General features: G+C 44.1%; 1 protein-coding gene across 2 annotated transcripts; it reads left to right on the top strand.

The window, feature by feature from the left end:
- Positions 1–16,410: 16,410 nt before the first annotated feature.
- On the top strand, positions 16,411–65,502 carry LOC147430474 (uncharacterized). 2 transcript variants are annotated; one of them, XM_086493104.1, is made up of 13 exons: positions 16,411–16,658; positions 20,138–20,247; positions 20,354–20,464; positions 20,536–20,593; positions 20,949–21,038; positions 62,269–62,363; positions 62,570–62,623; positions 62,759–62,902; positions 63,923–63,980; positions 64,061–64,175; positions 64,629–64,698; positions 64,776–64,847; positions 64,931–65,502. In XM_086493104.1, the coding sequence occupies exons 1-13, from the start codon at positions 16,493–16,495 to the stop codon at positions 65,048–65,050; spliced, it is 1,263 nt and encodes a 420-aa protein (XP_086349230.1). In that variant the 5' UTR covers positions 16,411–16,492; the 3' UTR covers positions 65,051–65,502. The 2 variants fall into 2 exon arrangements, with proteins under 2 accessions (XP_086349230.1, XP_086349231.1); XM_086493105.1 differs by having other exon boundaries at positions 16,521–16,658; positions 20,112–20,247.
- Positions 65,503–72,089: the final 6,587 nt, after the last annotated feature.

Below are 72,089 nucleotides of genomic sequence, written 5' to 3'. Positions count from 1 at the left end.
ATGGTTGTGTGCAATTGGGCCGTTTGACATTGCAGGTGCAAGAAACGTTTGCTTTTCATTACCCAGTGGTGCATCCTATATGCTATGACATGTGTGATGTGTTCCTCAACTTAGGTAGTGCTTGATCTGAGTGGTGAGGCAATTAGCAGATTGTGGGTGTCAAACACTGCTTAGAGAGTAGTCTTTCTAGATGCATTGCGGATCATTAGTGATTGCGAGGGGAGCACGCTGCTTGGTATATCATATGCATGTATTTAAGGAGCTGACATGTGTTGATCGAGAGATGAGACATGTCTCCTTTGTGGGTGAGCTCCACCATGCTCACCAGACATAACATTTAACTATGTAGAATGTGGAGTAAACTCTATAGAGATAGAGGTAGAGCGAGTCTGCTCCCTAGAGACACATGTACAGATGATAGACATGGAGTTCTTTGATATGCTCATGCTAGAGGCTGTTGAGTTGATGCCATGATACATGGTTCCACCTATGAGTGAAAGGGGCATAGCCATCCTAGTGTCGGCCATGACACACCCATACACGATAAGTAGCCTTGATGATGCAGTGCATGCAAATAGCGCAGGGGAGGCTAGGACAACCAAGTTTGCACAAATTTTATCAGCACTTGGGTATCTCATGTATGACCTACTAGTGTTGTGGCCCGACCTAACAGCTGCAATGGGAGCATTTGCAGCAGGAATTGTTAGTTGTACGATGAATAACAATAGCATGATGCATTGTGGAGATTTGTAGACCGTACAAAGTTGTCTGTAGGATTTACATGCAGGCTCTAGCATGGATACACACACACTTGCCTATCACTAGAGCCGATACAACTCCATGTAGACCGACTAAGCGAGCAAGTGGGTGTAGGTTGAGAGAGAGTCTCTCACCTATCTTTTTGTACATACTAGTAGTTTAGCTAGTAGCACTCATTTATCGGTGCATCCCCTTTAAGTGGAAGATTGTTGGGATAAAGGCGTTGCGCTTTTGCCCGGCGCCGGACTTCTGATGTCCGGCCGCCCACTGACCTTTCCCTTATTCTTCTTATAATACTAAAATAATAATAATCTCCTCTCAATTCATTGAGGCCTTCTCGACCCACACAGTCGTGTTCTCTTGCTTCTCCCCTTCCCTGCACGCACCGCATCGCACCGTGCACACATGCATCCGTGCATTACACAAACTTTTGTTGTGGTCCTCAAATGAAAACACTTGAAAATACAAATTTTTTCATTTAGCTCTTTTTTATAAGTTAAGTGGGTCCTTTTCACACAAAAATGCCTTCTTTTTCGAGTTATTCCAAAAATACTCACCCTAGGTCCTATAAAAGAAGTTTTCTATTTTTAGAGCTACTCCTCTCACCTTCTCTTTTGCATGGGAGGCTTGTGGACCACATCTCTTGTAGCATTTAATGGCCTAGAAACTTGTGTGTAGCGGAAATTAACATGAACATAGTGAGCATTTCATTAGAATAGATTCCTAATGAGCATAACAAGAGTGCTTCGGTGGAGAGAGCAACAAAAAGCATAACACCTAGTTAGATAGCATGAAAAATACTTCAAAAGAGAGAGAAATGAAGCTATTGACAACAATTGAGGACCGGATTTATATGAAGCCGGTCCTCCCTCCATTTAAAGGCTTTGTATTATGGTTTCTCCCACCAAGAGAGACATTTTACAGTACAATTCTTTTGTTCCTTCAATACTAGCTAGTGCAATGACGATGGAAGCTTCAAGCACTAAGCAAAACACTTATAAAACACAACATCAATTCCCTCACGGTCTCAGACCCAAGACCTCACACACCTTCAAAGATGGTGAGAGCTAGCGGGGTATGAGAGTAGATTGAGAGGAAGAAGGAGTAGTCTTACGAGAAACATGTACATCTCTTCACATAATCACTCATATTAGCATAGCATAGCTTAGTAATTAGCATGGTAGAGGAGATGAGCATGCATTGAAGCTTGGCTCTTGGTTGGATTTGCATCATAAAGCCAAGAGTTGTTGGTGTAGGCCAGCGCATCTGGGCTAGGGAGCTGACATGTGTCCCTCATTCCCTTTGTGTAAAGGAGCTTGTGAGTGTGTGTGTGTGTGTGTGTTTCTCTCTCATCCCCTACTTCCAGGGCTCGCCCCCTCCTTTGTAGGATTCATGAAGACTTTTGTACACACACACAAAGCATCCAATTTTCCTAAGCTTAACAATTGGACACAACCTTTGATTTTTGGAACCTTAGCATTTTGGAAGTCTTAATGGGCTGAACCTTAGGGTCTTTAAAGCCCATTGTTGCACCTTGCTCTTTTGCAGAAGCAAAAGTCTCTTCATAATCAATGCCTTTTTGTTGTGCATAACCCTTTGCAACAGGTCGAGCCTTATGGCGATCGATCTCACCATCCATCTTGCGTTTTAACTTGTAAACCAACTTCGTACCAATGGCCTTTTTTCCAGGAGGGAAATCACATAAAGTCCATGTGTCATTTTCTATAAGTGCATCATATTCTGATTGCATGGCAGCCATCCAATTTTCTGAATTTTGTGCTTCATCAAAAGACAGAGGCTCCTCAACATCATGTAAACTAGACACAGCCAAAGCATAACAATCTGATGCATAAGATGCATGGCGAGAGGCTGAACAAGTACGACTAGACAAAGGTGCATCCAATTTACTGTCACGCAAAGTGTGCACCAGCCATTTTGGCATACCTCTAGCCTGCTCATTTTCAGCCCTTTCCTCATCAAGTACATCATGTACATATGCATCAGTAATAGGCTGATTTGTAACATTTTCAGAAACCCCTATAGGCTGTACATTTGCCTCATCTTACATTCGTATTTCCACCACTGAAAAGAGGCAACAAAGTGTCATAAATATCATGTGAGCTTACATTACTGTCTCTAGTACATGATAGCAAGGGTTGAACAAAATCTTCCGCAAACACTACATCCCGAGAAACTAGAATACGTTTTGTTTGCGGATGATACAACCTGTAACCTTTGCTTTCAGCACTATAACCAACAAAAATACATTTGACAGCCTTATCATCCAATTTTCTGCGTTGCACTTGTGGCACCAAAGCATATACCAAACAACCAAAAACACGCATGTGCTCAATAGAAGGCTTTCTATCATGCCATGCTTCATATGGAGTAATAGACTTCAAAGCTTTCGTAGGACACATGTTAAGTACATAAGTGGCACACATGATGGCCTCAAGCCAAAAAGAATGTGGCAAAGCTTGACTTTTGACCATACATCGTGCCATTTCCGTCAGTGACCTGTTTTTCCTCTCAGCAACACCATTTTGCTGAGGTGTATAAGGCACTGTGCATTGGTGTTTTATCCCACGCCTAGCCAGAAATGCATTAAATTCATGAGACATATACTCCCCCCCTCGATCGGAACGGAGGGTGCCCATAGTACATTTCGAGACATTTTCAGTCATAGCTAGAAATTGTTTGAAGCACATAAAAACTTCGAACTTCGCTTTAAGCGGAAATACCCAAGCATGCCTGGAGTAATCATCAATGAAAGTCACGAAGTACAGGTAATTGCCCAATGGACGGAGTTTGCATGGGCCCACAAACATCACTATGCACAAGCTGCAACCTGCATGTGGCCCGACTTGAACCATCCTTTGGAAACTTAGAACGCTGTGACTTACCCAAAATACAGCCTTCACAAATATGTTTGACAGGTGCCTCAAGAGGCGGCAAAGAAGCAACCATAGATTTCTGCAAACGCAGCAAACTGGCAAAATTCAGATGACCAAAATGTGCATGCCAAAGTTTTGCATCAGAAATAGCCCTTAAATCTGCAACAGCATTTGCAAAATTTTGTCCACACTTGTCATACAAAGTGAGCTTATACAGCCCGCGGCACAAAAGGCCAGATGCAACAATTTCATCACCAAAACTGAGATCATGAATTGTACATCTCTCATCCACAAATTTGACTACAAGTCCAAGTCTAGCAAGTGCGGATACAGACAAAAGATTCTTTTTGATCCCAGGTACATAAAGTGCATCAACAAGTGCGAAAGAACTGCCATTAGCAGCAGTAAGCACAATCTTTCCAACCCCTTGAAGAGGATAAGAGGCGTTGTTGGCACAAGTGACTGAATTCCCATGAGGGACAGACTCGAGAGAGGTAAACAATTCACGATGTGAGGTAATGTGCTTTGTAGCACCACTGTCGAAATACCACACATGTGAATCTGCAGCAGCAACAACTGACAAGCATGCATCATGGACAACAGGATTGTAAGTGCACTCTGCGCTAAAAGCCCATTTTGCATCAACATCAGCATTACAATCTCCTTTCACAGAAGACTCAACAATGGCTGCATTTGTAGTGGAACTAGCATTTGCAGTGGAACCACCCTCTTTCTTCTTAGCCTCTTTGGCCTTCAACTTAGGACACGACTTGATCAAGTGATCATTAGCTTTACAATAATGGCAACGCATCTTCTTTTTGTCCTTATCATCAGAATTTCCAGACGTTGCTGCCAGCAGAAGCATTAGGAACAGAATTTTTGCCACTCGTAGCAGAACCATAAGAAGTGGCTGCATTACTGTTACCACCCTTTCTTTGAGAAGCAATAAAAGCCTATTCAACTGCATGCTACCTAGTCCTGTTTTTTCTAGAAAGTGACTCTTGCAACATCAATGTGCATAATGCATCAAACTTGACAACTTCAGGATTTCCTTGGGTCATCAGTCTCCAAGTACTAGCAAAAGTCTGGTAGGAATCTGGTAAGGCATCAAGAACAGTCTGCACAAGGGAACTGTCTGAAATGACTTCACCTGCAGAAATAAGTTGCTCATTGATATCCTTAACACTATCAAGGAAAGTGTCCATATCATCTTCCTCATGCATAATCTTTGACTCCAGCTCTTTACGCAGCTAAGCAATTTTATCCTCATTGCGACTTGCATAAACACCTGCTAGAATATCCCAAGCCTGTTTTGCAGATTTTGCTAAACGGATGTGAGGAACAATGGTGCGCTTCACAGACAACGCAATCGATGCATGAGCCTGTGCATCCTTAACATCCCAACAAGCTTGTTCTGCCGCCGTAGGCAAAACAACTCTAACAACAGCAATCCTTGCAACAAGACCTGCAACATCCTCAACATCGCCTACATCCTCAGAACCAGGACGTACATCAATGCCCTGCACAATGTTCCAGACGCCCTTTGACACAAGATCATGTTGCATCATATAAGCCCACATAGGGTAGTTGTCCCCATCCAACCTGTCCTCAGCAACAAATATCTTGAACACATCTGTGTTGTTGTTGTCAGCCATGGTAAGTGCTGCACCTGATGTGAAAACTGCCCCAAAATAGGAGAAACGAAGCGGGAACAACACATGCTTTATAGCACAAACCGTAGAAGACTATAAGGCACCTGTTATGCAAAAAATGGCACTGACAGAAATTCTGCACAAAATAACGAAATAGTATGTGCAGTACTGCTTGTAGTGGAAACGGATGCCGAAATGAGCCTAAATCGAAAATCTGAGCAGAACAAGCTCTACGAGCTCACCCGAAGTATTTTTCGACCTGCGAACGCTCGCCAAAGCTCAATGAAATTGGAGAAAGTGAGCAGGCGTGTACTGGAGCAGCTGACGACTAAGCCCGGGAGGATGCAACCTACTCTGATACCAATTGTTGGAATTAGGGTTGCTGAGAAACGCACACAGCTTGGAGAAGATGAAGGAAGCTCAAGGCACACAAAAGAGAGTGTATTACTTAGTGTGCAATGAAAGATAGATAGCCCTAGAGTGATGGGCGTATATACAATGCTCGGGGGAAAAAAACTCCTAAAGAGGGAAAAAATGCCCCGGCGGTCCTAGTGTGTTCACATACATCACTACCACATGTATATGGTAAGAGATAGAGATCCTAGAATGACCACTAATTTTTGGAAGGGTCTCTTTGAGAATTTAGGGACAAGGCTAAACTTCTCTTCGGCCTATCACCCGCAAACGGCTGGCCAAAGTGAAATAGCTAACCTAACAATTCTTGATCTACTAAAAGCCTATGTAACGGAAGTATATCAAAGATCCCAATGGGAGAAGTACTTACCCTTAGTGGAGTATGCGTACAACAACACTGCACATACTTCCACGCAAAAGCACCTTTTGAGGTAATTGATGGAAGATCAAAAAGTCCCTTGCTACTTAAGTTACACGGGAAAATCTTCGCTGCAGATGAGTATAGCCGAGACCTACAAGAATCTTTCCAAAAGATCAAGGATGTTATCTCTATCTCACAGCAAGGCGAAAGGTTGTTGTTGATAAGCACAGAAAAGGCCAAGCCTTTAAAGAAAATGATTGGGTCTTACGTAAATTTCCCAAGGCTCGATTAAGGCACACGACGGGCAAGAATCCTACGGGACACCAAAAGTACTATGCTAAGTTAGCAAAAAGGTACTATGGTCCCTTCCAGATTCTTAGGCCAATCAATGAGATGGCCTATCAACTCAAGTTTCCCATCCATTGGCTCATACACAATGGTTTCCATGTGAGCCTACTAAAGCCTTACAAAGGAGATCCACCTCAAGAACCAACTATTGAATACCCACCGAACATCGAGGACCAAGAAGAGGTGCTGCAGCCCGAGTCCATTCTTCAACATGAAGACAAGGTACTAATAGGAGGTAAGACTATCCAAGGATATCTTATTAAGTTTAAGAATTATCCTTTTGAAAATGCTAGATGGATGCAAGGCATACAATTAAAGGATAACCTAAACCTTGTCAATGCTTACAATGCTTCCCTAAAGTAAGCAAATGTACATATGTTTAAAATGAACAAAGTTCTTGTCTTAATAGACTCTCTTTTTCTTTATTGTGCACAAATGTTAAGTAGTATGCATGCTTAGATCAAGTTTGTGGAGACAACGTCTCCCAAACACCAAGTAGAGCTTGTCACTTTACTATGGAAGATTGATAGGACTAATGTGCAGACATGCTTGCGGCAACTTAGGCTCTCAAGCGCCAAACGGACTAGTCATCCATTCGGGAACGATGTCGCAGGGTAACATAGGGATCCTCTACCCACTAGAAAAAGGACTAATGAATAGGCTTTATCTTCTCTACCCCAAAGTCGAGGAAGACTATGATAATAGGCTTTATCTTCTCTACCCCAAAGTCGAGGAAGACTATGATTTCAAGAGAGAGGTAATGTCATAATAACTAATATCTAATTCTCCTAAATGATTTTCTCATGTTAAATTGATCATTTAATATGGGAAAGTGACAGGGGAGAAAAAGCTAGAATATTGGTTAAGCTAGCAGACTAGCCATAGTAAGGATCCAAAGGAGGGGAAATAGGGATCCAAAGGGGGGGCCGCCCACTTGTCATATGAATACTGTGTGTTTTCTATCATGTGCATTGGCAGCTCATTTTGGTTGGGATGTACATCAATCAGACATTGTTACTGCTTTCTTGAATGGCGACATATTTGAGGAATTTTATGTGACGTAGCCTCGCGGTTTTGTCATAAAAGGACAAGAGGACAAAGTGTGCAGATGTAAGAAGGCTTTGTATGGGTTGAAGCAATCTCCTCGTGCTTGGTATGAGAAAGCTGACACTCATTTGATTAAATGAGGCTTTCGTAACAGTCCAACAGAAAGCACATTGTATGTAAAGCGTGAGGGTGATGTACTTCTCATTGTGGTTCTTTATGTCGATGATTTGTTGATCACTGGACCAAATGAGAGACATATTGCTGAATTTAAGGCTGATTTGAATGCTACTTTCAAGATGAAAGATTTGGGGCTATTGCATCATTACTTGGGTATACAATTTAAGCAATGTGACGGTGGTATTGCCTTGTGTCAGATAAGTTACATAGAGACATTGCTATGTAAGTTTGGACCTGAAGATTGAAAACCTATTGCCACTCCCATGGAAACAGGTTTGAAGTTGAGTCTACATGATGCCGGTGATCCTGCTGATGTCACTCTTTACCAAACTGCTGTTGGCTGCCTCATTTATGTATGCAACACAAGGCCAGATATTCAGTTTGCAGTCTCACAGGTCAGCAGATTTATGCATAGCCCAGGGTCTAAGCATTGGCAGGCTGTCAAGAGGATTTTCCGCTACCTTAGTGGCACTTTACACCTTGGCTTGTTTTATCCCAAGGGGGGATCATTGTCGCCAGACTTACATGCTTTTTCGGACTTAGATTGGGCTGGTTGTTTTGACACGCAAGTGTCCACAAGTGGTTTTTGTATCATGCTTGGTAGTTCATGTATATCATGGTTGAGCAAGAAGCAACCTACTGTGGCCACTTTGAGTTGTGAGGCTGAGTACAGGGCAGTCTTCACAGCTACGGTTGAGTGTGTATGGCTCAGACGCCTTATGACTGATTTGGGTGTTGGACAGGACACTACCAACACTATCTACACTGACAGTCAGAGAGCATTGGCAGTTGCGAGGAACCCAATTTTTCATGCTTGCACAAAGCACATTGAGGTGCATTACCACTATGTCAGGGAGAGGCTCTCAGCAGGAGAGATCAGCTTGGCTTATGTGCCAACACAGGACAACCTTGCAGATCTTTTCACAAAGGCATTGTCTTGTGAGAAGCTTGAAGCTTTCCACAAAGCTTTGGGCTTACTCCCCTTTGTGGACTGATCATGTCCTCAGGGCATGGCACTTCCCTTTACTCATGTGCCAGCTCTCGTTCACCGCATCACTCCAGGGGGGATTTGTTACCATATACATGTGGTAGTGATGTGTGTGAACACACTAGGACCGCAAGGGCACTTTTTCCCTCTTTAGGATTTTTCCCCCCCCGAGCATTGTATATACGCCCATCACTCTAGGGCTATCTATCTTTCCATTGCACACTAAGTAATACACTCTCTTTTGTGTGCCTTGAGCTTCCTTCGTCTTCTCCAAGCTGTGTGTGTTTCTCTGCAACCCTAATTCCAACACTATCCGACACTATGGACATTGGCAAGCCATGCTACTTGAAGATTTGTAATATAAAGAAGGTTTCCATTTGATGGGCTTTGATAGTATTTTTTATAGGTATAAAATGAGCTTGTTTATTGAACCTGTCTACTATCGTCCATATTCACGTATTCCCATGGATAGACTTAGGAAATCCAAAGATAAAATCCATGGATATGCTCTCCCATGGTGAATTAGGGATTGGCAAAGGTTGAAGCAATCCAGGTTGCTTCCCTCTATCAAACTTCGTCTTTTGGCATACCACACATTTAGAAATATACTCTTGTATGTTTGCTTTCATGGTAGGCCAATAGAAATATGTTTCAATCCCTTTTAGGGTAGACTGAATCCCTCTATGCCCTGCATAAGGAGGAGCATGAGATTCATACATTACTTTCTGACGTAGTGAGTTAGTAACACATAGTCTATTGCCATAGAGAAGATAACCATCTTGTAAAGTGAATGGTTCCTCTTTCTTCCCTAGTGCAAGGGCTGAAATCACATCTCTAAAATCGGGATCAATAGCATACTCATCTATCATGGAAGATAGATCATTGTGAGTTGTTATGGAAACCGCATTCACTCTCGGCCGTCTTGAGAGTGCATCGGCTACTTGATTATCCTTGCAGCAATGTGAGCAATATGAAAATGAAATTGCGAAAGGAAATTTGCTGACCTCATTTGTTTGTTGGAGAGCTTGGTCTGCATCATGAAGCACTTAACACTTTGGTGATCCTTTTGAAGAATGAAAGGAGTCCCTGATAAATAGTGCTTCCATGAGTCTAAGGCATGTAGAACTGCGAGGAGTTCCTTTTCATATATGCTTAGAGCTTGCTCAATAGGGTCGAGCCTTCGACTTTCATAGGCTATGGCATGCCCTTCTTGGAGCAAAACCGCTCCAAGGCAATCACCACAAGCGTCACGTTGGACCTCAAATGGCTTTGAGAGATCCGATAGTGTATGCACAGGTTGAGAGATAAGCTTTACTTTAAGCTTTTCAAAAGCATTGTTCTCCTTGGAAGACCATGTATACATAACGTTTTTCTTTGTTAGGTCATGTAATGGTCCTGCTATTAGTGAGAACTTTTATATGAAGCGTCTATAGTATGCACACATACATATAAAGCTTCTTAGTTCATGAAGATTCCTTGGTTTAGGCCATCCTTTTATTACCTCTAACTTTGATGGATCCATTTGGATGCCATCTTGAGAGATAACGTGACCTAAATACTGAATCTCTTGTAAGAAAAATTCACTTTTCTTTTGATCAACATAAAGTTTATTCTCTCGTAGAACTTGAAATATTACCTGGAGTGGTTGCTTGTGTTCATCTAGTGAATTAGAGTAGATGATAATATCATCAAAGAAAACTCTAGTAAAGGTTCGGTGAGGCCTGAATAGCATCTCCATCAAGCAGTTGAATGTGGCTGGTGCATTGATCAAGCCAAAAGGCATGACAATATATTCGTAGAGACCAAACGTAGTGTGAAATGCGGTCTTTACAATGTCTTGATCAACTATCCTTATTTGATGATAGCCACTTTTTAGGTCAATCCTACTGAAGTAGGTGGACCCTTGTAGCTTATCAAATAGGTCTTCTACCCGTGGAATGGGAAACCTATTCTTGATAGTGATCCTATTTAGTGCTCTATACTCGACACACATACGATATGTGCCGTCTTTCTTTTGCACTAATAGCACATGTGAGCAAAATGGAGAGGAGCTAGGCCTAACCATGCCCTTCTCAACTAACTCATGCACTTGCCGCATAATCTCCTCTTGTTGAGCTTGAGAAACTCGATAAGGAGGTTTATTAGGCGGTGAACTTCCTGGAAGATTGCATGGTCATCATTGCCTTGTTTAGGAGGTAGTTCACAAGGGATGTTGTCAATAAAGACATCTTGAAACCCCTTGAGAAAATTGGATACCTCTAATTCCTTGTGATTGTTTATATTTTCTTTTGCTAAAGCATTAGGTTCATTTTGAGAATCTTTAACAAAAATCATGTACATGAAAATAGAGCTCTTTATTGACTTATTAAAAGCTTGCGTATGTACAATGGGTATGGTGTTACCCATTTCCTTAGCATCTATGTACATATCTTTTTTCCTGAACCTAAAATAGATTCTCCTTTTAGGGAATTTAACATTGGCAACCATGCGATCAAACCATGGTGCCCCTAGGATTACATCCTTGTGCTTGAGAGTAGAGATAAAGAAGTCCTCTTTGTTCACATAGCTTTGGACATGGAGCCTCAATTTCCCAATTAAGGGAGTGACTGAAGCTTCTTGCCCCTTGAAAGCGCCGTCTGCGGGTAGGACATCTCCCATTTAAGCTTGGATGCCTAGCTTGGTGGCCAACTCTGTGGATATGAAATTGTGAGTAGAACCAGGGTCAAAGAGAATAAAAGCATCATGTTCTCTTACCTTTCCCCAAGCATGGCATAGAGGAGATCCTTTGTGGTGAGTTTCCTCTCCTTGGATTTCAACCAAGGTAGCTCTAGGAGGCTCATGGCGAGTGTTCTTTTGGGGACAAGCACGATACACATGCCCTTGCTCCCGCACTTGAAACAGCGGTTATTCTTGCGATAACAATCAAGCTCTTCAAGAGAGAGTTTGTTTTTGCCTTTGTAAACTCCCTTCTCCTTAGCTTTTTGGGAATTGCCCTTAGGAGACTTTTGGACATTGTCCTTCCCCTTAGGCTCATTGAAACCCTTGTTTTCCGTGGGCTTAAGATTTTTTTTAGCCCCTATTTGGAAATTGATTCGAGAAGCCACCATAGTATGGTGTATAGCCATGGATACGGTGCGTGACCTTTGGGAGTTGTCATACTCCGCCATTTCTTCAGTTAAGCCCGCACAAAATTGTTTCTTTTGCTCTCCAAAATTCATCTTTTTGAAGAAAGTGGCTCTTTGTCTTTCGCATCATGGCCAAAAACTGCTTCATAATGGAAGTTCTTAAAGCTTTCCATGTTTGTGAAGCTTCACCGTTGGCCCGTATGCTAGACCACCATTGCGCACCTAGCGGACTTTTGAAAGTGCATGGCTACATGGTGTAGCTTAGAGGACTCCGTGAAGCCCTCATCTCCAAACACCTCATCGAATTGTTGGATAAAGGCCAAGACTTTGTCTGTAGCACCAAAGGTGCCATCATAGGGGAGGAAAGAGATGCTCTTTCCTCCCTCTTTGAACTTCTTCAGCTTGGATGACCTCTTCCACGCGGCATAGGATTTCCTATGGCCTCTTCTTTTTGATGGTTCAAAAATTGCACCATCGCTTTCTTCAGAAGATGGAGAAGACGGTGACCCCTTTCTCGCCTTTTTCTTGCCTTGAGATTTTTTGTCTGCACCATCACTTTCATAAGAGGAAGAGGATGAAGAAGATGGAGAAGAGGTGTCCTTTTTCTCGCCTTTTTCTTCTCTTGTTTTTTGTCATCCCTCTTTGAATTATGGTGTGGACAAGTGTGCGATGGTCTTCTCCGTTTAGGAGGTGATGGAGAGTGTTTACCCCGTTGTCTTCGTGGAGCCATCTCCATCGAGGTGGCAAGAGACTCACTTCTTTCTCGTTCCTTCGGTGGGGGCTCTTGAGTTCTCCTTTGAGACGGAGATGCGTCATCAAGAAGCAAATTTTTGAGCCCTTTGTATGGATCCTCTTCTTCTTCCCGAATTGGAGAGAGGCCTCTTTTGGGAGTCTCACAAGGAGGCTTCCTAGGTACTCTCTCGTCATGGTGTAGAGCTTGGAGAATCCCATAAGCACGAAGCTACCGTTGCAAACAAGGTAGTTAACAAGCATAGGGGCATCATTAGTAGCTTGCTCATTAGCAAAATCAAAGCTATCAACATTAATTTCACTCTCTTTAGTATTGTCAGCCATTCTAACAAATTTTAGGTGTAAAATATTTTAGGTGTACTTTGGCACTTCAAGCCCTAGTTGCTACTCCTCTTTACCCCTTTAGAAAAGCACTCAAGCTACTGTACCCGTGGCTCAAATATCATTAATTGCAAGGAATAGAAGAGAGGGTCTTTCAACACCAAAACAACACCGGCTCCTGTCAAGCTTCTAATAGCTCAATAGTGGTAAGCCCCGTAGGACTCCACTATTAAGACCATAGCTCTCAACAGTGATGCCCCGTTATCTGCACGAAGGCAGACGCATTGCAAGACTGAAAAATCCCTATTCTACTTACTCAATTGCAATTAATAATACCAACCATTTATAGCTAGCTTGAGGACCTCCCTCTTGAGCAAGAAAAGGGAAACCTTGTGATCTAATACCAATGTAACATTTAATGGCCTATAAAATCGTGTGTAGCGGAAATTAGCATGAACATAGTGGGCATTTCATTAGAATAGATTCCTAATGAGCATAAAAAGAGTGCTTGGGTGGAGAGAGCAACGAAAAGCATAACACCTAGTTAGATAGCATGAACAATACTTCAAAAGAGAGAGAAATTAAGCTATTGACAACAGTTGAGGACCGGATTTACATGGAGCTAGTCCCCCCTCCAAAAGGCTTTGTATTATGGTTTCTCCCATCAAGAGAGACAATTTACAATACAATTCTTTGTGTTCCTTCTATACTAGATAGTGCAATGAAGATGGAAGCTTCAAGCACTAGCAAAACACTTATAAAACACAACATCAATTCCCTCATGGTCTCAGACCCAAGACCTCACACACGTTCAAAGATGGTGAGAGCTAGCGGGGTTTGAGAGTAGATTGAGAGGAAGAAGGAGTAGTCTTACGAGAAAGATGTACATCTCTTCACATAATCACTCATATTAGCATAGCATAGATTAGTAATTATCATGGTAGAGGAGATGTGCATGCATTGAAGCTTGGCTCTTGGTTGGATTTGCATCATAAAGCCAAGAGTTGTTGGTGTAGGCCTCCCTTCTCACAAGCTTGAAGTAGGTAATAAACTTTCCATTAAAACTTGAGAAGGAGAGAGAGAGTCTTCTTGCTTCACACATGAGCTTGTGTGTGAGTGTGTGAGATAATGCCTTGGAAAATCAACCCCCTCTCTCTCTTGGTCGACCCCTCTTGCTAATTACTCTTGCTAGCACCTCATTGGATCTCTCCCAACTTAGCCAATGAAAGTTAAGTAGCATAAGTGATAGCCTTCTGACATGTGTCCGGGACCCCTTTCCCCTTTTGTGAGAAGGTAATTAATTAATGCAACTAAACTCTCATTGGACCCCTTTGTCTCCTGGCCAATAGGGATCAGGCAAGCCATTAGGCTGCTGAATGCTCATTGGACCCCTTGGGAGACTGTCCAATAGTCTTCTAGAGAGCTTAATTCTTATTGGTTCTTTTATTAAGTGTTTTTAAATTAATTAAACCATATAGCCTAATTCTCATTGGTCCACCTGCATGGCCATCCAATAGGATTTGAGTATACCTTGTGGGCATCTGGGCTAGGGAGCTGACATGTGTCCCTCATTCCCTTTGTGTAAAGGAGCTTGTGAGTGTGTGTGTGTGTGTTTCTCTCTCATCCCCTACTTCCAGGGCTCGCCCCCTCCTTTGTAGGATTCATGAAGACTTTTGTACACACACACAAAGCATCCAATTTTCCTAAGCTTAACCATTGGGCACAACCTTTGATTTTTGGAACCTTAGCATTTTGGAAGTTTTAATGGGCTGAACCTTAGGGTCTTTAAAGCCCATTGTTGCACCTTGCTCTTTTGCAGATGCCCCCCCCTTTGGATCCCTATTTTCTCTCCTTTGGATCCCTACTGTGGTCGGTCTGCCAGCTTAACCAATATTTTAGCTTTTTCTCCCCTGGCACTTCCCCATATTAAATGATCAGTTTAACATGAGAAAATAATTTAGGAGAACTAGATCTTAGTTATTATGACATCTCTTACCTCCACATAGCTTTAAGCTGGCAAGTGTGGATAATAACACTTTGGCTCCCATTCCCATTTTTTGGTTAACCTTCTCACTTTCAGAGGCTTTCGGGATCCGTTTTGGACTCACTAGTATCCAGTCTTTGCCCCATAAAATCTTGGTTGAATCAATATTGAATTTCGTTGGTACTTTCAAAGAACGTGTTCAAATTTTGGAAGTCTCTACTTCACGAACACATTCCTTTGCCTGTTGTACATAATTAGCCCTTCTACTATTTTTATTTTCTCTCACTAGAATGTCCAATTCTAGAGAGATAAAACTCATTTAAGGAGACCAAAAATGAAATTTGGTGACAATTTTTGAGCATTGGATGCGAGGATGACATTAGAACCCACCTATGGACCTTCTTGTGTGAAAGAAGAGTGTGGCATCTAGCTTTAGGTATTATTGTTTGCAATATACTCATTGTATAATTTAACAAACATTGAAGTTCCAAAAGTAACTAATTTTCTTTCTTTCTGTTCCAAGGAATGGGCATTCACTATGAGATGGTCAAATGGTGATGAGAATGCATGTTTAATGTATGCAGGCTTCACACTCCAATGGTTTCGCTGTTGTTTGCATAAGTCACATGGAATTAATGGATCAACCATTGCTAACAAAAATAAATTATGTCTTCTAGCACCTCACAGACACCAAAGATACAATTCACTATGATGTAAAAAGGATGCATGCATATTTTATTTTCGTTTTTTCGTCATGCAAGTAATGGGTTAACTTCTTTTAAAACATCCATCTCTCTGTATCTCTTTTCAACAGTGTCCCTCGGCCCTTGGACACCTTGTTCAAAGTCTGTCCTCTCCCAAAATTTAACACTGAGTTCCCTAAGTGGGATAAAAGACAAAGGCCCCTAGTCCCACTAAAGTACGTGGAAAAACATCCAAAGAGAAATTTTGAAAAAAGGATAGTAACATACCAAAAACAACAGGGTCCCCTAACTCTTACATACTACTGGCTTGATAATAAAACATATTAATTAGGCAGATTTGGGTCAAAACCTTAGTGTGCTGAGGCTCTGCCCTCACCTCCCTCGATGCGACACATAGAGAAAGACCCATTGCGGGTAGACACAAAGAGAGAGAGAGAGAGAGAGAGAGAGAGAGAGAGAGAGAGAGAGAGAGAGAGAGGGGGGGGGGGGGGGGGGGGGGGGGGGCAGCCCTCGGTCATGCGACGGAGAGAGAGTCTGTTAGCTGGCCCGCTCACAATAGAAAGAGAGAGAGAGTCAATGCGGCTTGCCTCCTCTTCTCCAATCAACACACACACACACACACACACACACACACACAGAGAGAGAGAGAGAGAGAGAGAGAGAGAGAGAGAGAGAGAGAGAGAGAGAGAGAGCATCTCTAAAGGATTTTCCCTTTAAAAAAAAAATACTGTGGTGCATACATACTCTTACTAATATCAATTGCGGGACTACTAAACTGTGATCTCATATTTAATCTCATAATTCATAGTGGGACTCGGCTCTGAGATTTTTTAAATCTCAAGAATTTATAGTGAGACCCCACTCTAAGTGTGGCCGTTAAAGGTGTCACATTTGCAGACATTTTCTCAAGACACGGACAGTGGCGGATCCACAAATTCATAAGGGCTGGCCACCCTCTGTTTGCAGACATGGAGTCCCTGGATGAAGAAGACCCTTTGAAGACGGCGGCCATGGCTCTGGAGGAGCTCTACCTGGTTCGAGACACCTTCTTTTCCAGTGATCCATTAGTGAAGAAGACCCGCCTGGATCATGGCGCCTCCCAAGTCTTGGCATCACTAGACAGTATACCTTACGGTAAGATTCCTCTACCATTGCTTTATTTTTCCATCTGTCACCAAAGACAGGGAAGGCTCGTGGTCAATCCTGCGGCTTGTAACAAATTAGGATTACAATTTCAACCTTTTCTTTATTATATGCCTTATCGGCACTGATGCCCATCTCATCCTCCATGCAATATCAAACTGTTGCATGCCCACGTCTTCACCATCAATAGATCATGAAGTTTGTCTGGAAGTGTAGCCAACCTGAGCAAGTGATGTGTGATTGCCTTCAATGCAGAAGAATTTTACTATTTTTTGCTCTTGATTTTATTTAAGTTCTGCAATTTTTTATCTCTCTCCCTCTCACTCATGCACCACAAATTATATCTTACATGAGCTAAGGCATGTCAAGCCACAAGTTCCTTTTCTGTAGAGTTATTGCGTATGATAATCAAATCCAAACACCGCATACTAACAAGAAACTGCGTGGAAACGGAAACGCCGTTTTCTCACTGTTTCAGATGGGAAGAAACTCCATTTCGAACCTTATCGTTTTTAAGGGTCAATTTGAAGGGAAAAGGCAAGGGCTTGAGCGCTTGCTCCAAACCTAGATGTGTTGTAGCATTGATAATGCAATAATAGAGTCAATTGAGTGTGCAACGGAAGGAGAGGAAAGAAACAACTGACAATGGCATGAGAGAGAGAGAGAGAGAGAGAGAGAGAGAGAGAGAGAGAGAGAGAGAGAGAGAGAGAGCCCTAACGCGAGCTGCTCTCAGCCATGGTGCAGTCTGCCGTGCCACTTGCCAGACTTTCCCCTCCACTTGCCCCCTCCTTATCTTCTATCGCATGGGCCTTGCAGCCTTCTCGCATGGTATCTGCTTGCATAGCTGTTCTGCCCGGCAACTCGGGGTCGCAGCAACCCTATGTGCTTGTGGGTATACTCCTCTGTGCTCACCTACGAAGAGGTTCTGTTTAGCTTCACTACCACGCTCCATTTTCCTCTTGTATCGTTGATTTTTTGGTCTTCATACCATACCCTCGTGTGCTTCTGCCATAGATGCCTTCATGCCACCTCTTCCATGTAGCTGCCACCCCTTGCAGTCGTCCTTGACCGAGCTTGTAATTTAAGGTAGACGATCCGACCACTTAGCACAAGCTTTCACAAAGCTGTCCAAACTTGGCGAGGGCTAAAAACGCAGGTTTTTGACCTGATTTCAGCAGCATAACGGCGCCAAAACCCCTGAACCTGTCTAGGGTGGATTCCCTCGCTATCTGGAAGCTTTCTGGTGAGCTGTCACAGAAATTCAGCGGGCTGTAATTCTATGTTTTTCACTGCCGGGTGCCCAAAAGCCTGTACACGCATCCCAAAGCTCTCACGAGGCTCCCCTGGTGTTCCCTTGCAGTTTAGGTGCAAAATCCTAAACTTGCAGAAAAAAACAGTAGGCTGTAATTCCCTGTTTCGGATCGTTTTTAGCGCAGCGAACACGCCTACGCGTGGCCCAAGGGCTCCCGCACGCAATGGGACAGTTCCCCTGTGAATTGGACGAGTTTTCACGTGAGAAAACTCTCCAAACCCGCAATCTTTCGCGATGGAACTGTGCGTATCTGTGGGGGATAAGCAACTAGCTAATGCGGTTCCTGTTCAGAAGGCTCTTGCCTTGGCAAACGCGTATAAACTCCCAGAACTGTACATGTTCATTCGAGTAGCCCAACTAGTGGGGCATTACCATATGTGCCAAAGGGGAGAGAGAGATGCACGAGAGCAAATTATCGCGCTACATGAGACAGAGGAGAGGGCAAGCTTTCCATTAAAGCTGTAGACCTGCACCCACTACTCACACACACATTGTAGGTCACTTATGAGTAAAAAATCACCCCCCTCCCTCTCGTAGGCGCCTCCTCTTGTTGAGGTGTCCTGTAGGAGCTCTCCTCCTGCCAAGGGTCCAGTTTGCCGCTTTGAGTTAATTCTCTATTTCCCACTGACTTATAAAGTTATAAGTGACTTTTCGAGTGGCCCAGACTTCATTTGGCGCACACAGGCTTCCATACTCATCAGAATTCAGTGCTAACTGGCCCAACTAGTCCCAGACTGATCGACCTAGACTCCTGATGCGAGAAACCTGTTCGGCCGCAACCGTTTCACACTTGCCATGCAATGTCCACTTGCACCTTTTCAAGGGTTCCGGGCAAAACAAGTATAAATAAAAATAAATAAAAATATCTAGTACTTATTTATGGAAGGCAACAGGAAAAATACACCTCCTGGTGACACGCTCTCTTTCTTGGGACTCTTATTGTTATAGGCACAAACACCTTACCCCACCCTCTTTGAGTAGGGTACTCCCTTGCCCTTGGGGGAAGGGGCTGTCCGTAAGTGGCAATAAACCTTACAAAGAACAGCCTCATGTCAAGCCATGGCAGCGAACATGAAGACTTTTTCTTAGGGTTTGATCGCACTTGCTTCAAATCGGGTGGAAAGACCCACCCACAGGAGAAGGATCTATTGGGGCTTATTTGACAACTACAGCAAAAACACAACAAACTTCAAAAGGAGCTCCATTCAGCCAAAGAAAGGATTCAAAGACTTGAGTCACAAGCCAAGGAGGAGGAACCACTAGGAAATGTCAACCTTGATAAACATTAGCGGGTACCAAATGCAGCATTTACCAGGCCAGATATCAAGTTTGTACAAGACATTGAGTATCAAATCAAAGAAAAGCAGCTTCAAGAAGACAGTGCCTTGCAATATGTGGAGGTAATGGAACAAGAAAGAAATTGAGAAGTATGAATACTATGGGATTCTGCAGAGGAAAGTGATGTGAGCCATCCCATTCATTGAAATTTGCAATCTAGTATTCAGCGTTGAAGGCAAACATGTAACGCTTTGGTATCAACATATGCAGGGAAATTAATGAAGCAGACAGAGGTTTCTTTAGGGACCAAAATCTGGATGGTCGATGAGCTCACTCCTACACAGCGAAGAGTAGGAAACAATAGCTGAGGAAAGTGCATTAGGCAAGGAAACAAGGCAAATGGGCTATCTACCGACACGGTTGAGCCATCAGGGAATATTTTTGGACAACCAGAGCTAAAGTAGACAGTCGAGGATTGTTCAGGAGATGTCTAGGTGCACATGTCATGCAATTTGTTTCTCATCGTATGCGGAAGCCTTTCATTTTCTTAATTCAGCTTTTGTGTTTGCTTTTTGTGTCATTCATGACACCCCCAAAGTGGAATATACCTACAAAGATGTATTTGATCTGTCCTATAGGCAGATTTTGGCTTCCATAGGACATTGATATAACTTTTCTTTCTTTCTTTCTTTCTTTGCGTATGTGTGTGTGTGTGTTTTTTAGCTTGTGATTGTGGTGAATCCATATGACAATTGTTTTATTGTCATTCATGTGCATTTCTGAAACGTTGACTATATGTGCTTGTAGTGATTGCTGCATCTAATACTCCGTGTCACACACATCTTAATCTGCAGGCTCTTAAACAATCTCATGTATGCAGAGCATAGGAGACCCGCATCTCGCCGTGCACAATTTGAGTACTTGAGAGGAAAAGCTCTAGATGTTGGTTCGGAATATTGCAAAGAAGCGGAAGATCATCTCTCAAAAGCAGTAGGTTCTGAGAGTTCTTTTGGTGTGTAATAATAACTGGCAACAACCTGAAGCTTTCTTGTATTTGTTTTTGTTACTAATTAGGTGCTGTGTTGGAACAAAATAGGTGAAGCTTGATCCATCCCTTTCTGATGCATGGTCATGCTTGGGGAACTGTTTCTGGAAAAAAGAAGACCTTATGGCAGCAAAAAATTGTTTTAATCTTGTCTTGAAGAAGGTATTTCATTCTCAGTCAAACCAAGATCTAGGAAGCATGCATCTTGAAAATATTTTTTCGCTGATTGTTAGGCTCCCAACAAGAAGATTTTACGTCAGCTTTCGATGTTGGAAAGACGCATTGCCAAAGGTTAGTAGTTTTTGAATTAAGATCATTTATTTTCTAGACTTTTATGCCGTTTTGCATGTCAAGATATCAAAGGCAATACAGAAACTTTGACCTTGTATGATTATGAAACAGAACTACTATTTTGGTGATTTGCCAGTGGTGCATAATCTTAGATTGGGGTCATTGACTCCTTGGTTTAATGAGATGGACATTCAAAATTTGAATCATGGTGCTAGTGTTTGTCTGTGTTGAAGGATCGCATTGTGATATTGAAACATTCCTTTACGGATAAATGAAATTTAAGCTTTGAGACTAGTCATGCATTTCTTGTTCACACGACCTTCTATTTGCAACTAATTTGCTTCCTGGCTTGCAGGCTCTTCAAATGAGGCTGAGGCAGTTGAGGAGAGCATCAAACATGCTAAAGATGCAGTTAGTCTTGACGTGAAGGATGGGCAGTCATGGTGTAAGGATTCCGACCTTCCCCATTCCTCGTTTTTTTGGCAGCTGTACCTACATCAATTTTTGTAATTGAAGTGTGCAGGCGTATTTGCATGCTCTCTCTCTCTCTCTCTCTCTCTCTCTCTCTCTCTCTCTCTCTCTCTCTCTCGCGTATATGCCTGCTGCACAGAGATTAGGGTTCCCGTACAGGCAGCGGGCAGAGATTAGGATTTGCGTATATGCCAGCTACGCAGAGATTAGGGTTCACGAAAACGGGTGCAGGGTGCAGCAGGGCCCTCAACTCATCTCTCTCTCTCTCTCTCTCTTCGTCGGCTAGATTTTTAAGGTCTCTTGGGATAGTTTCCTACGACGTTAAAACTCTCTTCTTCTTCTTCTTCTTCTCTCTCTGAGCAGTGCGCAGGGAGAATCTGAACAGCGTGCAGGTGGAGAATTTGAGCAGCATGCAAGGAGAAATGATCAACGTGCAAGGTTTTGCGCAACAGGAGGCAGTACGCAGGGAGATGCCTGTGCGTTAGGGTTTCGGGCAGCAAGAGGTAGCGTGGGTCACAGGGAGAGACATCATTTTCTACTCTGAGACGCATCAAGCCCGCGGCAGTCCATGCCACATGTAAGCGGATATAGATGGGAGACAACTTGCAGACAGGAGACTCAATCAGAGCACAGACGATGAGGTTCAGGAGGAGTGGCAGTCTTATTCAGGGAGGAGTTACAACCTCTGATACATATATCACGGAAGGATGAGCATGCTAGGTATATGCGGGTGAGACTGAAGGCAGAGACAGGCAGATATCTCTACATCGCTATTTGCTATTTCCCTCCTAGTATGTCAGTATATGCATCACCCATAGGATAGTCCCCCTTCTTTATTTTTGAATGATGATATATGGGAGTTTTCCAAGGATGGTGACATTATTATCTGGGGGATTTCAATGCTAGGACTGCCCATCACCAGAGAGTATTCTATGATACCTCAAAGGAGTCGATGCGAGAGCTTGATATTACAAAAATGGGTCTGTCTAGATTATCACAGGATTAGGAGCACACTGAGTATGGCAGATACTTGATTGATATGGGGATTGCACATGGATTGGCCATTTTGAATCGCCTACAAAGATTCCCTGCAGAGCAGGTGGTTTTACATGCTTTCTCGCATCGGGATGGCGCTAGTACAGTGGATTATGTTATGGCTCTGCAAGGACTCATTTATTCCTTTCAGGATTTCATGGTGGGAACTAGGCCGGTTGGGGTAGCAGTCGATTATGCTATTTTGTCTTTCACTCTATCGTTCCAATTCAGCACAGCTCCATTGGGAGAGGTCTCCACACATACTCGGTATACCTTCACGAGGGAGATGGATCTAGTGTACACTGATGAGATATATAAGCAGCTATTGTAGAAGACTATAGTGTCACTTTCACAGGACACACAGTTAGTACAGTTGGTCTGGTCTGGTTCACACTGGACAGACTCTTTGGGCTGGGCAGTGACACGTGGCAGGGATACGAATGGTGGTCTAGTGGACATCGTGGTCAGGTCACCACTTTGGGCATACCGAACTTCTTTCAAAGCCACAACCAATCACACCCCATTTCAATTAGCTTTCGATTTGGAAGCAATAGCACCCTTCGAATTCAACTCAGAATCTCCGCGAGTAGGCAGTTTGCATGCCAATGGGGATTTGGGGTCGGCATCTGTCTCTCGTCTCTACCTTTTGGATGAAAGCCGAAGATTGGCTTCTCTGGGTCTGCAAGCAGAGCAGCTTCGTCGCAAAGCATGGCATGATCGCCATCTCCGTAAGCCAAAAATCATGCAAGGATCACTAGTGCTACTTTATCAAGCTCGATATAAAAAAAAAGCAAAGAAGTTGGTTCCAGCCTGGCAAGGACCATACAAGGTGCAGGAGATTCTACCCCAAGGGGCCGTACAATTATCCACTCTAGAAGGAGTTCCGCTGCCCTTAGTCAATGGGTCTAGGATCAAATGCTATCATTTTGTAAGCTGACGGTCAAGGTTCTCGAATCAAGTGTTGATCTTACTCGCCGCGTCCTCAACCCTAAAGTTGATCTCGATGTTCCCCATCACTATCTTATACACCCTCTCCTTCTGCTGCTCTGGTGGGTAAGATTCTAGATTTTGTAAAACTCTCTCCTTCATTCTGTGTTAGTATCTCATGTACCCTTTCCTTCGCTGCTCTGGTGATCGTGGTTCTAGATTTTGTACGACTCTTTCTTTGTGTGTCGGTCGTATTAAAGTTGGATCACTCTTGCTATGATTCACTTTGAGGTCCTCAATTGTAGTTGGTTGTTCTTTGATTAACTCTGTTTGTTTAGTTGACTTTTGTTTGGCCTACCCACTCTCTCCACCCGGCTAATGCCTTGCTAAAGCTTCTAATGATCTCTAGCACTCCTCACATGGCACTAAGTTCTCTTCTTGCTCTTCATTTGGGTATCTTGTGGTGTGCCAATTACATGTTCATTATCATATACCACGAAATTTACGGAATGAAATACTCACGTTACCTCATTCTCTATCTCTGCATTACCTGTCAATCTTCCCAACCTGCTATGCTTCTGGTGACTTGTGCTCGCCTTTGGCTTCGCCCTCGCCCCCGCCTCTGGCTAATTTCCCCGTCGCTCTTGTCTCGCTCCCGTCCTAGACCTCGGCCTCTCCCTCGTACTGGCCTCGCCCTCGACCTCGCCCTCGCCCTCGACCTTGCCATGCTGATCTCCACATAAGTCTTAAAAAAAAAGCAAAAAATCTGACCTGGCTTTTATTTTTTACCTCAGCTAAAGATAGCCATCCAGTGTATCAAATTCAGCCCGCAGCTCAAGTCACGCACGTTCTCTGCAAACCGTTTTTAGCGCAGGCTGCATCTCACGAAAATCAACTTCCATCGCCAGGCTTCCTCTCTCTCTAGCGCCAGTATTTCGCCAGGCTTCCTCTCTCTCCGTGCTCCTTGGCCACCCAAGCACTGAGTAGTACTATGAAACTGGAAGCTTTTGAACAGAGTTAAATTCAGGCTAGACCTTGCTACAATAACAATAGTAATGTATGATGTATATGGGTGTGGTCGAGAACATGTATCTTGGTGTGGTTTAAGGAGCTCTACTCAATTGCGGAAAATAGTTGTATCTGTATTAGGTGTTGTCAAGGTGATGTCATCAATTGCAGACTTGAGTTACAAACAGATTCTTTGGTACATTTCATCAATATGGTTCGTACTCGAAATCAAGAGTAGCACCTCCAGTCGGAGCAAGAGTCCTCTGCCTCCTCTGGGGATAGCAGTGAGAGTAAATCAGACTATGCCCCGAGTTCAGAGCAATTGTCCGAGGAATCTTCCAAGGAAGATTCACCCCAATCAGTCACTCCTGGCAAGGTCACCACTCTCCAATTGACCCGCCCTTCTGGTGCCATCTCGAAGGTACCCTTACTAATGATCTCCCTGTACTCAAAGATGTGTTTTCTCAGTAGCAGTTACTACACCTTGGTCTCCAAAATCTGGCTCAGGCTGATGTGTCCTGCACCATTTCCAATGCCAAACTGAGTGTCCTTTTACTTACTTTTCCGAAACTAAATAGAGTTACTCTTACAGTGGAGGATATTGGGTATGCGATGGGGATACTGAATGTGCTTGCACCTTCGCCCACCACTAAAACCTTCTCCAATCTCTCCCTTGAAGACACTGCAAATGCATGCCAAGAATTGTGCTGCACTCACATGCGGACTATCATAGGAATCAGCAGCTGTACTTTTACAATATTATTTTTACTGTGCGCACTCGAAAGAGCAGTGGTTCCTTCCTCTCTAGTAATATGTGATGCATTTTTTTTGTCTCTGTCACTGTTTGCCATATCCGTTTCACCATCTGCTCTTTAAGGCGTTGTAGGACAAGGCAAAGCGATTTCAGACTCAACGGAAAGGAAAAGCGGAGAGGTTCAATTGCTATGTAGTGCAAACTTTAGGGAACTTTAGTGCAAACTATGTAGCAAAAAGCAAATGCAACTGATGTTCTCACTCTGCAAGATGATGCCAAAGATGATGCAAAGATGAAACCTCCTGCAACGGGAAATCTCTGTAGGCCATTCAAGATGGCCAGTCCATGTGCATGCAGTACCCATGTCTATCAAGTGTCGCGCATACTCACTTTATTCCACATCCTGTGATAGTCCGGACATGCCCGTCTCTACAACATCTAGCTCTCTCAACATCTCCTCTGAAGTATCATAAAAACTGTGTGATGATGGGTAGTCCTAGTGTTGAAGTCCCCTAGAATGATAATGTCACCATCTCTAGAGAACTCCCATAAGTCATCATCCAAAATAGACAAGGGGGACTGTCCTCTGGGTGATGCATAGACTGACGTCTCGGGGGAAAGTAGCAAATAGCAATGTAAAGATATCTGCCTGTCTTTGCTCTCAATCTCACCCACATGTACCTAGCCTGCTCATCCCTGCGGCCTATATGTATCAATGGCTGCAACTCCTCTCTAAATAACAGTGCCACGCCCCCTGTCACCAGCGTGTGACTACTATCTATCCTTTTTGTTGATTTCTTTCTTATTATTTATTCATTTTCACTTTTTGGAAGCACCCCTCGGGAAATCTAACCGCCCTGCATTGCATAGCTAGTGTGGAACTGTTCAGAGGGAGTCAAGGCCTGAGGGCAAGAGAGCACTAAGGTTGGACAAGGACTATGGTTAGCCAAAGTGGAATCCTCTGCTACAACAGCTACATTTCAGTTCTTGGTGTGGCTGCAGTGTACAAAGAGGGTCAGATGTCCTAGAAAGATACAATGGCAGCATCTCCTAAAATTTAGGGAACTGCTATTTTGGGACCTGAAAATGTGTCATTACCTCCGGAATGACAAGAGGAACATTTTATTGCTCTGTTACCGAGTCAACCGGTGCACCAGTTGAGATATTTTTAGCCCAGTTGGCCAAAATCGAAAACTGGGCGAGGTGTCACTCTGTGAGCATTTCTGCTACTCCTGGCCAGAGGAGAAGGGGGCGCCTAAAATGAGAGAGGAGGCTGATTTGCAGTTTTTGTCACAGGTTGAGAGCTATGGAGTGCTTCCTTTCCCTCTTATGTACAGTGCGGTGCCAGGAGTGATGCCCTGCACGCTACGCACTGCTCTCTCTCTCCCCTATGGCAGTATGTTATGCCCCTCTAGTGGGCTTTTCATTTGACCAATGTACAGTTGTGTGGATTCATGCGCGATTGCCGAGGCAAGACCCTCTTGCACAGGTACTAGATTAGCTAGCGGCTAATCCCCCGCAGGTACAGGTGATTCGGAGAGGTTTCACGTGCGAAATCTCGTCCGATTCAAAGGGCAAGTAGCCCTACAGGTGCGGGAGCTCGAGGACTTGCTACGGATGCGACCGGCACGCGAAACGGAGCCCGAAACAGTAAATTACAGCCTGCTGTGTATTTTTGCAGGTTTAGGGTTTTGGCCCTAAACGGACCCTAATACCCCCAGGAGGTTCGGGGACGCGAGGGGACCGCTGTACAGGTGATCTGGCGCATTTTCAGGGCTGAAAACAGAGAATTCAGAGTGCTGCAGATTCTCGCCAGGTTTTGCAAAGTGCCCGTATGCGTCGGGAAAGTCATTCAATGCGTGGGAATACTGACTGTGAAGGGTCCTAGTACAGTTATGTTGCCGAAATCGGGCCGGAACAGTTGAAATTCAGCCAAGCTTGTGCGGGGCAGCTTGTAGGGAACCACAACGTTTATTCCCTCTTTTAAACAATAAAGAAATACCGAAAGGGGCGCCTAAGTTAGGGGCCAATTTGGTGTCGGTCTTCTCATACAAGTGCATTCTAGCAGCCTGTATCCCTTTCCCCTTTGTTGTGTCTTGAAAGTACAGGTAAAGTGGGCGACAAATTAAATGGGTGAAAGCAAATAAGGTTTAAGTCTAAGGTCTAACGCCCTTTTTGAAAGTACAGGCCGGTTGCATGGTTCCATCCCCGGGATTAAATCACTTTTTCCCATAGAAGTGAGCCTTGGTCAGTTTGGGCTTGAAGACACAGGGGATCATAGACCAGACACAGGAAATTGCAATTATGGCCGACAGACCAGATGATGTGACTGAAGAGGTTTCCTCTTTGCAGGGTCAACAGACACATGAAGTGGGTGAGTCTTCAAGACCACCACAGACGGATGATGATATATTCAGGACCCAGTTGGCTACTGTTGTGGCTATGTTCACACAAGTAATGCAGAACTCGAGGTTTTTAGCCTCCTCTTCCGTCTCAGCAAGTTGGGTCACTAGATCATATTCAAAAGCCTGTTAAGGCTCGAACACAGGTGATTCATACTGCAGAGTCAATGGAAACACCTGTACACTTGACGGAGCATATGCAGTCTCCATAACCTGTGCCTAAGGTGCAAGAACAGGTGGCTGAGATGCCAGTCTTTCAAGTTGTACCAGTTCAGCCAGCCACCTTTCAGCAGCCTATAGCTGGTTCTAATGGGCAGGGAAGCAACCTACAGGCTATGCAACAAGTCTTCCCACCACCTTCAGTACACCCTAGCTATTTTGGAGGTGGATCGTTATTCCAGAGCATGGCCGGTCATGCACCTGGAAATCAGTTTTACACGCCAGGAACAGTGTTCGGGGGTGCTCAAACAATTATGCCTAACCCCATGTATTGTGTCACGGGCATGCTACCAGGGTTTCAAAGCACTCAGGGCCAATTTGGGATGCCACAGGCATATTTTGGTATGGCTGGAATTACAAATCAATAGCCAAATATGGCATTTCCAGGTCAACTTAATAGCGGTCAAGGAACACAGATGAACCCTAACAGTGTTCCCATGTTTCAATCACTTCCATATGACAACTGAACGCTGTTGGAGAGGCCAACTCTGTACAAAGAAGGTGGCAAAGGTGTGACATTCACGACCTTTACAGGGTTTGATGACAGGAAGAAGGCTCTCTCATTCCTCCAGCAGTTTGAAAAGGCCTATGCAGGGGGAAACTTTACAGAGGCTTCAAAGGTCCGCAAGGCAGCCACTTTCTTGACAGGGAATGCGGGACAATGGTGGACAACTTTATTGTTGCAAGGGCAAGCTCCGTCCACATGGATTTACTTCAAACAGATTTTTGCAGCAATATGGTTATCTGATGACTTTGAAGCAGATGTCATGACAGAATGGCACCAACTTAATGCTGCTACTTGCAAGAATCTGGATGACTACAATCGAAAGTTTTGGAAAGCTCTACTTCCAGTAACTTCCTATAGGTTTGTGCCATTGACAGAACAGACTGAAAAATACTGTTGTGGCCTACCCAAAGGATCGAGAAAGTACTGAACGAAGACCAAAGTCACTACTTTGACGCAGCTCATCGAGGTAGCAAACACTGACAATGGTTTGCTCAAGGGAGAAGATTGTGAATTTAATACTGGCGTCAAGGAAGGATCAGCCAAGAAGCACGTTCCCAATGAGGTTCCTAAAGGGACTCAGGAGCCAGCCAACGCAGGGAAAGGCAAAGCTACGGCTGAATCAGAAAAGGGACCAGCAAAGAAATGGAAAAGACGTTTTCCCCGCAAGTCGGAAGAGCAAAAGAAGGTCTTGAGGTCAGAGAACAAATGCTTTATCTGTGAGCAGCCTTGCCACATTGCTTACAATTGTCCTCAAAAGAAAAGGCCCGTTGATTTTGAAGACAAGGAAGACAAGAAAGGAAAGAAGCCCATGGCTGGTCTAGTGCCAGATATGGTGGGCGACAAGCCAAATTCATATGCAAGTGAGCTTTGCAAAGCATGGGGAAAGATCAGGGATCAAACAGTTCTTATCTTCTTTGATCCAGGTGCCAAAGTCAACTTCATTTCCCCAGAATTGGCTTCAAAGTTGGGAATCAGACCTGAAGAGATGGGGTATACAGCAGAGGCAGGTTTGGCATGTTCTGGCCATACAGAGGCTGTGACACCCATCATCGGAAAGTTGCGCCTACATATCCAGTCCTGTGTAGATGCTGAAGAATTTTACATCATGCCACTGGACGGATGTGATGTGTTGTTAGGTATTCCTTGGTTATTTCGTGTACAGGGAATCATGGATGCCTACAACAAAAAGATCACTGTACAGAGCAGGGGAAAGACTCACATTCTGGATGTAAAGCTTTTGCACGTGAAGTGTCAGATTGTGATGAATCAAATTTATCTGTGTTAGATAAAGAAAGGTCAATGTTTTTACAACAGTATAGTGATTGTTTTTCCGATTCATTACCGTCTCAATTACCGCCAGAGAGACCCGAGGACCATGCGATAGATTTGGTGCCAGGCAGTAGCCCACCAAATAAGCCTCCGTACAGGGTTAGCGCGGCTCAGCAGAAAGAGATAATGAGCCAAGTACAGGAGCTGTTAGACAAGGGGCTCATTTAGCCCAGTTCATCTCCATTCTGCTCTCCAATGTTGTTGGTGTAGAAAAAGGATGGCTCATGGCGTATGTGCATCGACTACCGTGCACTGAACAAGAATACCATCAAGAATAGGTTCCCTATACCTAGAATTGATGATATTCTGGACAAATTAGAAGGAGCAGCTATGTTTAGCAGGATAGATCTATACCATCAGATCCGCATTAGATCAGAGGATGTGCACAAGACTGCTTTTAGAACAACGTTTGGCCTTTACGAATTTTTAGTGATGCCCTTTGGTCTCACAAATGCTCCTGCTACGTTCAATAGGATGATGGACAGAATTTTCGGTCCACACCAGCAGTTTGTTGGTACATTCTTTGATGACATGATAGTCCACTCAAAGAATGAAGAGGAGCATAGGCATCACTTGGCCATTGTGTTCAAAGAGCTAGGCAGCCATAAGTTGCTCATCAATGCAAAGAATAGTGAATTTTTTCTGGAAGAGATTCATTTTCTCGGACACATTGTCTCAAAGGATGGTGTCAGAATGGATCCTGCTAAAGTTGAAGCGATCAAGTCATGGCCAGATTTGAAGACGGTGCACGATGTCCGAAGTTTCTTGGGACTATGCTCCTAGTACAGAAGGTTTATCCGAAATTTCGCTGAGATTGCTTCACCTTTACATGCTCTTCAAAAGAAGGCAGTCACCTTTAGATGGACACAGAAAGAGATTTCAGCTTTTAATCTCTTAAAGGAAAAGATGACTTCAGGTCTAGTCATTGTGTTACCAAATCTTAGGAAGTCATTTGTGGTCCAGTGTGACGCTTGCGGTAGTAGCATTGGTGCAGTGCTAATGCAAGATGGCAGGGTAGTAGCCTATGAGAGTAGAATCTTGCAAGGGCCAGAAAAGACTATGCAAGTCTATGAAAAAGAACTGCAGGCCGTGATTCATGCGCTCTTAAGTTGGAAACACTACCTGCTAGGTGCGGACTTTGTTGTCCAAACAGATCATCAGACCTTGCGATACTTCTTGACACAAGCAAAGTTATCTGAGAAGCATATGCGATGGGCAAATATCTTGTCCATGTTCCACTTTCAGATTGTGCATGTAGAAGGCAAGAAGAACGTTGTGGCTGATGCCTTGTCAAGGAAGCCACAAATTTCAGCTGTGTCAATTCCTTATCATCATGAACTTGATGATATGAGGGAACAATATGCAAATGATGAAGATTTTGCAAGGGTCTTCGAGCAGCTAATGGATGGACAACGTCATGAACACTATCTTCTCAAAGATGGGTTCATGATGATGCATGGCAGATTGTGTCACAAAGCCATTGTGACGCAAAGTTATGGAAGAGAGTCATGTCCCACCGTATGCAGGGCATCGTGGTATCGATGCTACAGTTAAAGCGGTTGAGACATTCTTCTACTGGCCTACATTGAGAAGAGATGTGGATGCCTTTGTGCGAGAATGCCTAATATGCCAGAAGGTATGGGAAAGTATTGCTATGGATTTTATCTTTGATCTTCCGAGAACGCAGACAGGAAACGATGGTATTTGGACCATCATTTGCAGATTTAGCAAGCAGGCTCATTTTATTCCTATCAGGAAGAAGATAAAGCCAGATCAGATGGCACGCTTGTTTATGAGCAATATTTTCAAGTATCATGTCACAAATGCGGGCACCAAGTGCCAATAGAAAAGAACAGACTGAACAAACTCTTCGCACTTCAATAACAACTGAACTGAGAGAGAGAGAGAGAGACGACACGCGACACGGAGTGGCGGAATTCCACCCCAGAGAGTATTGGCCCCAAACCTTGGCGCCCCTTTCGGTATTTCTTTATATTGCATCATCAAAGTACAAGCCGGTACTCCAAACTCTGCACCTTCTCCAGGGAGCATGCCAGAGAATGAGCCCTAGCCTCATATTTAAAGGCCCTTGGCCTGAAAAGCAATTATAGTAAAAAACCTTTAAAACTCAAAAGCTTTTGGTCCAAAAAGCAGTTTACATGAAAAACTTTCAAACTCAAAAGCTTATGGTCCAAAAAGCAATGCCAAAAGCTGCCAGCGTAAATCACGGAAATCCGTACAGCCTGCCACGTCATCATGTCAGCGCAATTTTCGGAATTTGTCTGCTGCCTTAGGGTTAGGGCTTCTGGCAGAAATTAGGGTTTGCAGGTTTTAGGGTTAGGGTTTTCAGAATTAGGGTTTGCAGCAATTAGGGTTTCTGGCAGAAATTAGGGTTTGCAGGTTTTAGGGTTAGGGTTTCCAGAATTAGGGTTTCTGGCAGAAATTAGGGTTTGCAGGTTTTAGGAATTAGGGTTTGCAGCAATTAGGGTTTCTGGCAGAAATTAGGGTTTGCAGGTTTTAGGATTAGGGTTTCCAGAATTAGGGTTTCAGCAATTAGGGTTTCTGGCAGAAATTAGTATTTGCAGGTTTTAGGGTTAGGGTTTCCAGAATTAGGGTTTCAGCAATTAGGGTTTCTGCACTCGGGCAACCACGTCATCACTCTGTGACACTTCCTCTGTTGCTTGTTCTTCTTAGGGTTTAGGCCCCTCGGCCAGTAGCTCCGTTCTTTAGTAGGTCGACACGTCAGCAATTTGTCACAATCATGGCATGCCACAGTCGATTGTTAGCGACCGTGATCCACGCATGACAAGTTTGTTCTAGAGAGGCTTGTTTGAGAATATGGGCACAACGCTCAAATTCTCTTCGTCATTTCATCCTCAAACAAATGGGCAGTCAGAAGAGGCAAATTCTACTGTCCTAGATCTGCTAAAGTGCTACGTGTCAGAGCATAAAGGAAAGTGGGAGCAGTATTTGCCATTGGTGGAGTATGCATACAATAATACAGTGCATTCATCAACTGGCAAGGCACCTTTTGAGATAGTTAAAGGTGGCAAGAAAGTTCCTCCCATACTGCATACAAAGGACAAGATATTTGAAGCAGATAACTATGTTTAGGACATGGATGAAATGTACAAGAAGGTCAAAGTGGCCTTGGAAAAGACTCGGCAAAGCAAAAGAAAGTAGCTGATCGTCACCGTCGTGAAGTGGTATTTTCACTTGGTGATTGGGTGCTTCTACGCTTTGAAAAGGCAAGGTTAAAGAAGATGAAGGGCAAGGAAAGACTGTTTCCAAAGCTCAGCATGCGTTACTATGGGCCTTTTCAAGTGTGCGACATAATCAGTGATGTTGCATATAGGCTGAAATTGCTTGACAGTTGGAAGATTCACAATGCGTTTCATGTGAGTCTTCTCAAACCCTATGTGGGTGATGTGCCAGAGGATATGCCAGCTGAAGATCAGCCGGAAGTCGAGGAACTTGATGAGATCTTGGTCCTGGAACAGATTTTGGCACATAAAGAAAGAAAAGTGAAAGGCAAGGTTGCTAGGCGCTACTTGGTAAAGTTCAGAAACAATTCACCAATGGATGCGAAGTGGATGGAAGAAGGTGAACTTGCAGAGTCACCAATTGTGTTATCACTTTACCTTGAAGCCTTCGATTTGCAACCTACCTTGACCCCTTGACTTTCAAAGCTACATGGATTGTCAGTGTGACAATGGCTTTTGAAAGAAATGATGTACATGGTATTTAAAGTGAGCTCAAATGAAATACCTGTTACATGAATCTTAGAGCTGTACAGATTGTCAGTTTGGCAATTGCTCTTATGGAAAGTCCAAAAGTTTGGTTAGTGCTATAGAAGTGAGTATTTCTTGTCAGTTTGTCAAGGATACAGTATTTGCTTCTATTAAAGGGTACATGTGTAACTGCATTCTTAAACTGTCGGTTTGGGTATGCTCGAAAGTGTTACTGGGTCCAACGTGTACTATAAGACAGTGGCAAAATCTGTAGCTACCATTTTGTCATATGGAAAGTTAGTGACTCAAAGCAATGGCAAAGTTCGAAGCTACCACTATGTCATTGGGACAGGGTTCACACGCAGGCAATATATGTGTCGACGAGGTGTTGAATACACCAGGGTTGACAATGAGCATGTATGTGTCGTACATGTGTCGATAGGTGTTGAATACATCAGTGTTGACTGTGAGCATGTACGACATAGATGCAAACGAGGACGTTTGAGATTTCAAGAGGGGGGTATGTCACTAGCGTGTGACTACTATCTATCCTTTTTGTTGATTTCTTTCTTATTATTTATTCATTTTCACTTTTTGGAAGCACCCCTCGAGAAATCTAACTGCCCTGCATTGCATAGCTAGTGTGGAATTGTTCAGAGGGAGTCCAGGCCTGAGGGCAAGAGAGCACTAAGGTTGGACAAGGACTATGGTTAGCCAAAGTGGAATCCTTTGCTACAGGAGCTACATTTCAGTTCTTGGTGTGGCTGCAGTGTACAAAGAGGGTCAGATGACCTAGAAAGATACAATGGCAGCATCTCCTAAAATTTAGGGAACTGCTATTTTGAGACCTGAAAATGTGTCATTACCTCCGGAATGACAAGAGGAACATTTTATTGCTCTGCTCCCGAGTCAACTGGTGCACCAGTTGAGATATTTTTAGCCCAATTGGCCAAAATCGGAAACTGGGCGAGGTGTCACTCTGTGAGCATTTCTGCTACTCCTGGCCAGAGGAGAAGGGGGCGCCTAAAATGAGAGAGGAGGCTGAGTTGTAGTTTTTGTCACAGGTTGAGAGCTATGGAGTGCTTCCTTTCCCTCTTATGTATAGTGCGGTGCCAGGAGTGATGCCCTGCACGCTACGCACTGCTCTCTCTCTCCCCTATGGCAGTATGTTATGCCCCTCTAGTGGGCTTTTCATTTGACCAATGTACAGTTGTGTGGATTCATGCGCGATTGCCGAGGCAAGACCCTCTTGCACAGGTACTGGATTAGCTAGCGGCTAATCCCCCACAGGTACAGGTGATTCGGAGAGGTTTCACGTGCGAAATCTCGTCCGATTCAAAGGGCAAGTAGCCCTACAGGTGCGGGAGCTCGAGGACTTGCTACGGATGCGACCGGCACGCGAAACGGAGCCCGAAACAGTAAATTACAGCCTGCTGTGTATTTTTGCAGGTTTAGGGTTTTGGCCCTAAACGGACCCTAATACCCCCAGGAGGTTCGGGGACGCGAGGGGACCGCTGTACAGGTGATCTGGCGCATTTTCAGGGCTGAAAACAGAGAATTCAGAGTGCTGCAGATTCTCGCCAGGTTTTGCAAAGTGCCCGTATGCGTCGGGAAAGTCATTCAATGCGTGGGAATACTGACTGTGAAGGGTCCTAGTACAGTTATGTTGCCGAAATCGGGCCGGAACAGTTGAAATTCAGCCAAGCTTGTGCGGGGCAGCTTGTAGGGAACCACAACGTTTATTCTCTCTTTTAAACAATAAAGAAATACCGAAAGGGGTGCCTAAGTTAGGGGCCAATTTGGTGTCAGTCTTCTCATACAAGTGCATTCTAGCAGCTTGCATCCCTTTCCCCTTTGTTGTGTCTTGAAAGTACAGGTAAAGTGGGCGACAAATTAAATGGGTGAAAGCAAATAAGGTTCAAGTCTAAGGTCTACCGCCCTTTTTGAAAGTAAAGGCCGGTTGCACCCCCTGAGCCCTGTCCTCTGTGCTATGATCGCGTCTCCTGTCTGCAAGCTCTCCCATCTGTATCCACTAATGTGAGGCATAGATTGCCCAGGGGCCTGATGTGTCTCAGAGTAGAAGATGATGTCTCTTCTAGTAAAACTATCCTCAAAAGCACTTGCATCAAGACGCATAGATCCATTACAATTCCGGGCGGCAACTTTGAGTGTGGTCCCGTAAGTCTCACACCGGCATGTGGAGCGTCGCTCCAATATTACCACTCTTCCATCACGGCAAAAGGCAATCTTGCCTTTTCCCCTTGCCGCTCTAATCTCCGGCATTACCTTCTGTATATGAGGCGATCTGCGAGAGGGTAAGATTATCCCCGAGAAAGATGCCCGTCTTTTTAAGAGTTGGCCTTTTCTTCAAAAAGACCTTCGCTTCTATGGAGGGAAAACGAAGGTTAAGTGCCCTTTCCCATTGCTTCCATTTTTCTTGTTGCCCACTCTCCAAGCTCTTGTGTGCATCGGCTCATGAACCCCCATCAAAGCCATGAGTTCTTTTACCTCTTCATCCACATTATCTTTGTCTTTAAGGCAGCAAATTCTCACATGTAAGGCGCGCACACGTCTTCTTTGCTGCTCCCCTAGTGTCAAATTAATAATAGTGGGTGTGGACGTGGACGTTATTTCCTTGCCGTTGGTAACCTCGATCCATTTCTCGGCTTCATCCGCCTTCTGTTGAGTCTTTGTAATAACATCTATCTAAGAAGTCGTCATGTCTTTGTGTTGCTCTTCTCCCTCTTTGATGGCCCGTACTTGCTCCTTGATCGTGTTGATTTCTTCGATTACTGAGGGTTGCAATTCGCCTCTTCCAATGTGTTTCTTGATCGTGCTTCAACGAGATCTTTCTTGAGTGATGCAATCTCTTCATCCTGAGTTGTCACACGATCTTCCAGTGCATTTAACTTGTTTTCTTGGATCAACATGCATCCTTCAAGCATTTTTATTGTGCCCAATAGATTGCGGTTCATCTTGGTAATGGTCTCCGTCATTTCCTCTTTGCACTTTTGAATGGCATCCTCTAAGGGGTCAGCCTTATCGTTCTGCTTCCTCATGCTTAATCGCCGCCAGGAAAACAAGAGCCACTATGCGCACATATGTTTCCACACTATGCATACATTTCCTCCCGCATCAAACATACATTTTACGTACCCTTGCAATTTTTTGAATTTTCTTGAATTTTTTGAATTTCTTCAATTTTTGCTCGCAAACTCTGAGAATTTCTGGAAATTTTTGAAATTTTCCCTACAATGTGATTTCTGAAAATTCTGAAAATATGTAATTTTTGAAATTCCCTGTTGCAAATTGACTGTCAGACCTGTACCTGCCGCGCGCGGGGGGTGGGGGGTGGGAATGCAGGGCAGCGCGATGGGAGCAAAGAAACAGGGGCAGCGCGGGGGGGGGGGGGAGAGCACAGGTGCACAGAGAGAGAGAGAGAGAGAGAGAGAGAGAGAGAGAGAGAGAGAGAGAGAGAGAGAGAGAGAGAGAGAGAGAGAGAGATGAAATGAAATGTTATATTAAACGTCTTCAAAAAGCCAAAATGACCTACGAGACCAAACTAATACAATCTTGGTGGATCTGGGTACAAAAATAAAATGAAGTAAAAAGTGAAAAACTAAAATCTTAACTGCTAGATGTGAACTAAGCAGCTAGCTAGAACTATGTAGGATATGGTGTAGGATATGAGTAGGGGGGTGAAAGCAGCGCTGGTGAATCTCATCAATCTCCTCCATGGTCAATAGTCTAGGGCGTCGTGCATGTCGGGCCAAAGTGATCCAAATCCTCTGATGCAGCCTCCGTTGATGCTTTGTAGTCCTCCGTAGTCATGGGCGTCTAGATCTCCCTAGCTCGGTCGCTCGCTCGATCAACGTGCCTCTCGTGAGGAGAATGTGAGCTTTCTTGTGGTAGCTGCACCTCTGGCTACCCAGTGTCCACTCTAAAGAAGTCTGTGATCTGTCTCTGAGACTAGCTAGCCTCTCCTCTCATCAGACTCTCTCTGTGTCTGCCTAGCTCGAGCAAAAATAGACCCAGACATCTTTGGTCCTCATACCCCATGACTCTAGAGAGTGGTCCAAAGCCCTCTCTGAACATGCAGTGAAAGCGGCCTCGTATCTCATAGTAAACTAGGCAGTGGCATGTGTAGTGCAACTCTTTCTTAGGCTCAATGTGACATAGGGGACATGTCCTGGCCTCTACTGGTACTCCGGTATATCTACCAGTCTCGATCCGAAGCTGGTGTGAAGATGTGTGTATCTGGCCAAATAGCAGATCGTATCCCATGAGATAAGTGGGTGTCCATGTATCTGGGTCTAGTCACAAAAAATTGTGTGTGTGTGTGTGTGAGAGAGAGAGAGTCGATGCGAAGTGGCAAAGTCCCGCTTCCAGATGCACTGGCCCAAAGACTGATGCCCCTTCGATATTTCTTTCTTTATTGATGATTCGACAACGGCTCGGGAGCACCTCCTTTGCAGTTGCGTGTTGTAGAGTGCTAAAGAGGTCCACGGAGGCTCAAATTTAAAGGCCCAAGGCGCCCCAAAAACACATTTTTCGTAAAAATCTGGGATTACCCTAAAAATTTGTTAGGTGCAGCAGAATGAATGTTTGCGCTTTGCTCAAGATGAGTGCTCCGAACTGTGCTAAAGGTTCCTTTTGTTCTTATGGAAGGGAGAGCCTTCCGTTCTTAATGAGAGAATGCTATGATCACAAACAAAGTGAATGGACACTGTTCGTGCAAGTGTATGAGACTGAGAGATAGAGAGAGAAGAGAGATACGACACCAGAAATGTTGTCAAACCCTCCTCCGAAGCCCCCACTCTCGTCGGCGAGAGTGGTCTACTTATGATTGCACAATCTGGTACAATGGTGATGGATGAGACTGATGCAAGTCTAGACTATGTTGACGACTACGACGAGGATGACGAGGCCGACACTAGGGCTGAAATCTGCAATTCTTTATCTGCTGCCCAAAAACGCTGTGGGCTGAAATCTGAGACTAGTCCAAAAACGCTGATTTTGGGGGCTGTTTCTGTAGGTCTTTGTCGCTGAAATCTGCAGGTTTTAGGGCTGAAAACTGAGGTTCTTAAGGGCTGAATCTGCTACTTCTTAGGGCTAAATCTTCCTGGTCTTTCTGCTGCTGAAAATCGGCAGGGCCGAAGACTGCAAAGGCTGAAATCTGCAAACGCTGGGCTATCCAAAAACGCTAGAGATGTGGCTCTGCAAAAACGCTATTTGATGGGGTCTGTGGCGATGGTATCTGGATGCAAAAACGCTAGGCTGTTGTAGGCTAGGGCGATGATGCCTTGTTGAGAAAACGCTAGGGATGCTGATGAAGAAAACGCTAGCATGGGGAAAGGTTCTTCTTGCTTGGAGGAAATCCACCAAGTTCTTGTTGGAGAAGTTGCCTGCTGAGCTTGGCTCTTGTTGCCTCTTCTGCCATTTAGTGCTAGTCTAGGTTTGCTTATATACAAACTTACTCAATTTGCCCTACCTACTTTCCAACAAAAGTCACTTAAAAATAATAAGTGAAAAATGTCAAAAATAGGTAAAATACATAGTTACATGGGACGGCGGGTCGGGGTCGGGAACGGGGTCGGGACGGCAAAAGTCAGGAAACGGAGACGGGGTCGGAACGGCAAAAAAAAAAGAGAGTTTTTTTGGCATTTTTTGACCTACACACATGCCACACACATAGAGCATCACTTTGACCATAAATTTACACTAAATAGACCAAAGAACACGAGTCATATAGGCTGAAATGTGCTAATAAATTATAAAACATCGACGATCGATGGATACAAAATGAGAAGTGCATGCCACAAGGGCTCAAGAGTCAAAAAGCCTAAAGGACTAAGGACAAGCTTGAGACCTCAAGGATAACAAAAAGTACAAAGGGCTATGCAGTAGGTAGAGTCGTAGAATCAAGAGTCTAGACTCGAGAGTCGAGTGATCAATGATCATCAAACTCAAGAAGTGCTCGCCTGCTGAATCTCCACATCGTCGTCGTAGTCGAGGTCGTCAGCGACGTATGAGGGCTCGAGAGGCTCGCATTGAGGCTCGAAATCCTCCTCTAGCTCCTCCAAAAGAGTATCGGCCATAGATGGATTCTCTTGTGCCATCTCCCACTCAGTGAAAGGATCTACCTTGTGTGTGACGCTCTTGGCAAGCATGCGCAAGTTAGCGCTCACAAACACCAAATCATTGGCCCTCTGAACCCCAAGGCGATTCCTCTTCTTAGAGGCAATGTGGCTGTACACACTCCATAGTTGCTCCAAGCAACTAGTGGTACATGCTTGGCTAAGGACACGAACAGCCAAGCGCTGCAAATGTGGGCCATCTCCTCCATAGTCCTCTCACCACAAAACCGAGCCAATCTTGTTGCGATCAAGCTGTGCATCTACACATCCATAGGAGCCCTTCTTTTGCCTGTAGTTGAGTAGCTCGTCTCTAATCTTGCGCCTAATGTCACTGCTAGGCTCAAGGCGCTCCAATGCAAGCCGCCATCCTTTGCTCACCTCCTTGTCGGTCTCTTGACGCCTTCCTTGAAACTTAGGGTCAAGCATATAAGCTGCCGCATGAAGTGGAGAGTAGTATCCATTCCACCTCGACTCACACAAGCCATGAATCTCCGCATACTGAACAGGGTCAGACACAAGCTTCTCAAGTGCCTCTATCATCCGATCCATGGCTTCGTAGACTTTGCCAATGCATGGCTGCAAGCCATTCACCACTCGAAGTAGGTGTAGAATAGGCTTGACCATGGCGTCAAGAGTCTTCACCTCCTCCCACCAAGTGGCGTCGTCGGCCCATTCTCGACATTCCAATCCTACTGCTGATGTAGACTCCGGCATGGCCTGGAACTCATCACTGAGAAAGAGGCCCCTTAAGGCTCCGCCACATGTAGACAAGCGGCTTAGCATAAGCCAATTAAATGCAAATCTTGTCTCTGAATATTTGAGCAAGGACAAGTGGCTCCTCTTTGAGAATTCATGGCGCACTTTTTGATGGTTGAGCACAAAGGAGACAATTCGAGAGGCGTCACCAATGGTGGGTGAAATCCATGACAAGTTCCCTATGTCCTTGAGGAGGTTATTGAGGCAATGCGCCATGCAAAATGTGACATGGATGCTGGGATACATGCCCTCAATGATAGCTCCGGCTGCCCTATTTGACGCCTCTCCATCTGCAACCATACAAAGGACATTCTCCGGGCCGGTGATCTCTATGGTGCTTGTCCACTCCGCAGCAAGCATCTCGGCGGCCTTGCCACTATGGGATGCATCATGTGACTCCACAAAGTACATCTCCCCCCGAGAGTAGGCCACCACCCCGTGGATGGACCGCTTGCGGGTGTCGCTCCATCCATCTACAAGATGAGAGACGCCATTGGTCTCCCACAAATCCTTTGTTGCTTGGGCCGCTTGCTCCACTGCAAACTTCTCTTTGTCAAGGAGGGTGGTGCGAAGCCTCTCCGATGAAGGTGGTACATAAGAGGAGCCATATTCCCCTATTTTCGTAACCATGGTTCGAAAGTATGGAGACCTATCCACACAAAATAGAGCATGTTGTGTTAGTATGGAGAGTCGAGAGTCGAGAAGTTATAACCCATTATGAATACAAAATGGAAGATTGCAATGTGCATATTCCAAGGGAAACTCACCGCGAAGCTTGGAAGGCAATGTGGTCGTGGAAGAAGAATCGGGCAACCGACCTATCCACCTCTTCCTTCAATTTAGGATTCCAATTTTCGTTGAGAGTGGTTTGGCGATGCGGAACGGAAGAGGACGGTGTAGATCCATGGCTCTTGAAGGTTCGAGAGATGTCGTCAAGGTTGGCTTCCCTTTGCTCTCGCGGTGTCGCCGTGGCGGAGGGATCAACGGCAACAAAACGGCCCCTCTTGGCCGCTTCCGCAACCTCATACAGCGTGAGCTTCTCAAGAAGATCCAACCTCTTCTCGGGAGCTACATGGGGGCAAAACTTCACCTCGTGACCGGGTTCATGAAGAAGATGGGCTCGCACTTTGTTTGAACCACCCGATCTCTTGTATGGACATAGCTTGCACGTCCATGGTCTTGCACCGCCACCTTTGCCACGCGAGCTAAAGTCGACTTCATCCCACCACGACCACGTTTGCACGGCGGGCCTCCTTCGAGAAGAAGTGGCTTGAGAAGTGGAGTTGGCTTGAGATGACATGATGGTGGAGAGACTCGAAAGAGTAGAGCTTAGAAGTTAGAAGAGTTAGAGGAGAGCTTGTGTGGAGAGAGAGTAAAGGAGAGCTTCAAAGTGGGTAGAAGAGGGAGAGGAGAGCTTCAAAGTTCAAACTTCAAAGTGGGTAGAAGAGGGAGAGACTTGAGAGTGGAGACTAGAGTGTAGAGTAGTCAATGGTCAATGGTCAATGGTCATGCTTGAAGCTTGAGCAATGAGCATTGAGAAGAGAGGAAAGCATTGATGATTGAGACTTGAGTAGCTTGAGCCTTGAGCTTGAGGGAAATGGAATGAGCATTGAGACTACGAGTATTAAGAGGCCCAAGGGAGCCTTTTATAGCCTCCCAAGGGCCAAGGCTCCAAAAATATAGCATTTGGGGCTGCACAGATCCGTTGCAAACGGTCAAAAACGGGCAAAAATTTGAATCTGTTCCGTCCGATCCCGTCTGATCCCTACCGGTCCGTCCGACCCCGGTCCATCCCCTGCCGTCCCCGGTTTGTCCCCCCTGCGACCCGCCCATCCGGCCCGATTTCCGTCCGTCCCCCGACGTTCCCTTCCGTTCCCGGCCCGGTTACGGCCGTCCCCCGGCCCTAGGGTCCGTCCCCCCCGTCCCCTGTAACTATGGTAAAATAGGCTAAATGCACTAGAAAATTCCCCTAATTGATTCTAATGGATTCTGATGGGAATGCTTATGATCATGCTGTGTGCAACCAAAGGATATGCATCTACACTAAGTGTCTGGGCATGCACGGTCTACGAATAGACTCACAAAAGTGCAAGATCACTTCTAATCTAGATTGACTGGACTGACTGAACCCTGATCATGTTGTAGCTTTTCCACGGACACATAGGGTTGTAGCTTGTCCACGGACACATAGAGTTGGATGTGTCACGTGACATCCCCTCCTTTTCAAAGTGAGGTACTGACACCGAACTGTATGGCGTTGAAGGAGATCGCCAATAGCATCCGGAATCCTGGAAGGGACTCTTCGTCGGCCCTCTCTGATGTGTGGGTCGTGCAGTACTTGAACTTCATAAAGGTCTGCAACGCTTGCTTCTTTGGGCCATGCCGAAAGCGACACAAAGTCTTCTGTGGCTCCTTCAAAACTTCGTCAAGAGTCCTGCTTCTTTCTTCTTCAAGAATCTCCATGGCCGAAAATTCCTGAAACCATTTCCAACACAAAACCATGAACATACCTATTCTACGTAAAGTGATTGGAAAAAATCTTGTCTTCCCTAAAGACTGTGTATGCAATGTAGATGAACATAGAGATGGAGTGACAAACCGTTCACCACACACACGCAAACAATTAGATCGAATCTTTCTCGTATGATCTAGAGCAATCAACTGTGGCAAAACACAACGGAAATGCCCATGCTCCGTGCTCATACTTTCATGTGCTCTGTTTACAACTGTGTCGTGCCAAGCAAGAGACATGGAATGTGACTTCCTTGAATGCATCTTTTCAGCTTTTCATGAAAAATCCGCATACATTCGTGCTGATTCATGAGTGAAACGTGCTCAACGTACAATATGTCATGCCTAGGAAAAGGGATCACATAAAGACGCTGACTAAAATACAGGAAACGATCACGAATGAAACACTCGAACAATGCGTGCGTATCAATCATGCGAACACATAATACTTCTAGTGAGGGTTCTTTGGACCGAGGCTCGAGAGCCAAGATCGGTTCTTCCTGAGGGGGTTCTTTGGACCTAGGCTCGAGAGCCAAGATCGATCCTTTGTGATTGATCGAATCTGCAACGAGGTTAGCTTCGCTAGGAAAAGCATCAACTAACTCATCATCCTTGTGAACAATCACGTCTTCTTCATGCAATTCATCATGCTTGTGAGAAATCACATCTTGATCATGCAAATCATCATGCTCGTCATTGGCATCCAAATCATCATGCTCATCATTATCATTCAAATCATCATGCAAATCATGTGTGTCTTGCTTTGGAGAAGAAGAGACTGAGAGAGTCTCCTTCTCCTGAATCCTTTCAATCTTGTCTTGCATATTTGAAATGAGAGAGGGAGAATGAACAATGTCCTCTCCACGAATGACAATGGGAGAATCACTTTTGGCATAGAGAGTGAAAGTGTTAGCCTTCCAATCAATGAGAGGGTTAAGATCACGAAACCATCGAATGCCCAAAATCATATCACATCCTGAGAGAGAAGAGACAAAAAATCTTCTAGTGAAGGCAGCTTGTTGTTGAATTGTAAACAAAACACCAAGACACTCCTACGTGATGAGAGAGTCCATACCGGGAACAAAGCCAGAGACCTCGAGAGGAGATTAGGAGATTTCTGACTAACTTCTAGGCAGGCTCTCTCAACAAGAGAGGGACTGATCACATCATGCATACTACCTGGGTCAAACAATATGACAAAACGTTGCCCTGACACCTGACCATAACATTTAATGAGAGAATCATCAATGGGAGGGTCAAGAGACACTTGGGGCACACTCGTGTTATCAGTAATTGCATTGACAGAGGAAGTGGGTTCTGTGGATTCTTTAGATTCATTCGATTCAAGCTTAGGACATGTTCTTTTTATGTGACCCTTAATGTGACAATGAAAACAACGACCTTCCTTAGAATAAGTGCTTTGCTCTTCCGACGTGATGTATCCTCCTACAATTCCTTGTGCTACCTTTTCATCTGGAGTAAGCTTAGGTTTAGCAATTGTGTTAGCCTTACCCTTAGGTTCATTGGAAGAATTCTTTTTAGAGAGACCGTTGAAGATTGGTTAGAAGAGTTACCATTCTTACCGTTCTGAGGGTTCTGAGAAGTCTGCGAGGTACTCGTGGAAGTCTTGTTCTCCTTAGGCTTTCCCTTGTTGTGCTTCATCTCCTGTGCGAGAGCGATTGCTACCGCCTTGTTGAGATCGATTGTGGATCGAGCACCTCGACATCGTACTTGATATACTCGTCCAATCCATAAAGGAATGCCTCTTTGCGTTCATCATCCAACTTTCTAATTGGGTATCTAGCTGTAAAACACGATTAGAAAAAGACATAACCTACATACCATTTTGCTTGGAGCGCGCCGATCGTCCTTCAATCGTGCGAGGTACTGAGGTGGCATAAACCGCGCCTTGAGCTTGTCTTGGAAATTAGCCCAATTGAAGGAAAGGGGCATGAGTTCGTCGGCTTCCTCTGGTACCAATTGATGGCATCACCGGCAAGGTACATGGCTGCCGTCAAAACTTTGCTATTTCCTGTCTTCTTAGTTGTCGCAAAATAAGCATTAAATTGATGCAACCAAGAATGAATAACCGTAGCATCCATCTTACCATCATACTTACTGAAAGTCAACTTCTCTATGACTAGGTGGTTGGAATCCACATCGTGGCTTGCGCCACTTGAAACTCCCACGATCTTTGGCTGGTTCGGACTTCGAGGCAAGTATTGTCCAATCAATTCTTGAGTGCGTAGTTCTCTTTGAGCCTCACGCTCAACCTCCAAGGCCGCTCTTTGAGCTTCACGCTCGGTCTTTCTTTCTGCTTTTCTTTCGTTTCTTTCATCGCGCTCGCGCTCAAAAGCAAAGCGATTTGCTTCTTGTTGTGCCAACGCAATTCGATTCGCTTCTTGTTGTTGGGCCATCATGTTCATGCGAGTTGCTTCTTGTTTGGCCATCATGTCCATCATCTGCTTGACCATTGCCTCCATAGGGGTTGGTACACTTTGTGGCGTAGATGGAGGGTCGGAAAAATCTCTTGGTGGGGAAAATTCTTCGTCGCCTCTCTCATGCTCATCACCTGTATGCGAAGTATGCATTTCGCTTCGGGTGACGACCATGCACTATGATCTTTGGTTCGTAAGTCCACGAGGGACTTGGGTTCTTGGGTTCTTGAGGGTCTTCAGGTTTTCTTTCGCTTGCAAACCGTGTTCGAGAAGGCTTCTCTTCACCCGAGTTCTACTCCTTTCCGCGGGCGCACCCCTTGGCGGCCTTGCACTCACACCAAGGTTGCTTTTTCCCACCTCACGTCGATTGGCCGGCCGCTAAGTGCACGGTCCGCTCTCAATGAGTGAAAAGAGACACAAGGGGAGGCTGGACAAGCCCTTCTTTCTTGGGATTCCTGTCACTCTTCAAAAACACAATTAAGAATCGACACGCCCAAGCGAACTTCGTTCGTGCGATCGCAACAAGCAAAAAAATTCTTGTGATTCTTGTGGTTCTTTCCTTGAGTGATACAGAACACTGCCAAAGCTCTAATACCAATGTTAAGTGTTGCGGAATGAATGTTTGCGCTTTGCTCAAGATGAGTGCTCCGAACTGTGCTCAAGGTTCCTTTTGTTCTTATGGAAGGGAGAGCCTTCCGTTCTTAATGAGAGAATGCTATGATCACAAACAAAGTGAATGGACACCGTGCGTGCAAGTGTATGAGACTGAGACATAGAGAGAGAAGAGAGATACGACACCAGAAACGTTGTAAAACCCTCTTCCGAAGGCCCCACTCTCGTCGGCGAGAGTGGTCTACTTATGATTACACAATCTGGTACAATGGTGATGCATGAGACTGATGCAAGTCTAGACTATGTTGACGACTACGACGGGGATGATGAGGCCGACACTAGGGCTGAAATCTGCAATTCTTTATCTGCTGTCCAAAAATGCTATGGGCTGAAACGCTGATTTTGGGGGTTGTTTCTGTAGGTCTTTGTCGCTGAAGATCTACAAGTTTTAGGGCTGAAAACTGAGGTTCTTAAGGGCTGAAACTGATGGTCTTTCCGGACTGAATCTGCTACTTCTTAGGGCTGAATCTTGCTGGTCTTTCTACTGCTGAAAATCGCCAGGGCTGAAGACTGCAAAGGCTGAAATCTGCAAACGCTAGGCTATCCCAAAACGCTAGGAATGTGGCTCTGCAAAAACGCTATCGGATGGGGTCTGTGGCGATGGTATCTGGATGCAAAAACGCCAGGCTGTTGTAGGCTAGGGCGATGATGTCTTGTTGAGAAAACGCCAGGGATGCTGATGAAGAAAACGCTAGCATGGGGGAAGGTTCTTCTTGCTTGGAGGAAATCCACCAAGTTCTTGTTGGAGAAGTTGCCTGCTGAGCTTGGCAAACCTAGACTAGCACTAAAAATAGGTAAATAGGCTTTGCCTGCTGAGCTTGGCAAACCTAGACTAGCACTAAAAATAGGTAAATAGGCTAAATTCACTAGAAAATTCCCCTAACTGATTCTAATGGATTCTGATGGGAATGCTTATGATCGATCATGCTGTGTGCAACCAAAGGATATGCATCTACACTAAGTGTTTGGGCATGCACGGTCTACGTATAGACTCACAAAAGTGCCAGATCACTTCTAATCTAGACCGATTGGATTGACTGAACCCTGATCATGTTGTAGCTTGTCCGCGGACATATAGGGTTGGATGTGTCACGTGACAGAATTTACTGCAAATTTCGGGATGTCCGTACAAGTGCCATATCATCATATTTAGAGGTTACTAACTTGTCTGACTTGCTTCAGCCACTCTTGGGTGCTTAAAGCAGTTCCTTTTTAGTGGAAATGCCACGTTATCAAGAATCCTTGCATGTTATACGGTTTTCTGCTGGTTTATCCATTGTACGGGTCCATTGAAGGGGCCTAACCCCACTTAGGGCCATGCCACGTCATCAACTTGTGATAGTACAAAAGATACAAAAAGTGTTGACTCTATCCTAAATACAATGGTAAAATGAACCAAGACCATTTTTTAGTTTCACTTAATGTAGTAGATCTACTCAATACAACATTTTTTACACAAATTCTATGAAGAGGGAAAATGTTGCTCATGTCTAGCCATGATCTTGGACATGGGAAACTCATCCTTACAAGATAGTGTCACAAACCGGTGACGTGGCATAGCCATTTGGGCAGGAGAAACCACACACACACCGGTTGACGTGGCAGCAATCCCGGATTTCACGTTGAAAATGCTGACGTGGCAGTATGGCTATTTCCAAAAATCGCGGCATAATTTGTGGAAGCTGGCTGACGTGGCATGTTGTACGGATTTCTCGTTTTGCGCTTGGGAAAAGTAGCTAAAATAAGCCTACGCAATTGCTGAAGAGCTTTTGGGAGAACCTTGCTTTATTTTAAGCCTAGTTTAGAGGCATTGCTTAATGAAGCTTTTGGGGCTCTGCTTTTAGCATCCCTTGTAACCTTTATAAAGAACCCAAGGGGGCTCCCTCTGCAAAGTATCTAGACGCAGAGTCTGAGGTGAGCACCCGTGGGAGTTGTACTTTGCTCGAAGATTAATGTTGAAAAGAAATACCGAAAGGGGCGCTAGTCTTTGGGACCAATACCTCTTGGCATGGAACTACACCGGGCCGTGTCGACTCTAAGTATGAACTGTGAACTGTTTTGAAGTGAATCTCTGTTGTGTCGTGATAGAATCTTGACTTGGAGTGTCCAAGTTTGTTACAGTGGTATCAGAGCACAGAAAGATTCTTCTTCTACGGAGGATCCTGCATCGCACACAGCTTTTGGGAAAGAATTTTGTGTCCTGACCCCGGACTTACCAGCCACTCCCACCCTTCATACATCGTGCATCGGGTGTGCTCCCGTCTTCATCGCTGTGTCTTACAGGGCATAAAGCCATTAAAAATCCCAGATTACACATGGCTTATGGTTAAGAATCTGATAGAGATGACACCTCTCAGTGGGAAGGCAAAAAAAAGTTGAAGATCAGGCGCGGGAATTGAAGAAAAGAATGAAGATTTGGGCAAAAAAAAATTCGGACAAGTTTACCAGAAAAGGAGTACAAACCTCAACTCTAGATTGGCATATGTGTGAACAGACGAGTGTAGAAAAGCAAAACCTGTACTCGCAGAAAGACATGGACAAGCAAAGCTTCAGAAAGAGCAAGAAAAAGGCAAAGAAGCCTAGATTTCGTCCAGTTTTTGACAGTTCTTCCGAGGACTCATCCTCGGATACTTCGGACTCCGACGATCACATGTTTTATGCAAAGAAGAAACAATTTTTTTTTGAGCCAACCAACATGACTTCCTCGAAGATAAAAAGCAAGAAGATCAAAGAATTTAAAGAAGGTGGACAGTCGATTTAAATCCTCTTCTGGGTCCCGTGATGCTCAAACATGGTGGTTCACTCTTCTACGGAGAAAGGAAGCTCCGGTTAAATGGTTGAAAGGCTTTTTATTTCTTCCTGGCTAACTCGGGAGTACCAACTGTTGGGGTATAAAGCCCAATGTGGTCGCCCAAGTAAGTGGGCGGGCCGCCAGGTATGTACACATATTCTTTTGTAAAAACCTAATAAGAACTCACTATGCTCTATACATTACAACAGAGCGAGTTCACCATATCGTCGTGCTCTTCTTCTCGCACTCTCTCTCGCGTCGCACTTCCGCTCGTACTCCTTCAACTGGTATCAGAGCTCAGATCGAAGCTCGGAGCAGCATTGCAGGAAGCTAGAGTCACCTGCTCAGATTGGAGTGAGATTCGACAGGCGAAGACACGGCCCCAAATCTTGTGGGTGAGCCCGAAGGGCTCGGTGTTCTCAGAATTTCATTCCGAGGTCATCTCGGCCACTGTTCGGCTTCGACAAAGTTTTGCGCAGGCCATTTTCGACTACGTGGTCTAGGCGGGTGCGGATCCGACTCTGCAAATTTGGGGTTTCGGCCTACGACTGCATGTGCTGAGGATATCGGCACTACCGGAGTGTTGATTTGTGGCTGTCTACACATCGAAGGATGGCTCACAGTACTTGGAGGCGTGTCGCATACGACACGGGCACATCTACACACAGACTGTAGGCGACATCCATTAGTTCATCAGGTAGCTTGTGTTTGCTGCTTGATATTCCAGATTTCATCCTGACATTGCAGGTACTTCCACCAGAGTTACCCGGAACGCGGAACGGGAACGGCGACGGGCCTCCCTGCGGAACGGGGGAACGGGAATGGGCCCGGAACGGGAACGGCGCGGAACGGCAGGCTAAAAAAACACCCAAATATTAATTTTTTTAGCGTTATGTGTTTGAATACAAGTAGTATTAGAGTCCTTTGACTCTAATACCCACAAAAAACACGATTCGAAGACCATTTAACCTTATTATGACTTGATTGGGATGTGAGGCGCCCAGAGTACATAGCCAGATGAACAACAATGAGCAAACACAATGCCCATAGTACATACACAACGCTCTCAAATAATTGCAAGAGTAGTAGTCAGAGATAACACTTTGGAATTAATTATGGCTAACATAGTAACTAGCCTCAAGGGCCGCCAGCGGCCAAGGTGCTACAAAAAAACCAAAGGGGGGCAAAGTTCAAACCAGACTTCAGTGACCACAATACCAAAAGACTGAAGGTGACAAATACCATAAAGATGCTAGTAGCTACAAATGGCAAAGAGGGCAAGGCTCAAGCAGCCATACAAAAAGGTGGATAAATGGCAAAGACTCAAGACTCAAGACTCAAGAGCCACCAGCCTGAGAGGCCTCCCAATCCGTAGTAGCCGGCTATAAATCATGCACATCCTCCCATTCCTCATCATCGAGGTCTAGGTCCGGCTTGATCTCAGCCACAGATGAAGTACCTGGTGTTGGTGGATGTGCATCTCCACCCGCCTGAGAAGCCTCTTGCTCCATCTCCCACTGTGTAAAAGGATCTGTCTGTTTGTCTGTACTCTTGCAAAGCATTTTCAAATTTGCGCTGACGAAGACAAGATCATTAGCCTTCTCCACTCCAAGACGATTTCTCTTCTTGGAAGCAATGTGGCTAAAGGTACTCCACAATTGCTCCAAGCATGAGGTACTAACTGACTGGCTGAGAATACGGATCGCCAATCTCTAAAGCTCAGGGCCATCATAGCCATAGTCCTCCCACCAAAGCACTGAACCTATTTTCCTGCGATCAATCTGAGCATCTAGACTGCCAAATGACCCCCGCATCTCTCTGTACTGTCTCAGCTGATCTCTGACAATGCGTCGCCCATCTCTGTCTAGAACCATCTTGTTTAAGATCTCTGTAAATTGGTTCATGACTTCCCTATCTATCTCTTGCCCTGCACCTTGGAACTCTGGATCCACCATGTACGCTGCCCCGTGTAAAGGAGAGGCATATGAATTCCACCTCGAGCTGCAAAGCGCATGGATCTCCTCATATCGCTCTGCGTTCGGCTCAAGCTGTGCAAGCTGCTCAATCATGCGGTCCATTGCCTCATAAATCTTGCCAATGCAAGGATCCATGCCATCCAGAACTCGAAGCAAATGAACCACCGGTTTTACCTGTGCATCTAGACTCTTGAGCTCCTTCCAGAACTCAAGATCCTCTGCCTTATCCTTGCACAAAATCCTTGCAACTGTCTTTGCATAGGGGGAGGTGGTGAACTCATCACTGATGAAGACCTGTCGGACCGCATTTTGACATTCAGATAGCCTGCGTACAAGAAGAAAGTTGAATGCGAAGCGGGTATCTGAATACTTTAGAAGCACTTTGCCGCCCGACCTCTTGAGGTACTCACTCCGAACCAAGTTGTGATTGTTGATGAAATAACCATCTTCACTGCATCAGCAATGACTGGAGCAATCCAGTCTAGCTTGCCGATGTCTTTTAGAAGGTTGTTCAAGCAGTGTGCCATGCAAAAGCACACTGTCACATGCAGATAGTGGCCCTCTATGATAGCTGCTGCTGCCCTGTTTGATGCCTCCCCATCTGTGACAAAGGCCACCACGTGTTGCTCACCGATGGTTTCTATGGCCGCTGTCCACTCTGCAGAGAGGACATCGGCGGACTTGCCACTCTCAGTGGCATCATGAGAGTGCACAAAGTACATCTCTCCACTGGAGTATGCGACGAGACCATGGATAGATCTCTTCCTTGTATCGCTCCACCCGTCAGCAATGAGGGAAACGCCATGTTTTGCCCAAAGACGCTGAATGTTGAGGGTTGCTTGCTCCACGATAGCCTTCTCTCGATCGAGCAAGGTGGTTCGGAGAGCCTCTGAAGATGGCGGCACATAGCCGGTGCCATACTCTCCTATCCGTTGCACCATGACTTCCAATACTCCGACCTATTTCGATCAAACATAGAAGAGGTTAGTATCAAAAAAGTGGAAACGACGATAACGGAAGAAATGAGAGTGAAGATTGATGAATCATAAAACAATGAACATACCTCGCTGCGACAAATGGGATATGGTCGTGATAGAAGAATCGGGCCACGGCCGCATCCACCTCTTCCTTCTTCTTTGGGTCCCAAGAGGTGGCAAGGGTCTTTTGGCGACGAATTGGACCTTTTGAAGATGCACCAACACCTACACCGGGTAGAGAGGAAGAAGGGAAAATGAGGGTCTTTGGATCAATACCTTTGCGTGCTGGCTTGGCTTTATGGTTGAATTGCCGATCCTTTTCCTCGAGCTCCTTCCTCTTCTCGATGGTTACGTTGGCACAAAATTTCACCTCATGTCCCGGCACTCGAAGAAAGGGTGCCCTCACTTTGTCATGCTCCCCTTTCCGCGTGTAAGAGCATAGCTTGCATCCCCATGCACGAGAACCTCCCGCCGCCGACAAGGTGCCCTCCGAGGTCACTTCATCCCACCACGACCATTCCTTCGCCTTTTGAGTGTTGCCCGCATGAACGGAGGGGGTTGAACGAGAAGAAGAGGCCATGGATGATGGATTATCCGTGAAAGAGAGAGCTTGATCTTGAACTTTGAGAGAGAGAGAGGGCTTGAGAGAGAGAGGCTTGCCGCTTGATTCCGTGAGAGCTTGAAAAAGAGCTTGAGCCTTGAGCCTTGAAAGTTGAGGGTTAGAACTTAGAAGTTAGCCCAAGAGAGAGAGAGGTTGAGAGCTTGAGCCTTGAGGCATGCCGCGGCGCCACACTATGGCTTGAGAGTTGAGAGCAAGCTAGGAAGGATGAGCTTGGCTTGAGAGTTGAGAGCAAGGCTCAAGCAAGGGAGAATGGGCCTTGAGGCTTGATGAGTGTGTGAAGAATGGGGGAGGAGGGGGGCATTATATACTTTTTTCACTGCTGAAAACTGCCGTTGGGGCCATTCCGGCCCGTTCCAGTCCGTTCCGGTGGTCCCATTCCGATGACAGCTTTCAGCCGGAACGCCGTTCCGTTCCGACGCGTTCCAGAAACCTCCAGCCGGCCGGAACGTCGTTCCGGCGTTCCAAGGCCCTAAAATGCCGTTCCTCGGTAACTCTGACTTCCACATGGGATGTATTGTCAGAGATGATGTATGTCTGTTGAGGGTTTGTTGGCTATGAGTCACGCAGCAAACAACCGCCGCAGCGATTACAACATACAGTGGGAAATTTGTGGATGTATGACTTTGTGGGAAGTCTATGTATTGTCAAATTTAATGCAGCCTTTGTTGAGAGTCGAGTGAGGTTTTATTGAGCTGGGGGATTCTCGAATGTTGAGATCCTTTCGGTGATACAGGTCTTGGAGCGATCCCTCGAGCACCCTCAGATAGGCAGCTAGGATGTATTGACTGTGAGTTAGACAGTTGGGATTGCATCTTTGCTTCACTGCCGTTGAGGCATTGTCGCAGTCTATGCTTATAGGACAGTGACAGGATAGTGAGAGATAGTACAGGTGCAGGACAGGTTTACCCACAGCTTACAGTGTTAGAGAGAGTGGTCTTTGGAGCTGTTTTTTGTTTGTTTTTGAGTACACCATAGCCATTTTACAAAGGAGACTTTACCGAAATTTTTGCAGAATCTGAAGCTTTCTTGGTTCATTTGACAGGTTGATATTGGTTCAGAGGTCAGTTTACAGGGGAAACTCGGCCGAATTTTTCCTAGGAAAGTAAACTATTGTGAAGCGTAGCTATGGCTGGATCACAGGACACTCCTCTTTACAATATCAAGAAGCTGGATGGAACCAATTTCCCATTGTGGAAGAAGCAGATTTGGCACGTGTTGGCACAAGAGAAGCAGATAAAACCTATAAAGCTCAAGGGGATAAAACCAGAAGATATGGACGAAGATGAATGGAGCGAAATGGATGAATTGGCACTTACTACCATTATGTTGACATTATGAATTGACACTTACTACCATTATGTTGACTTCAATGTAGTAGACGAGATGTCGGCTTATGAAGCATGGACAAAGCTGAGTGATCTTTATCAGAAGCAGAGTGCAGCTTCACAGGTATACTGGCTTAAGAAGCTTGTTGACTTGAAGATGAAAGAAGGGACACCTATGTCCAATCATCTGAATGAATTCAACACCATCTAGAGTCAGTTGTCAGCTCAAGGTGTCAAGTTTGATGAACCTGTTAGAGCTATGTTCTTGTTGATCACATTGCCGGAAAGTTGGGACACTTTTCTCACAGCTTTGAGTAATTATGCATCTCCAGATGGTTTGACCATAGCAGGTGTAGAAGGCAGTCTGCTTACCGAAGAAACCAATAGAAAGACAATGGACAAAGGCAAAGGAACAGCCTTAGTTGTCAGGGGAAGGACCAAAGAAAAGTACAAAGGTGGAAAGAGGAATCAGTCTCGTAGCAAGTCCCGCAGTGCTAAAGGCAAGAGTGACATAGAATGCTACCATTGTGGCAAGAAGGGTCACATGAAAAGAGACTGCAGAGAATGGAAAGCAGAAAAAGGCAAAGAGAAAGCTGAAGACCATGGTGAGAAGAACAAGTCCTCAATGAAGATTCAAGAAATAAATGTGACAAACACTGTTGCAGAGGATGATAGTCTAGTGTAAGGAGACATCTACTTCTTGAAGAATACAATGGACTCAGCTCTTCTTACAGCATCTGATGGACATGCACTGAGTGACTGGATTATAGACTCAGGGGCATCACTTCATGTGTGTCCAAACAAGGAGTGGTTTACCTCTTATGTGACCACTAAAGATCATGTTCGGCTAGGCAATGGGTAGACATGTGAGATCTTAGGTGTTGGAGATGTTCAATTGAAGTTTCAGAATGGCTCTTCTTTCACGCTGAAGAATGTGAGACATGTTCCCGCAATTACAAAGAGCTTGATCAGCACAGGTTTACTTGATAATGCTGGCTACGTCACCACTTTTGGACAGAACATGTGGAAGATATCCAGGGGTTCTATGACAGTAGCACATGGAGTAAAGTCTGGAGGACTTTACATGATTTATGTATCAAATGTCTCTAAAAATGTAATCATGTAACCGAGCAACCGAACGTTTCTTTGTGGCATAGCCGGTTAGGACATATGTCCAAGAAGGGAATGGAAATCTTGTCTCGTTCTAGTTATTTGCCTGGTTTTTCATTTAATGATTTTGAATTCTGTGAACATTGTCTGTATGGTAAGCAAACACAGTAGCCACATAAGCATAGAAGCAGTAGAAGAGATACACAGTTGGCACTTGTTCATAGTGATTTGTGTGGACCTATGCCTAACCTATCTCTAGGGGGAGCTTCTTGCTTTATGACATTTATAGATGATTACTCGAGGAAAGTATGGGTTTACTTTCTCAAGCACAAGGATGAAGCGTTTAGTGTTTTCAAAAGGTTTGTGACACTTGTGGAGAGTATGTTTCAAAGGCCTTTCAGGACTTTTGTGATTTAAAAGGTATAAAACGTGAACATACTGCTCCTTACAATCCTCCTTAAAATAGTGTTGCTGAGAGGATGAATAGGACCATACAAGAGAAGGTCAGAAGTATGTTGTCTAATGCACAGCTGCCAAATGGGTTTTGGGCTGAAGCTGTATCAACAGCTGTTCATCTTATAAATAGATCTCCTAGCAAGGTTTTGCAGAAGGATTCAGTGGCAGAGATGGTATGGTCAGGCAAGGTGCCCTCATACAAGCATCTCAGAGTCTTTGGCTGTGAGGCATATACTCACTTTCCAAAGGAATTTAGGAACAAACTTGAGCCAAACAGTAGAAAGTGCATCTTTCTAGGCTATGGTAATTCTGGTGAGATGGGGTACAGACTTTGGGATCCCGAATCCAGAAAGGTTATCCGCAGCAATGATGTTCACTTTAATGAAGCCAAATATCATTCTAAACCAGAGAGGGTTGAGGAGATTAGAAGAGTTGTCTTCCAAGAAGATGGACCTGCACGTGCAAGACAAAATGTCAGGGCTCAAGAGGAGCAAGGACAGGATAGAGTGGAACCACAGGTTGTTGTGGCTGAGCCTGAGCTACCTATTTTGCGTAAATCTGGACGTATCACGCGACCTCCTGATCGGTTTGTTCCATCTATGAACTATGTCATGTTGACTGATTGCAATGAGCCTTCATGTTACAAGGAAGCAGTGCAAATGAAGGACTCCGGGAATTGGCAATTGGCCATGCAGTCAGAGATGACAGCTCTGCATAAAAACCAGACATAGAAGCTAGTTAATTACCACAGGGCAAAAAGGCTCTACCTTGTAAATGGGTTTACAGGTATAAGATCACCGCTCATGATAGTCAGCCAAAGTACAAAGCAAGGCTTGTTGCCAAGGGCTTTAAGCAAGAACAAGGCATTGACTTTGATGAAGTCTTCTCTCCGGTGGTCAAGATGACTACATTGAGATGCTTTCTTGCATTGGTTGCCATATTAGATTTGGTGTTGCACCAAATGGATGTCAAGACAACGTTCTTGCATGGTGATTTAGATGTGGAAATTTACATGCAGCAGCCAGAAGGGTTTGTTGAAAAAGGCAAGGAAGATTTGGTATGCCAGTTGTTAAAGATTCTTTATGGCTTAAAACAATCACCGAGGGCATGGTACCATAAGTTCCACAAGTTTATGCTTTCTCAAGGCTACAAACGTAGTGAGTTCGATCACTGTCTATATACAAAGAAGGCTAAGGATGGCAGTTGGGTGATCCTTATTTTGTATGTGGATGACATGTTGATTGCTGGCAAGCACTTGGAAGAAATTTCAGCTTTGAAGTCAAAGATGGCAAAATCGTTTGACATGAAAGACATCGGTGAGGCAAGTCATATACTTGGTATGCTCATTGAGAGAGAGATCAAAGAAGTTGATTTGGTTATCTCAAACAGAGTATATTGACAAGGTTTTGCAACGTTTCAATATGGAGAAGGGAAAGGCATTGAGTGTTCCATTGCCACCATATGTGAAACTTAGCAAACAAGATTGTCCTGTGTCTGAGGAAGAACAGGTTGCAATGGATAAGATTTCATATGCGTCTGCAGTGGTTAGTTTGATGTATGCAATGATTGCTACTCGCCTAGACATTGCATTTGCAGTGGGAGTAGTAAGTCTATACATGTCAAACCTAGGCAAGAAACATTGGGAGGCAGTGAAAGGAATATTGAGATACCTGAAAGCTACAAAGAGTATGCGTATATGCTATGGGAGTCAGGAGCTAAGTGTAAAGGGTTTTACAGACTCAGATTATGCAGGTGACTTAGACAACCGAAGGTCTACGTCTGGGTATGTCTTTACATTGGCTGGTGGAGCAGTATCATGGCGTTCTAGATTACAAGATTGTGTTACTCAGTCTACTACAGAGGCTGAATATGTTGCAGCATCAGAGGCATGCAAAGAATCAATTTGGCTTAATCAACTAGTAACAGATTTGGGAATCAAAGAAGAGATGTCTGTGTTATATTGTGATAGTCAGAGTGCTATACAATTGGCTCGCAATCCAGTTTATCACTCAAAGACAAAGCATGTGGATGTGAAGTATCATTTTATGAGGGAAATGCTCGAGGATAAGCAAATTCAACTTGTCAAAGTTCACACCACAGAAAATCCTGATTATCTACTTACAAAAGGACTTCCCTCAGAGAGCTTTGCGTATTTTCGCAAGCAGTTAGGTGTAGGGTAGTACATCACTTCTCTACATCTCTTGTATATTAGCTTCTCTCACACTTAAAGTACCACATTGGACTTTTAAGTGGGAGGTTGTTGGGGTATAAAGCCCAATGTGGTCGCCCAGGTAAGTGGGCGGGCCGCCAGGTATGTACACATATTCTTTTGTAAAAACCTAATAAGAACTCACTATGCTCTACACATTACAACAGAGCGAGTTTACCATATCGTCGTGCTCTTCTTCTCGCACTCTCTCTCGCGTCGCACTTCCGCTCGTACTCCTTCACCAACGAGATATACGAATTCCTTGGAAGCATCTCGGATGACCAAGGGAGATTCTTTGGACGCTTATTGCGAGAGATTTTGGAACTCTTTTCTACCAGCCTCTTCATTTATGAAGGTCTTGTTTAAGGAATAGATTGAGCAGTTTTGCCGCGGACTTCCTACAAAGATCCGAGACTACTGCTTGGAACAGAAGTTGAATTCTTTTGAAGAATTGATTGGTCATGTGAAACGGGGTTTTTGCGATACATTTGGGAAATTTGACTTACCCCACTGATTAGATCTTGACTTAGAGAACCCAACAGACCTCTCACAATGAAAGTAGAACGAGAAAGAGTTCCCTGAACAACGAAAAGAATGATACATGTCCCCAACAGACTCTTAGAGAAAGGGGTATCTATCTCAAAGAGGGAAAGTGTTTTGGATGCGGGGAACATGGGCACATCTCCGCAAAGTGCCCCAAAAAGGCACAGCAAGAACGAACTGCAGACAGGCTAGAGAGTTCTAGAGCAGTAGAGGAATGTGGCAGAAAAGGCAGATGAAAACACAACTGGTACCACATTGCGTGGGGCCCAAACCGAATCAGATGAATGAAAGTACAAGCGTTGCCGCACCTAGGGCAAAGTCAAAGAACAGGAAGCCCTCATTTTTCTTTGATGGAGGAGCTAAGGCCAACTTCTTTTCACTTGAATTGGCGGCTCAATTTGGGATTACGCCCGACAGGCTCAGGCCACAGGCGGAGGTAGTTCTAGCGGCACCTGGACGGGATGATGCCATTACAACCGATCATTGGCAAACTTCGTTTGCAATGTCAGGGGTGTTTAGGGCACGAGGACTTCTACGTAATGCCCTTGGGAGGTTGTGACGTCCTCCTCGAAATCCCTTGGTACCATACGAACAATGCCGTGGTTGACTCTCGGGCTGAGAAAGTGACTTTGACAAATAAAGGGCACAGAGATTGTACTTGACGAAATTCAGCTTCTTTCCTCGATTTTCTGGAGAGAACTGACTGATGATTGAAGGTCGAATATGTTTTGACAGAGAAAAAGAACGCCAAGATTTTCTCCACACTCATGCCGATTGCTTTTCTGAGGGCTTGCCAGGTGAGTTACCACCAGCTCGTCCTGAGGATCATACCATTGATCTGATACCTGGAAGCACACCACCGAACCAGCCACCTTACCGTGTGAGCCGAGCCCAGAACGAAGAAATTATGAACCAAGTGAAAGACCTCTTGGAAAAGGGTCTTGTCCAGACTAGTACTTCAACGTATTGCTTTTTAGTGTTCGTTTTGAAGAAAGACGGATCTTGGAGAATGTGCATCGATTATAGAGCTCTCAATAAAATTACCATCAAGAACAGATTTCCGATTCCCAGGATGGATGATATTCTTGACCGACTACAGGAATCCTTGTGTTTTAGCAGAATCGATTTGAAGAGCGGATATCATCAAATCCGAATCGCGCCGGGAGATGTCTACAAGATAGCTTTTTGGACGACTTTTGGATTTTTGGTGATGCCTTTTGGCCTAACCAATGCTCCTGTGACATTTAACCGGATGATGGACATAATATTTCGAGAGTACAGACTATTTGTTAGCACTTTCTTTGACGACATCATTGTTTTCTCCAAGGATGAGGCAGAACATAGAGAACATCTGCTACAAGTCTTTCAGGCATTACGAGATCACAAGTTGGTGATTAATGCGAAGAAAAGTGAATTTTTCCTACCAGCGATACACTTTTTGGGACACATTGTCTCAACAGCAGAAGTGCAGATGGACCCGTCCAAGATAGAGACTATCCATGATTGGCCCGATTTGAAGAATGTCCATGAAGTTAGAAGCTTCTTGGGCTTGTGTTCGTACTACATGCGGTTCATTAGAAAGTTTGCGAAAGTTTGCAGAGGTTGCTTCCCCTTTATATATGTTGACGCAGTAAGGAGTCCCTTTCTCGTGGGGATCCACAAAGGTGATTCCCTTTCAGACATTGAAAGAGAAATTGACTACATGACCCGTTTTGACTTTGCCGCACTTGCAGAAGTCATTTGACGTATATTGTGATGCTTGTGGTCGTAGTCTTGGTGCGGTCTTAATGCAAGAAGGCCATGTCATTGCCTACGAAAGCCGATTGTTTTCAAGGCCGGAATTGACAGCACAGATTTATGAGAAAGAGCTTTTGGCGGTTATCCATGCTCTTACTCAGTGGTGACATTACCTACTCGGAGCGGATTTTACTGTCTTCACAGACCGTCAGAGTTTACGCTACTTCTTGTCACAGAAGCAGCTATCGGAAAAGCAGATGCGGTGGGCGAATATCTTGTCACAGTTTCACTTCCAGATTGTCCATGTGCAGAGAGAGAAGAATTTAATGGCAGATGCTTTGTCCCGGAAGCCGTTGGTTCTGGCTATTTCCATGGTACATCATAGGAGCTTCGAGGATATGGTCGATCAATATGCCACAAATACAGATTTTGCAGATATTTTCACTCAGATACGGAATGGGAAGATAGTAGCAGGATATTCCATTCGGGATCGCTACTTGATGAAGAAAGCCATGTTGTGCGTTACACAGCCGTTGAGGGAAAAGGTTATAACCGAATGTCATTGTCCGCCTTTTACGGGTCACTGCGGCATTGCTACCACCTTGAAAGGTGTAGAGAGATACTTCTTTTGGCCGAGACTCAAGGACGTTGACAATTTCATGCGCAATTGCTTGGTATGCCAAAAGGTCAAGTTTTGACAGGCATAAAGCACTGGGATTGTTACAGCCTTTACCCATACACGCCCGCCCCTGGGAAAGTATTGCAATGGATTTCATTTTTGATCTCCCAAAAACGCATCGTGGGCACGATTGTTTATTGCCCAGATATTCAGATTACATCGCATGCTTGAGACAATTTGCTTGAGACAATTGTCTCGGACAGATACCCCAGGTTCACGAGTTTGTTTTGGAAGGCTATGTGGGAGAACATTGGCACACGGTTGCAGTTCTCGTCATCGTTCCACCTGCAGACTGACGGGCAATTAGAGATTGTTAATTCAGTGGTACTGGATTTGTTGACGTCTTTTTCTTTGAATCTGAAGACTTCATGGAAAAAGGGCTTTTTACCTTTGGTGAAATATGCCTACAGAAACACGGTTGACTCTTTGATGGGGCAGGTGCCATTTGAGATAATTGAATTTTCTACATTGGTTCCACCCTTCCTTAGTACGAAAGATAAGATTTTTCTTTAAAGCCGACCAGTTTCACGAGGGATAGGGACTTGGTCCGGAAGGCTTTGGAGAAATCTCAAAAAAAGGCAGTAGATCGACATAGTCGTGATTTAAAATTGAAGGAGAACGATTGGGTGCTCTTACATTTTGGGAAGGCACACCTAAGAAAGAAAAAGGGAAAGGAGCGGCTTTCTCGAAAGCTTAGCATGAGATACTATGGACCTTTCCAGTTTTTACGAAAAGATAAATGATGTCTCCTTTGGACTGAAGTGCCCGATACGTGGAGATTTCACAATGTTTTTCATGTGTCTCTTGAAGCCTTTTGAAGGCGATGTGCCGGATGATGCCATGAGCAACCTGAAGTGGAAGAAAACGAGGGGCTACTCGTTCCAGAACAGATATTGGCACAGAAAGAAAGAAGGTAAAGCGATTAGACGGTTCTTGGTTAAATTCAAGACCTGCTCCGCATTGGATGCGAAGTGAATGGAGGAGGAACACTTGGTAGATACTCCTCAGATTGTGAATCTTTACCTCAAAGCATTTGGTTTAGCGTAGTCTATTCTAAATGGAACCCCGAACTCAACTTGGGCAGAATCTGGTGCAGTGGGTATGCACAAGAGGGGAGTCGCTCCGCTCCTTTGTCAACAAATTGCCTCGATTTTGATACTGAAGTCACTGATGTCTCTTTTGAGTTTCAGGGATACTGTGAGCTGACAGTATTCTGTTGAATGACTTTATGAATTGGAACTCCCGAACATGATACTGACTTGTACTTGACTTGTTTAAGTGCAGGAACTGATAGACGAAATGACTGCAGCATCTTGGTCTGAACGATCTCGATAGACATGGTTGCAATAAGAATTAGTCAATCGGGCATTTATGAGGTCCCGAGTGAATCCAGATGCGATTGCTAAATAAGTTGCCGATAAATCATGATCTGAGATCCGAATGAATTTTGAGTGTGATTTGTCATGTGATGTCCTATGATGTCGTGTGATGTGACTGTCGATTGGTACATGTGCTAGATGTGTGTTCCTAGTGTGTCGGTACTAACAGTCAGTGTCTGCCAAGAGAGTTTATGGCTTTTGTCGGTTTTGCAGGCGTAATCGAGGGCGATTACAATACTTTCAAGAGGGGGGTATGTCACAAACCGGTGACGTGGTATAGCCATTTGGGCAGGAGATACCACACACACCTTGGCTGACGTGGCAGCAGTCCCGGATTTCACGCTGAAAATGCTGACGTTGCAATACGGCTATTTCCGGAAATTGCGGCGTAATTTGCGAAAGCTGGATGACGTGGCATGCTGTACGGAATTCCGCGTTTTGCGCTGGGGAAAAGCAGCTAAAAGAAGCCTACGCAATTGTTGAGGAGCTTTTGGGGAAACTTGCTTTATTTTAAGCCTAGTTTAGAGGCATTGCTTAATGAAGCTTTTGATTTTTGAAGCTTCTAGGGCTCTGCTTTTAGCATCCCTTGTAACCTTTATAAAGAACCCAAGGGGGCTCCCTCTGCAGAGCATCTGGACGTAGAGTCTGAGAGTGAGCACCCACGGGAGTTGTACTTTGCTCGAAGATTAAAATAAAAAGAAATACCGAAAGGGGCGCCAGTCTTTGGTGCCAATACCTCTTTACACGGAACTACGCCGGGCCGTGTCGACTCAAGTGTGAATTGTGAACTGTTTTGAAGTGAATCTCTGCTGTGTCGTGATAGAATCTTGACTTGGAGTGTCCAAGTTTGTTACAGATAGCATCTTTTTTGTTGTAAATTTTAAGTCAGTCTGGCATTGTAGTGCATGTAACTTTTGATTCGCAGTCTATGTTGTCTGTTTTCTCAACTACCACTGTTGGTAACTGCTTGCAGATACGTTAGGAAATGCCTACCTAATGAGCTTCTTTGTCACGGGAACTTGGGATCAAAACAAGCTCCGCCGGTCTTTGAAAGCATATCAGAATGCAGTATGTTATCTTTTCTGGTACATACAAGTAAACAGTGTGTTATTCTATCTTCTCACAGCAGCCTGTCATGGGCCAGCTAAGGATGCATTTCTTAGAAGCGAGTTATTTCATAATCAACTTAAAAGATTCTAAGGGTGTTCAAACTTGGAACGTGCTTCTATATTTACGATTTTTACTCAAGTTTTGCTTGGCCTTATTATCTACAGGAGAAGGATGAGTTGGCGAACTCAAATCCAGATCTTTATTTCAATTGTGCCACTGTAAGCCTCCGTAAAAAAAAAATTCAACTAATTTTTTGTTGTGCTCATCCATCCTGGGTGTCATGGGATTTTTCCTCTCTCATTTTAAATCTTCAATGTGGTGAAAGATGTAATTTGTGAAACGAATTGCTGTAGGTGAACCGGTATCTAGAAGATTATGAGCGTGCTTTGAAAGGCTTCCAAGCAGCAGCTTTAAGAGATCCAGGGCTTCATGCGGATGAGGAGGTTGAGAAGCTGGTGAAGCTGCTCGCAAAACTAGAGGATGCAATGGTAAACAAGGTAAGCACAGTGGCAATCTTTGAACTTCTTTACCATATCTGTGGTTGAAAACAGATCACAAACTGTTTCTGTTTCCAACAAGCAGTTCAAAAATAGTGCTATTTGTTGACGATTTGTCAATTAGCTGTTAGTTGCTAATGTTGTTTCAAGGGGGATGACATGGTGGTGCTCTTATATGTTTACTCTTTGCCAGGGTTAGCCCAGATCGCCTTCTTTCTTTTTTCCACACCTTAGCCTTTTTTAAGTTTCCAAAGTTTTTGTAATTCTTGACAGAAAGGTTAGTCCATAGCCGAGGTAGGATCTGTGTTTGAAGTTCCACATGGCCATGTTTAAAATGTGGAACCAATAATCTTCTCTGGCATACAAGATTGTAGTCACAGTACTCCAAATCGGAAATTTACAACTCGCTTGAGTAGTCTTTTTGATGATTATCCTCTTTGGTAAAAGCTAGACATTGGATAGAGCATTTATTTTCAATTGTTGGGGCTAGTGCTAGCTGTCATGAGATGCACAAAGTAATTCTTTGGAGTAAGAGTTGACTCTTAGAGACTTAGGGAACAGAGAAAAGATTCAGCAAGCATAATAAGGGGAGCAATTTTCTGTCAACAGTGCAATGCTCATGCATGCAACACATTTAGAAGTCAACAGCACCAATGGTCTTTTCAAGAAGTTTGTATGTGTCTTTGAAACAACTGAGAAGAGACATTAATCTTTGGTTAAAACTTGTGCTTTAGGTGGGTTTGGGTGCTAGACTCCATGACTGTAGCCCTTGCATTAAATTCCTGAATGTTGTGAACTCCATCATACCGTTCTGTAGTATGTACACACCGAACACCACGAACATCTCCACCTTGTTGGATAAAGCTTACAAAGGTAATATTTTGTAAGAAAATAGGTTAAACAAGCCATATGTAACCGAAACACACATAGGTTCCATTTCTAAGTTACATTTGTAGGCAGCTAACCAACAGAGCGTTTAACTTTCTGGTTACATTATCTCCTTTGGAATTCACTGTGCAGGGTAGACTTAAGGCGAAGAAGCTTGCAAGCCTCGTGTCCACTTTGCACCTTGAAAATGGTGCAATCATTACCTGTTTTGACTTATTTTTACAAACATCAGTTGCAACAACTTTTTATTTGTCTACCTTCCACTAGCAGCTCCGGATAAGCTAAAACAAATGAACGTGATGGTGCTGCAAGAGGGTTTGAACAAAGGAATTGTGGTGCTGTGCAAAGCCGTTTTGTCGATACGGCATGACAATCCGGTCCCATTGTGAGTTTCATTGATCAGATACAAACTTCGATGGATCTTAATCGTCTTTCATTTGAGTTGTTTTGATTTTTGTGTTTGGTAACTGATTGAAACGAGGGGAGTTTTTGTTCCTGCAGCTGATACTGAAAAAGAAAACATATCCGAAGTTCGTAGCCCATACCTTATACTTCGAATTTTTCATTGCAGCATAATAGTTTGGGTCTCTGTTTCCGTAACAGAATTGGCCATAATAAACAGGGACTATGGTGTGGGGTTGAAAGATACTTGAATGGTCTGCCTAGGCAAAGACTTACACAATGATTACTGACAATTTTTAACCGAGTCTGTCTGTATGAGTTTTATGAAACTCATGGAGCATGTTTAACATGTTTTCCCTTTTTGTATTAACTTGTCAGTAAGGTATATTTTTCTAGTCAAACATGGTGGTGTTGAATCAACCTTCTGTGGTTGCAGGTTTTACCTTTTAGTGGATTCTGAAGGAAGTTACTTTGTACTGTCGATTTATGCTTTGCGCGAGGGAGTGGTGAGCAGATCATTTTTTTTTTCACCTTGCACAATTTGATGTTATGGTAGATTATAGCATTCTCAATTTACCTGCAGATCAAGGAGGGAGATTCAATCACCTTGTTTGAGCCCTTATTTCGTCATTTTGAAGTATTTTGGGACAACAAGGTTGCACAATTTATACAAGTGGTTTAGGATGGATTACGTTGTCCTGATGGGTAGCTAACTTATGTATCTTAATTCAATTACAGGTCTACAAATTTTCAAGTGTTCGTGTCGACTTCCCTCAGCAAATTCATGTTAATTGTAAGCCGACATCATCGCAAAATGCTGTCTTCTCGACAATCCAGGCTGACCACGTGCCCCCCTAGGGATAACGTCCCAACTGGCAAATGTCAGTGGCATATTTTCTCAACCACCAAGTTCGAGCATGTGTTTGGTAACCCTGTAAATCATTTCTCATTCTCGACGTGGGCTGAGCAAAGAAAAATATTCTGTGAAATGAAAAAGTCATTCTCAATGATGGCGGAGCTCAGAAGCATCCCCCTTGTATGGTGGCATATGGATTTTTTGTAGTATCAATTGCCAGAAAGGTGCAAGTCACACATAACTTACAAATATAAAAAAAGAAAAACTTTCGCTCTTGCCAAGGTCGGACACACCACCAGTTTGATCCAAATTGTAGCCATGCAATGTATTTGGAAACAAGGTTGTATGTGTACGTACATACTAGTCCTTACAGTACCAAGGTACATCCATATGGTACGTGGTAAGGGGATTTTGATGATTTTTAAGTGGTAAGGGCGTGTTTAAAAGTGTGAAACCTGGGATCACATCTAATGCGATGGGTATAGCTATGTAAATGTTGACGTACATTAGGATTTTAGTTGTAAAAGAAAATGGTACATTTTGATATGCACCTAAAAATTTCATCACTATAGAGAAGTACATACCTTACGTCTTGATTACGTGCCTGTTGGAAGTGTTCTTGGGGTGAAGTCATTTTGTACGTCAATGATTGAAGTCTTGTTTTTGTTAGGCTTAAACAATGTGCATTCTTATGCAAAGATGCCTTCATGGATTTCACTTGCCTTGGTGACAAAGTGCGACAAATTTCAAACAAAAATTTTAAAGAGTGTATGTGCTCTTTTTGTCAGTGTGTCTGTTGCAATGCATATTGCACTTTCTTTTTCAGCTTGCCCAAAGGGCAAAGGTTATAGAGATGCCTTCTCTTTTTGTTGACTAAAATTGAAAAGAGGTTGAGTTATATTTTCAAGCATTTTTTGATAGGCCAAAAGTGTTGATTAGTTGCAATAAGATAGGGGCACTCATCTAAATGAAGAGTATGTAAATTAAATAATGGGCATGTCTTGAGTTTTGAAATATGAAATGAATGTTCATTTACCAAAGAAAAGATTTTGGGATGCCTTTGAAAGCATGAAACGATGAAAGCTTTAGAGGTTAAATGTTAAAGACTTAGCTATTGAGTGGCTCCAAAAATCACGTCACCTTTTTATTTTGAGAAGTTCTTTCATCCACCTTTTCATTTTAAGAAGTTCTTTCACCCATTGAAACTAAGGTGGTAAGACTAAAGTTGTTATTTTTGCTAGTTCAAACTTTTGGGAAGGGATCTATTCTTTGGAGCCTTAATCTCTAGAGATGTTTTATTTTTAGAGATTTTTAAAGGTAGGTTTAGAACTTAAGGATGTAGAACTTTTAAAGCAAGGTCTCCAATGAGTACCTAGAGTTTTTTTTTTCAAAAGACAGTAAAAATTTGAATTAAAGAAAGTGAAAAGGTTGCATGGACTCATCGGTAGGGGGAAGGTCACCGCAAGGCGCTAGAGTTTTAGGACTTAGAACTTTAGTGCTTTTAAAGTTGGATCTAGAGTTTTAAATTTGTAAAGGGGGCTTTGGAGCTTAAAAATGTAGCATTTTTAAAGTGGGGTTTAGAGCATAGGGCTCTAAAGCTTAGGGAGGTAGAGCTTAGGGGTGCTATTGTAATTCAATTCTTTGTGTTTTTTTTTTTAAAAAAAAACTTAAGAGATGTAGAGCTTTTAAAGTGGGATCTAGACTCACATCAAGGCCTAAAAATGACCACTTTTTTTTTGTGAAGGACTATTTTGCCTATTGGAACAAGTGCTTCAAAAAAACTGTCATTTGATTGCTAAAATCTCAAAATTTTCTATTATATTTTGTGTTTATACCTTTGAGTTAACGTTATATCTTGTTTTTGTACATAATTTAGAGATTGATTTTATTTGATTTTTTGGGTGGTTGTTGCTTTTTACTTATTTGGCTTGAGGCCTTGTTGTTGCATGAGTCCCCACGTAGTTGAATCTCAGTCGTGAACGACATGATTATATCTACATTCATCCAATTATACACAATATTTTTGCCAATTCTAAGAGTTGCTTTTCACCTGCCGCTTTTGACAAATTGTAGGTATAGATTACCCCACGAGCGCTTTTTCAAGGCCTATTCCAAGTTGATCAAGATCGTAAGTTGCGTTGTAATCGATCATGCCGCACGAATCTATGATGTTTACGGTGAGTGTAGCCATTGACACTAATACGCCTGTGTTGATTGTAGAGTGCTTTCGTGTTGGAGACAGTAAACACAAGTGCTGCTAGAAAACGAACCTGGCGCGCTATTTGCCAAGCATCAGCCTCTACTCAGAGAGCGACGTTGCCTTAGCTTCTCATCGTCAACAAGTAAACATGTGTGTGTGTGTGTGTGTGTGTGTGTGTGTGTGTGTGTGTGTATATAGTGTACTATGTTGCAACTTGCTTCTCTATGCTTAGGTGTTGCTACATGGTTTCATTTCAAATAACCTCTACAACAACCAATCAACCTCAAACTCAATTCCTTGATCATCTCAGGGTGAAAGCATTACTGGGTGATACATTTTTAAGGGTGAGAAGTTGTTTTTCAATAGCTAATTTTTCAAAGTGGGCCGATATTTTTTTTTCAAATATTGTAGTATTAGATCCTTCTTTAGAATAGCTATTGAGTGAATATATCATGCTCTAGATTTTTTCATTTTGGTCAAACATGTTTGGCCAAACACTTTCAAAAACAGTTTATGTTCCAGACATAGCTTTTTTATCCACCTACTCATGCTTTCAACTCTCAATATAGTGCCTTATGGCCTTATGCAAGACCTTCACATGGGTGAGAGACGTCATGATAAGACCAGTGATTGGCAATGATTTGGTCCATATGTATGAAAGCACATAAAGTTTTCATGATCTTTTTGTTCACAATGTTGTGGAAAGGAAGCTATGGGCTAAATGGGAAGGGAATGCTTTTCGCCAAATGCATGGCCTTTCCAAACGAACTTTTTGTTTGAAAAGTAGTCTTTTAGAATGTGTTGATTGTATGAAATGCCCAACATGGATGTGGCAAGAAAGTTTTGGATTGCTGATGTAGGATATGCCCAATATAATTGTGGCCATCAGCTATTTTAACTAGATGCAAAGGGATGGCCATTCCACACACACAAAATTTCTATATGAAATGTAGCCTCTTAGAATATGTTGATTGCATGTATTGCTCACGATGGCTATGGATATTGGGATGTTTCAACCAAATGCAAAGGGATGGCTTTTCTCAAAATGCAATCGCCTATGCTTGCACCCTGAAGGCATGTGGCCTTAGGCAAGACCTTCAACATGGGTGATAATTCACAAGAGATTGCTGGAGAGGGGCTATTGGAGAAACATATTGTGCTTGGTAATGCTTGGGTCTTTATGTATGCCAAATGTGGATCCCTTACCAAAGCACAAAGAGTTTTTGATGAGATTTTTGTCCAAATTGTAGTCTCTTTTTAACGTGTTGATTGAAAGATATGCCGAAGATGGCGAGGGCTGATTCGGCGCGCACACACGCACACAGATCAGCCTAGAGTTCTTCCCACACGCACACATACTTTTAGCTTTCGACGCTCTTGGCATCGGCTTTGGACGAGCAGGTTTTGACACACACACCAATGCACAGTGATGTATGCTCTTTGTGGTTTAGAGATTGATCTTCTCTAAGATTTTTTTAGCATACCCATGTCGGCTCACAGGTACATAGTAGCAGAGTGTTGATGCGCCATCGTGTGGATCTTCTTGCAGCGGTTTGAGATTGTTGTGGGGCTGATTTGGATCAGCCATTTCAGCCCTACTATGAGCTTCGTACTTCAGCCATTTAGCACTCTCATGCATGTATCACACTATGGGAGCTTCTACGCTCATTGATTTTTTGGGCAATTGATTCCCGGATGTGCATGCAGTAGTGTTGTAAACTAAGTTTTGAGACTTTAGTCGAGAGATGCTCTCAGATTGTTACTCATTATGATTCATTTTTTGGTTTGAGAGCCATTTTATGCCATTATGCTATCAAAATTTTGCCTAAATTTGCATCTATTGCCTGCCTCTTTATGCCATTGACAGATTTGACTACGATTAACAAATTCTTGCTCTAGTGGGAGCTATATGCATTATTTTATGCGTGATTAGCATGTTACCATATACATGTGGTAGTGATGTGTGTGAACACACTGGGACCGCCGGGGCATTTTTTCCCTCTTTAGGATGTTTTTTCCCCCGAGCATTGTATATACGCCCATCACTCTAGGGCTATTTATCTTTCCATTGCACACTAAGTAACACACTCTCTATTGTGTGCCTTGAGCTTCCTTCGTCTTCTCCAAGCTGTGTGCGTTTCTCTGCAACCCTAATTCCAACAATCGGTATCAGAGCAGGTTGCGTCCTCCTAGGCTTAGTCGCCAGCTGCTCCAACACACGCCTGCTCACTTTCTCCGATTACAATGAGGTTTGGCGAGCATTTGCAGGTCGACAAATATTTCGGGCGTGCTTGTAGAGCTTAGTCTGCTCAGATTTTTTATTCGGGCTCATTTCGGCCTCCGTTTCCACTACAGGCAGTGCTGCACATGCTATTTCATCATTTTGTGCAGAATTTTTGTCAGTGCCGTTTTTTTCATAACAAGTACCTTATAGTCTTCTATGGTTTGTGCTATATAGCATGTGTTGTTCCCACTCCATTTCTCCTATTTTCGGGCAGTTTTCACATCAGGTGCAGCATTTACCATGGCTGACAACAACAACACAGATGTGTTCAAGATGTTTGTTGTTAAGGACAGGTTGGATGGGGACAATTACCCTATGTGGGCTTATATGATGCAACACGTTCTTGTGTCAAAGGGCGTCTGGAATATTGTGCAGGGCATTGATGTCCGTCTTGGTTCTGAGGATATATGCGATGTTGAGGATGTTGCAGGTCTTGCTGCAAGGATTGCTGCTGTTAGAGTTGTTTTGCCTACGGTAGAACAAGCTCGTTGGGATGTAAAGGATGCGCAAGCTCATGCATTGATTGCATTGTCTATGAAGCGCACCATTGTTCCTCACATTCGTTCAACAAAAACTGCAAAACAGGCATGGGATATTCTAGCAGGTCTTTATGCAAACCGCAATAAGGCTAAAATTGCTTTGCTGCGTAAAGAGCTGGAGTCGAAGATTATGCATGAGGAAGATGATATGAACACTTTCCTTGCTAGTGTCAAGGATATCAATGAGCAGCTTATTTCTGCAGAGGTGAAGTCATTTCAGACAGTTCCCTTGTGCAAACTGTTCTTGATGCCTTACCAGATTCTTACCAGACTTTTGCTAGTACTTGGAGACTTATGACCCAAGGAAACCTTGAAGTTGTCAAGTTTGATGCATTATGCACATTGCTATTGCAAGAGTCACTTTCAAGAAAAAACAGGACTAGACACCGTGCAGTTGACGAGCTTTTATGGCTTCTCAAAGAAAGGGTGGTAACAATAATGCAGCCACTTCTTATGGTTCTGCTGCGAGTGGCAAAACTTCTATTCCTAATGCTTCTGCTGACAGCACTTCGTCTGGCAATTCTGGTGATAAGGACAAAAAGAAGATGCGTTGCCATTATTGTAAAGCTAATGATCACTTGATCAAGTCGTGTCCTAAGTTGAAGGCCAAAGAGGCTAAGAAGAAAGAGGGTGGTTCCACTGCAAATGCTGGTTCCACTACAAATGCAGCCATTGTTGTGTCTTCTGTAAAAGGAGACTGTAATACTGATGTTGATGCAGAATGGGCTTTTAGTGCAGAGTGTACTTACAATCCTGTTGTCCATGACGCATGCTTGTCAATTGCTACAGATTCACATGTGTGGTATTTCGACAGTGGTGCTACAAAGCACATTACCTCACATCGTGAATTGTTCTCCTCTCTCGAGTCTGTCCCTCATAGGAATTCAGTCACTTGTGCCAACAATGCCTCTTATCCGATTCAGGGAGTTGGAAAGATTGTGCTTAGTGCTGCAAATGGTAGTTCCTTCACACTTGTTGATGCACTTTATGTACCTGGGATCAAGAAGAGTCTCTTGTCTGTATCTGCACTTGCTAGACTTGGACTTGTAGTCAAATTTGTGGATGACAGATGTACAATTCATGATCTCAGATTTGGTGATGAAATTGTGGCATCTAGCCTTTTGAGCCGTGGGCTGTATAAGCTCACTTTGTATGACAAGTGTGGACAAAATTTTGCAAATGCTATTGTAGATTCAAGGGCTATTTTAGATGCAAAACTTTGGCATGCACGTTTTGGTCATCTGAATTTTGCCAGTTTGTTGCGTTTGCAGAAATCTGATATGGTTGCTTTTTTGCCGCCTCTTGAAGCACCTGTCAAACATGTTTGTGAAGGCTGTATTTTGGGTAAGATGCAGCGTTCTAAATTTCCAAAGGATGGTTCAGTTCGGGCCATATGCAAGTTGCAGCTTGTGCATAGTGATGTTTGTGGGCCCATGCAAACTCCATCCTTGGGCAATTACCTGTACTTCGTGAATTTCATTGATGATTACTCTAGGCATGCATGGGTATTTCCGCTTAAAGCGATGTCCGAAGTTTTTATGTGCTTCAAACAATTTCTGGCTATGGCTGAAAATGTCTCGAAATGTACTATGGGCACCCTCCGTTCCGATAGAGGGGGGGATATATGTCTCATGAATTCAATGCATTTCTGGCTAGTCGTGGGATAAAACACCAATGTACAGTGCCTTATACACCTCAGCAAAATGGTGTTGCTGAGAGGAAAAACAGATCACTGACGGAAATGGCACGATGTATAGTCAAAACTCAAGCTTTGCCGCATTCTTTTTGGCTTAAGGCCCTCATGTGTGCCACTTATGTACTTAACATGTGTCGTACGAAAGCTTTGCAGTCTATTACTCCATATGAAGCATGGCATGATAGAAAGCCTTCTATTGAGCACATACGTGTTTTTGGCTGTTTGGCATATGCTTTGGTGCCATAAGTGCAGCGCAGAAAATTGGATGATAAGGCTGTCAAATGTATTTTTGTTGGTTATAGTGCTCAAAGCAAAGGTTACA

Source organism: Adiantum capillus-veneris, chromosome 21 (genome assembly GCF_014529385.1).
Source record: "Adiantum capillus-veneris isolate H3 chromosome 21, ASM1452938v2, whole genome shotgun sequence".
NCBI classification, from domain to species: domain Eukaryota; kingdom Viridiplantae; phylum Streptophyta; class Polypodiopsida; order Polypodiales; family Pteridaceae; genus Adiantum; species Adiantum capillus-veneris.
This window is presented reverse-complemented; position numbering and strand designations above follow the sequence as displayed.

Excerpts from the sequence above, each read along its gene's own strand:
- LOC147430474 (XM_086493104.1), top strand. The coding sequence starts at position 16,493 with ATGGAGTCCCTGGATGAAGAAGACCCTTTGAAGACGGCGGCCATGGCT. Across the intron at positions 20,594-20,948 it reads GGAAAGACGCATTGCCAAAG|GCTCTTCAAATGAGGCTGAG; the intron begins GTTAGTAGTTTT and ends CCTGGCTTGCAG. Across the intron at positions 62,624-62,758 it reads TTTATTTCAATTGTGCCACT|GTGAACCGGTATCTAGAAGA; the intron begins GTAAGCCTCCGT and ends GAATTGCTGTAG.